Raw genomic sequence first — 72,089 nt, forward strand, 5'->3', positions numbered from 1 at the left:
GTACCATCCTTCATCTTCTTCCAAAGAACTCAGACGGTAGTACCTCGGCTCAAGAACAAGCAGATGTTGTCTCACAAAGAGTCTGAATCTCACATCCAGACCCAAATCACCGTTTCAGGTAACCATCATAACAAATATTTTTTATATATATTTAATAGATAACAAAAAATATTTAAAATAATTAAAATATATTTCATTAATAGTAACGTATATATCAAGAAAGAATTTTAAGTTTATTATACTGTATTTTATGTATTTTTTATTTTTTAGTATTAATAATAATATGTTTATCGTTAAAGTAGTAAGTTGTATTTATTTTTAATATGTCATCATTAATCATGAAATATATAAAAATATTAAATTAAATATTTTGTAATAAATTAAAATTTTAAAAATAAATTAAATTTGTTATGTTAATAATAAATTTAAATATTAAATTTTTATTTCTAATAATAATAATAATAATAATAATAATAATAATAATAATATTATTATTATTATTATTATTATTATTATTATTATTTTCGTGTGCAAAATTACAAAATGATGTTCAAAAATTGAAATTGGAGGGCGGAGAAAATTATTTCACCTGCTAAAATCGTCACTTTTTTGTTTAGAGAGCGGGAAACGAATTTGGACTGGTTAAGTCTATTCTCCAACTTATTTGAACAAATAAATGTTTGACATTCACTTTTTTTTTTTCTAACCACCTCTAACACACCCTAAAACTAACCTTTTATAGCCAAAACTCCTATCAATCTCAATCACCAGTCACGTTTTTAGTTTTATTTTATTTTTTTCTCTAATCTTAATTCAAATATATATCTCTTATTTAAGGTAGAGTACTTTATTTTCACCACGAGGGAAGAGTACTTTATTTCTTCCTCTACAATCCATTTAATAACATCATTTAGGGCCAGTTTGGCTAAACTTTTTAAATAAGTTATTTTAAAAAAGGAGTTTAAAATATAAGAACTTTTATTAATAACAAATTTTAAATAAATTATTTTGTGTTTGAAAAGTTATTATAGAAGTTCTTATTTTAAAGTTGTGCATTAAATAAGAGTGATAAAATAGCTTTTGAAAATAAGAGAAGTCATATTTTTTAACTTTTTCAAAAACTCTTAAATAACTTTTTGAAAAGTGAAAAGTTTATTTAAAAAATTGTACCAAACACTATTAATATAACTTTTTATAAATTAAAAGCTAAAAAAAAAGTAGCTTTTGGAGTTTTCCAAACAGACCCTAAAGGTGGAAGGATTAGGAATGAATTTGACCGATAAAAAGACAAAATGGAGACAGATAGTGAGCCAGTGACACGTCTTGTCAAAAGTCGGATAAGTCTGCGTAGGTAAAATTGTTAATGTTATTTAATTATTTTTGAAGAAAATAAAACGTCTCTTTTTTATATTTGTAACAATATGGATCTCAAATTTTTGGGCCTTATCATGTGGGCCTTATGCCAAGTGAAACAAAAGAGGTCCATCACAGAGAAGGTGATGGCTTATGAAAATTTGGTGTGCCTGGTATCTAATCTTACACAACACGCTTTCATACCTTCTCAGAGCTTGGAAAAAGGTAAATGGAAGTCCCAAAAATTGACGACAATGGAAATGAAAGCCAACGACTAATGAAGAAAGCAAAAGAAGCTGAAACTTTAAGGTAGGTTGATTCATCGTTTACACTAATTCGTATTTAGAATCTCACCTTGTTGAGTCTAATGATCGAAGTCATTTACTCGAGGTTTTAGGGACATACATACAATGGTCAAGGACGACGTTAGTGGAGTGGACGACCAGATAAACGAAGTACTGAATGATATCAAGAAGATGAGCAAGGAGGAAATGGTGATGTCTATACTGAGTACCCAAGCTAAACAGATTCAAGCATTAACTGAGTTGATGGTGCAACATAGTAAAGTTCTTGAAGTGTTGACTGCAAGCCATCTCGCTGGAGATAGGTCTGGAAAGAAAGACAAAAACCTGACTGAAGAGGTTCAAGATGCAAATTCATTCCAAGGAAAACCATCGACAAAAAAAGGATGTGGACCACAACAAAAGGACGTGACCAAGTATCCAACCACACGAGGAAGGGTTACGACCAAACCAGTCGTTGAGACCATCCTGAAGAAATTTGAAAAGGACGCATCCCGCTTTCGGCCAGAAGCACCCATATGTATGGACTCCATTCCCGAGGTATGTTGTAAATGTTAGATGATAAGATTTCTTTTTTAAACTTCTCTTTAAGTGTGGATTGCTCGATTATTTTATTTTTTCTCCCATGATTGTTGGTAGTGCTTGAATCTTTCATTCTGGCCCCCCGAGGGCATGCAATTTGTTGGTGTTGAGCTAGCAGTTGCTTGCTATATTTTCGAGAATGATTTGGATATGAGGTTTGTTCCGAAATTCGTAACTTGTGTATAAGTTTATAGTTGGACCTTAGAAAGTTGCATTGCAAACTAAAGAAAGTGCTATGGCCTACATATGGCAGTGAAATATTGGTGGATAATGACCACTGTTCTGGGAGTAGAGAGGTCTTGTGAACATTGCGTCCATGGTTGGAGCTTGTGGACGATGTATGTATTTTTGTCCACTGCTATTGTATTACCAAGTGATGAGTTTAGAAAACTCTAAATTAATATTTGTGATGACTAAATATTATTAAAATAATTAATTACAAAATTATTAATTTGATTTTCATCTAATATATGTTAATTAATAACTTTGTATTGCAGGTTTTAAATTTGGGCCGAACAGAACAAAATTTTAAAGCAAGCCCATTGGAATAGTTTTCATTCAGCCTTGATGCTAAACCATTGTGATAAAAAATGGCTGAAACAATGTTTTTGATTTATTGGGCCAGAATGAGTCTTAATGCTACAAGCCCATGATTGTTTCTCATGCTTGATCCGAAAAAAATTCATCAGGAAAGCAAATGTTATCATTTGCCTTATGCCCTTCATCGGATCTCATGGATAAAATATTTTTGGGCCAGTTGTGATTATCAATGTTATAAGCCCAAAATATAATTGCTTGAAGGCAAGCATGTTTGGTCCGAAACCATGAAGCAAAGAAAACAAAGCTTCATTTGCTTCCAACGGATCCAAGAACTTTACCATGCAATGGATTTCAAATTCACTCAATTATCATTAATAGCATGGGAACTATGAGAGAGAAAAGGAGTGACATGATTGATGTGCTCAAAGCTACACGCCACTCTAAGGGAAGTAAAAGCACTTTTTCACTTGAATTGATTAACTCATTTAATTACTTTCCTTCCAAGTTTATCCTCTCTCTCATCTCTTTCTTTCTTTCGGTCAATAACCAGGAAATCATGCAAGCAAAAATGAGCTACCAAAGTGAAGGAAGAACAAGCTACAAGACCATCTCAATGATGGCAAGAAAACATAACAAAATAAAAGTATGCTGTGGCTGAGATATTCACCAAAAATGGTAAGATTTGGTGAGGTAATCTCGGGCTCCTCATACCCAAAAAGAAGAAGAAGATCTCGGCCAGCAAGGAAGAGATTCTTGGAGTTATGGCTTGTCTTTGATTCTGCTCAACCACCACAGGAAGTAGCTAGAGTGGCGAAGTGATGGAAGAGGCAGAGATTGGAGCAGATGAAGCCATCATCATCATGAAGCATCAAGGGCCAGAAATCCATCTTGGAGAGCAAGCCAAGGATGGAGCGCCCGGATTGATGAAGAGTGATGACCAAGGAAGGACTAGAGGTAATTGCATGTTGGGTTTTGCATGGTTATCTCTTATCTCTCTATGTGGCCGAACCGGTTCTGTTTCTTGGAGAAGAAGAAGTTGGCTTGGTTTTTTACTTCAAAAGTGGAGGCTTCCCTCTTATATAAAAAGAGAGAACAGCCACTGTTTGGAGCAAGGAGAAAGTTTGAGAGTACAAGGCACAGTGTTCTCAGAGCTACCTGAGCTAACAGTTTTCTCTTCTCCTTCAATGTATTCTGTTTTGTAATTTTTCTGTTTAATTTTGTCATGTCTTGAGTCTCATGGAAAAAGGCAAACATTGAGGTTTGTATGAAAAAACCATAGAGCAGAAAAAGGCAGAGAGTGCAAAATTAAAAGAAAAAGCCATAGATGTCTTAGAGTTCCTTTGTTCATCTATGTTGTGTTTCATGATTTTGTGGGAATCCCCTTGTAAGTTGGGTTAGCACTTTACAGATTGTAATCAGGAAGATTATAGTGAAATTCCATCATGGTTGTGATGGAGACTGGATGTAGGCTGCACTGCACTTAGCAGCTGAACCAGGATATATCTGGGTGTAATTTTCTCTACTCTCTACTCTATTTCTGTTTCCACTGCACAGGAGCAAAAACCAAAAATATATCGTGTCAGTTGACGAGACAAAAAGAAAAGTCTCGTGGCTAAGGACGAGACAAAAGAAAAAGTCTCGTGGCTAGTGACGAAATAAAAAGACAAAAAAGTTCCCTAAGTTGGTTTCAAAGATCAGCAAGTATTATCAAGCAAAAAGGGGGCTAAAATTCAAACCCCCTTCTCTTAGCCACTGATAACCATCACCAAGGATTTTCGACCACGAACCATATGTATTGTTTTATGCCTTAGTAGAACCATCCTTGCATGAAATTAAATTGTCATTGTAGGTTCTGAACTTGGTGGTTGGAATGGTCTCATTTGGTAGAAATGACAGCATGTGGTGGCTACCAACAACTTTTGCGGTAAATTCACCCCTTACCTTGTATTTATTTATTCTTTTATTGTCATACTTTATAAATAAATATTTTTAATACTTTTATTTTTTTACGGTCTTTATATGGTTTTCAGTATGTGATGTTGAATTAGTTTGCACTTTATTTATCGTTTTTTTTTCTATAATATAAATTATCAAGGCGATTATAAATGCCAAAGCAAATACAAAAAGAATACTAAATAAAGAGTACCGTAAAAATTATGACAATAAAAAAGTACTAAATTCCTCTACATAAATTTGAGTTCTTTTCAATCCAAAAAATTACAGTAAAAAAGTGTTTAAATATGGTCATAAATAATAAAAATTCATTTTTTATTTTATTTTTTATACATAAGTGATTTTGGATGATGTAATCTAAATAACATTTATTTTATTATAATCTATTTTGATATAAAATTATCAAACAAATCATATTTACACCAACTCACTCTTTATCAAAACCAATAAATTTGTGAAATCAATTTAATCCAAACACCATTTTATAAATGGTAATCCAAACACATACTATGTACAGGATATTAATTAGTAACATTATTTATCTTGTAAGCAAATTGCTTTGGATCCAAATTTGCACTGCAAAGCCACCCTTGACTACATTGCAGCCAAGTACATGGGTATGGTAGAAAACCTTGTCAAGGTATGTGTATCCCAACTTCTAAGAATTTTGTCAAATTATTCTCTAATGGCATCTCTAATTTCATTTGGAATTGTCTTTCAGATTTATGTCCCAATTTACATTGAGCGTCATTGGTACCTTATGATAGTTGACATGTTGGAGGGTAAGCTTGTTTATTTGGATTCCTTGAAGGACAAAGACGAACGCCAACGCAGGGTGAAGCAAATGGTTACCGTTGTATGTGTGGACGTAACACTCTAGATTTTTTCCCTTTTTCTGTATTTTAATTAGATCGTAAATGGAGTCAGCCATATTTTATCCCACACAGGTTATAAGTTCACATAGCCAATTTAGACTCATGAAACCACAACTCATATTTACTATTTCTCTCAACAGGCCGAATTTTTGGACATCACGTTGAGTCAGCACAAGTTTTATGATGACAAGAGCAAGTCACAAAAATCAATCTTGACATTCAGGGTGTATGAACCATGCATTTCACAACAATCTGGGTACTCCTATTCAAAATTTGGCTAACTTGTTTGGTTTGTTTTTGTTAAATCATTATTGATTATCTTCTTCTTTCATAGATTGGATTGTGGTGTCTGGGTCTTACAATGGATGATAATGTCTGATCTATGGAATTTTTATAACGTAGTAGTCAACGACATAACTAGAATGACTAGCAATTGACCTTGTGATGGGAGAACACAATCCACTTAGGGATTCTGTTGCCAACAAAGCAATCAAATACTGGGATAGCAAAATGCTAATGTCCAACAAGAGACGTAGAAAGGCCATCCGAAGGAACTAAAAGGCCAAGCTGTTCTTCCAGCCCCACAACATAAGCATGTAAAGAAGGTAGTGGTGGACCTAAAATCTGGTTATACATGAGCTGTAAGGCTATTCACTTTACCAAGACATCTTGCTATTTTTTTGGTGTAGTTATTGGTTATGCAAATGGAAACTTTATACCATTTCGGGCACAATTTTTTTGGTGTAGTTATTGGTTAACCAAATGGAAACTTTATACCATTTCGGGCACAATGGTGAATGTCAAATCTCTATTTTATAAATCACTGTCTGTATTATTGGAAAATATTACATTATTTTATGCAATGAAATATTGGAGTAAATCGAATAAAGGCCAACCTTTTTTTTTTCTCATTTCTATGTATAACCATGAAATAAAGGCCAAGTGTCAATACCAACAAAAAAAGAGTAAATATGGCAGGAAACATTCATAATTCATAACTTGTGGAATCTAGTTGTCTAATAAGAAATTTGGCTCATACAAGGCAATAAGTTTCACTAGTCCAATGCCCTATTCTATTGTTGCTGGAAACACAACAACAAACAGCCCTCCACTTAGATTCATCAGAACGATGCTTTCGTTACCATCTTTTTCAACTACGATGTCCAAGCATGTCTACCAGCCTTGCACTCATTGCACTAATCTTGCTCATCATCTGTGGACGGAGTTAGGTGAGAAACTAAGTCGACCTACGTTAATACAATCAATTTATGACTACATTGTGCGTACCTGCATCAATTGATCTCCATTGTTCTCCTTAGCAGCTTGGTCGACAAACTCACTGTGCCCATCAGCATTCAGACCACGAGAATATTCCCAACCCCTCTCATTCTTATAGGCAGTCGATACTGAACATCGAACCTGCAAGCTTGATAATTTCAATTACAATATATGAATAAACCCTAAAACCCTTACATAAGCATGGTCCACCATGAACAATCACAATTCAAATATAATTCATCGCACCTAATAGATGTACTTCATACAAAACTAACCAAGTTTATAATCAACTACTATAATAAAATTAAGTTGAAGGCAAATAAGACTCACAAATTCTGTTGGGGATGACCCTTCCGATCCAAAACCAGCAACTCCCTCCTCTTGTAACTGCTCTTCACGATTCGATGCCATGTCCTCACCCCGACCCCGGCACTGTCTTTTGTTGTGACCGAATTTCCTATACTTGCCGCACCGTCGTTTCTTACCATTTTGCCTTTTCACCCGAGGAGCTCCCTTCGTTTTCACGACAACTGGGTCGTTGATATGAGACACGTTCGTTTGTTTCTTTGCACCGCTAAAATCTTTGCAGTTTGCTTCAAGATCCTCACATATTGCACGTATCCCATTCATCGCCTTTATGAAGAATGACGACTTTCTTGACCCGACAAACAACATCCATTGTGACGCAGTATGGAGTGCCCCATGTCGAAGTAAAATACTCCTCTCACTACCATCGTCTGTAACCTCAACATAGTGCTCCAACGACTTCGCATCTTGCCTCCATTTTTTCAACACCAACCGGTCAGGTATTTCTGTTAGGTGCTCGTATTTCATCACGAAGAACATGTGTCGACATGGATACCCTTTTTTGTTCCAAAAATAGCAGGGACACACAAGATTGCTTAAAACCCTATCATACAACACAATTAGGTGTCTTCCGGGCTCCCTATACTCCTCCAACGTGTACACCATCGTGGTAGATCGTCTCACTTTTGCCACGAAGTTCACGGCACCAACACCTTCTATCTCTTTCTTCACATCAGCAAACAACTCTCGCGTATAAACACTCGCAACAAACTTCTCAATGGGGTCTAGGCAAGTAGTCATCACTGGAACGCCATTTATTGATCTAAATTGTGCAAGTAGTTTGTTATTCCGATACTCTCACACAAGCAGTTCAAGGTTTTGTACCATCTCAAGGATGCTATGTCTTGACTTTAAAAATTTTTTAACATTCGAGTTGATCCCTTCACACCGAGAAGTTGTCCGAAACCCAGCACAGAACTTGTCGCGAAGGTATGCATTGGCCCACATGCTTCTCTTCTCATAAGTTTCCCTAAACCAAAAGGTGTCATGCAAACCATGCTCCTCCATAGCTGTTGCCCACTCTTCTTCAAAATCCTCGATCTCCATATCAGCATACAACCACTTTTTGAAAAGTTGACGCAACCCAGCATCTTTAACATTCACAGTGACTTTTTTTTCCATGTGCCACGCGCATAACCTATGGGTTGCCTTCGAAAAAACTGACTTTATGGCAGCTTTCATTGAGTCACAACCATCGGTGACAACAACCGAAGGCATCTTGTTACACATCACTTCTAGCAAATTTTCTAAAAGCCACTTGTACGACCCAATGCTCTCATCTAGCACTAGCCCGAATCCAAAAATTGTGGTATGTTTATGATTGTTAGAACCTGAAAATATCACCAATGGTCTTTTGTACTTATTCTTCTTATACGTTGAGTCAAATGCAAGAACGTCCCCAAAAAATTGATAATCAGTCCTGCTACCTCCGTCGGCCCAAAACATGTTTGCCAACATGTTATCCTTAGTTAAATTGTATCTTGACATGCTCATTAGGTCTGCAACTGCCTTTCCCTCTAGGTATACGATTGCGGCATTAGAATCCCCATCCACTATCTTGGCACGCTTACTCTGGTCAACATAGTTATATGCATCCTTCTTACTGAACCCCATGAAGGAATAACCACCCGCCTGGCCAGCCATATACCCTAATATTTTAGATGTCGGGACTCCATGAGCCTGCATCCCATGAATTTGTGCCTTTGCTGATTCAGTCATTTCCCTAAAATTTGGTATCATATGCACCATTCCTGCTGGTGTCAGATCATGATTATGCTCCAATATTACCTTCCTAACCCTCCAAACATTGATGTTGATATCAAGGTAAATTGATAACTTTGCATCACAATTTGTGCGGGTCTCAGGCTTGTGCTCCCGCCGCCTATCAACTCGGTTATAGTGTTTATGCTCCCTCAATCCTGCCCTATTACAGAAAAACCTCCTCTTAATCAACCTTCCGTCATCATCCTTACCACAATCACCCTTTCGAATGCCAAATCCGTGAAATTTACCAAACACCCTGTAAAACTCATAAGCTCCATCATCGCTGCGGAAAACCATCCTCATTATGTCTCCAGCAGTCAACCCCAAAATGTCTCCGTACTCTAACCCTTCAACATCGTCTATTTCATCCTCTAAAGACCACTCAAACTCATTATTCACATCAGTTGTGCAATCTGCTGATAGAGCCTCCATGTAAATAATGCACCCTATGAATTCAGCATAACAAGGTAAATAAGATAAAGTTACTAACACCACAGTTCATGAACAAATAAATCAAGCAACCAGCATATTGGCCATAATATAAGATAAATCCACTTAAAGAACCTATTAAAACCTCATTGTTGCTGCCATAATACTACACTCACAAAAATCAACTAACTTATATCCACTAACACAACCTAATCAGCTTATTCTTCAAAACAGAACACAAACTAAAAAATATTAAAAATATAACAGGAACTTTTAAATATTTAAATTCACTAATTTATATAATAATAAATTTCAAACTTCTAGAATTTAACATAATTTTCTATATTTTATCAATAAAATTTCACATTCAAATTCAAAAATCAAAATTTATAACCAAAGAAAACTAAAATACACACAAATGCTAAATCCACATTCAAATCTAGCAATATAATGCGGTTGTTGATCATACTTTCTATCCATCTTCAAAATAAAAGAAATTTCTAATTAATTATATCAATTTTTAAATCAAATCAATTACTACCATTAATTCCAAACACACTAATTCATTTTCAATTTACTTCTTTTTAAATCAAAACCAATCCAAAAATATTTGTTCCAAACACAGTTCGAACATTGGAATTAGTACTTTGAGTAAGAGGCTTCACTGAACCACCTCATAGTTTGGAATTGCAAAAACAACTCTTAAAAAAAATAAAATAAATAAGAAACCAATGGCAAAATTTCGAGAAGAGTTATAGTAAAGCAGCTAATCACTCTGAAGAAATAAATCAAAAGGTTGCCGTTAGTTTTTCATTTTCCATGTAAATTGAAAGAGATACATTACGAAATCATATGCTTGAAATGGATCATGCTACAGTGTATACAAATTCATTCAAAATCAACAACAAAACAACATAAACGTTCAAAAAAAATGAAGCCTTCCAAGAATGAAAATAAAAAAAAAATTGATTTAGTTTAGAATTTACTCATTTAACAACTACTAACTGACTAAACCCAGCCATTATAACAGCACTAAATCAGATTACCAATTTAATTTAGTTTAGAATGACTAAAATCACGGATAAAAAGTGGAGTTTCATTTTATTCATAAAGATGCAAACAATGAGGCTGATTTTCTTGCTATGATTGGAGTTTTTAGTAAAGCGGAAATGGTGAATTGAATTTAACCTCCAAGACCATTTGTGAATCTTCATTAGAGAAACCCCTTGTCTTTTTCTTTAGGTATTTGCTTTCTTGCTTCTTTAATTTTTCACAACACAAAAAAAAAAGGAAGACTAAAATCAACAACTAAGCAAGAAGCACTAAACTAAACCAATTAAAACTCACTAACCATTGAAGCGCGAAAGAAGAAATAAAAAATAAAAGTCACAAAACACTAAAACAAAGCAAGTAGCAAGCAGTGGCCACTGAGAGAGGAGTCAAGAAGTGCTTACCGTAGAGGTGAGTGATGGTGAGATGAGCAGAGGCTAGAGACTGGAGGGGCGACCAGGCGAGGTAAGCGGCGTGTTCAACAGTTACGTGAGCGGCCAACGACGGCAACCTCTGGTCGATGGAGGGAAGTGGGAGGAAAGTGGTTGCTATGGAAAGTAGGGGTATTCGAGTGAATTCTGAATTGCTGATTATGGGTGGGCATAATTTAGGGTTAGATTCAGAAATTTGAGTATTTTTATGGTTACTATTATTTTTTTTAACATTATTATTATTATTATTATTATTATTATTATTATTATTATTATTATTATTATTATTATCTTTGTTTTTTTTGGTTATGTAATTATTTTCTCTCCATGAGAGCGTGAAAATTTTGGAAATTATACTAATGTGATAACAAAAATTGAACTCTATATTTATAGAAGGATAAAAATAAACCTAAGCCCACAAAAAAGCCCAACAAACAGATCACTTTCATTAGAGTTAATTTACATTGAGTTAATAATGTCATGAAGGGAACAGCTTCAGAGACACTACTGACTCAAGTCAGATATTGTCTCCTGAAAAACGATTTCAAAGACACGCGTCACGAAACAATACTATCTCCGTTATTTTCATCACCTAAAGAAGCAAAAATCTTTCATCACCATAGCATTCACCTTTCTGGAAACAAAAAAAAGACAAATAAGGTATGCCAATGGGCCTGCAAGGGCAAGTTACGACCTTCGTAATATTTTTGATCTTTTGAATAACCCATTCGATTTGAGAAAAGCGAATGCATAAACAACTTGGGTTAGTCGAGTAGTCAATTCACTCGTAAAGTTAAGTAAGTGTTAAGAATTTGAATTCTGTCTTATGCACGTAGCAATTTATTAGCCAACGACAGACTCTTAAATAAAGATCGAATCCGCAACGAATTAATTCTTGACTGATCGAGATGGAGGATAACATGAACGACAAAAAAAAAATGTACAAAATTCAGCGTTATAGAACCTTATATAGAACTGAAGTTATGTACTATATATTATTATATCAATTATTGATGTGAATCCATATGAGAAACTCATAACAAGTTTTATCTCATGAAAAACTAAAGATTTCAACACTTTCCGATGCCTTGATGAGATCGCTAACTTAATATTCTACCCAAATAATAGATGGTATCGGAGACTAAATTTTAAAATGGTTTCTCATATTCACTATGTTCATTATTTTAGTCTCTCAATTTTAAAATTTACTATATTGATCTCTGAGATTTAGATTTGGGCATCATATTAGTTTTTGGACTTTTTCCAGCATTGAGTCTGCGAGCGAAGTGTTGAACTGGTTCTAACTTATCACGTTGGACATAAGGTTAAATGGTGTTATTTTATTTTGGTATTTAAACAAGGCAAAAACAAAAAGATGAAGAATTTATATAATGTGTAAACTATTTTCTCTCTTTTCATTCTCTAAAACAGTTTTATTTTTGTCTTGTTCAAACATCAAAACAAACTATGTCATTATATTTAGTTCTGTGTCTAGCATAGCAAGTCAGAATTAACTCAATATTTTATTGGTTGACTCAACGTCAGAAAGGGTCCAAGGACTAATATAGTGTTTGGAACTAGATTTCGAGAACAAATATAATGAATTTTGATTCTGAAAAACTAAAATAATAAAACTCATGAAATTTAGGACTCACTATGAGATTTAATCTACATATATAGCACGCTTTTGCAATTTGCTACCTCCAATACAAAAGTTAATGCGCGAAATATTTTAGTTTATTATTTACAAAGTTATAAAATTATTTCTCTTAATATTTTAAGTTGTCTACTCTACTTTATGCGAAAATTTCATTTTATTAAAAAAAAAATAGATTATACAACTCAAATTCTATATTTTCTATTATAAAAATTTCAGTATTAATCAAGTTATGAAATTATATTCTCTAAACTAAAAAATTAGTATATAAAATATGAAATCGATATATGGTGGTCATTATTATAATGGTTACACTATGATTGTATAACTTTGTCAATATTTAAAAAGTTTTAGTAAAATTAATATAAAGACACTTTTTATACATTTTTGTAGTATTATGGTTAGGGCACATGCAAGGGACTGATTCTTATTTGACACTGCCCGGTAAAATATAGTTATGAGAGTGACTAATGAATGATGGTGAATAAGTTGTTAAATATGAAAACATAATAATGACAAAGCAACTACCATTCACATACATGTTTGTGTTGGGAGATGGCCGGTGATTCATATTTTTCTCCTCAGTGTGTGATTGTAATAAAAAAGAACGAATTATATAGTCCATTTTAGGAATACCCAAGCCATCTATGCCTAATCGAGAGAAAACATATTGATTAAACTAATCTATATTAGGAATATTTGTTTTGATTTTTTACATTTATAAAGGTGCAAAACTGATGACAACATACAAGCTAGTTAAAAGACTCAAAAACTTTTGATATATTGATTAAACTAATCTATATTAGGAAAAAATTGTGTTTAGTTAAACTATTGTATTTAGTTAAAATTGTGTTCTAATACAATCTTTAGATAAAATGTAAAATGTTTGAATTCTACTCTATGTTATTATATATTATATAAATATTAATATGTTCAGTAAATTAATTGATATATTAATTAAATAAAAAAATAAAATTTGACAAATTGTGTGTACTTTATAATATAAAAATTAGGGTTTAACTAATATATACTCTAAAGACATATGTTCTAAAGGCACATGATAAACTTATTATTAGAGGAAAGTTTAAAATATTTTTATTTAATAAATACAAAATAAATACATTGAAAACTTAAATTTTTTTTATATTTTTAATAAGAATTTTTTAATTTATAATTTTAACATGTGTTATTAAGACACAACATAGATAAATCCTAAAAATCATAACAAAATAAATGTTTTGTTTTTGTAATAAAATTTATGACACAAAAAATTATATTATCACAAAAAAATATTCTATAGGTAAAATATTATTACAAAATATATTTTTTGTTACAAATTTTTTTTATACTAAAATATGCCGTAATAATTCTATAATAATTTTAATTTTGTTATAAAATTGTTTTGTAACAAAATTTGTAATTTTTGTAACCATTTTTTTTAGTTACAAATGTAACTTTTTCTTGTAGTGCGAGCATGTTTGATTTATGTTGTTGAGTAAAACGGAGTTTTATAATAGACATAATAGGCTACTTCCGATATATATGTGCTGTTTAACCTAAAAAATTCAAAAAGTAATCGATGAGTATTTTAAAATATATATCTAACCTGTATAAAGTTTTCGTGGACATATTTGAAATATATTGGCTAATCAATGTATGAGTTGGTTCGAAATGGTAGTTAATAATTGTAAATATATATTTATAAAAGTATTCTTCAAGGTTCGAAATTAAACACTACTACAACGAACATATCACTTCTTTGACAAATTTTTTAGGGATTTGCAGCTGTTTGAAACCGTCATAAAATAGATTATCAATATTTAATAACCCTCATCTTTTAATAAGATGTGGAAATAAATTTGCAGTTGTTTTTAGTAATTACTGGCATAAAATTCCTGATTTTTTTTGTGACAGTTTGTAATTAGCATTAGATCTTCGTTTAAACTGCCACAAAAATATTGTATTTTGCAGTACATGTATTTAAGTGTTACTATTTTTTGTTTTTTTTGTTTTTAACATTTTTGGTATTTTTTTCAATTCTTTTAGGATATATTTTTTAATTTTAAAATATTATTATTTTTTCCTCTAGTAATCTAAATGGTTTGCAAAACTCATGAAAATATAAATGTGAAATAAATAAATATATGTATCTATTTAAATGTCGATGACGTACATGTCTAATTAAGGTCAAGTGCTAGTTTATATATAGTATAGAACAATTTAGAGAGTCAATTTAATTCAACCAACTGTTTCAAAAATCAGCCAACAATTGAATATTAAAAAAAATATCCAATAATAAAATCAATAAATACACACAACTCAAGTATAAAAAGAATATTTGAAATGAATAAAGAAAATCAATTTAAAGTATATAATTTAAGATTTTAAATTTAAAATTTGGAATTTAAAATTTGGGAGGACGGATGGTGGTTGGCGGAGAGGGGGGGTGGTCGACAGCAATAGGACAGTAACGGATAATCAACAAAAATGGTGAGTGAAATTATAATGTTGGGAGGAAGAAATAAAAAAGTAATTAAAAAATAACGAGCGATTAGATTTATTTGTTTAGCTAATTTTTACGAGCAATGTTAGGGCCAGCAACTTTGGTATTTTGTAACCATCAATTGGTCATCAATAGTGTTTTTAATGGTGTGAGATTACATCCAATGGTGAGAAATCAGTCAAATCACTCACTTTTCTTTTGATGGTTAAGTACTGGTCAGAAAACATAAAAGTTGCTGGCCTCCTAAATTTTTCCAATTTTTATTGCCCCTAACCAGCTTGTTATATACGTGCGTCAAGTCCAACTTATAAGTAATCTCATGTTATTATTGTCATGAGATGTAAATACCAAATTTTATTTTGGAAAATTAAAACATATATGATCAAGTGTACAGTTGAATGTGGAGATTTGGCAAAAATAAACAAAAAATAAATAAATAAAACACACGGATCTGTAAAACATCCTACCTAATATATATTAGAAAAAAATTTTAAATATACCAGTACAACAGTATTTTAATAATTTTTAATTATTGATCTTAATTATAAAAAATATATATAATTAAAATTAATGATTAAAAATTACTGAATACCGGTGTACCGGTATACTTAAAAGTTTTTCTATATATTACAAAATTACACAACGCACACAAACGAGAAATCATTGGCACACATATACAAAGCAAGGATGAAAAGCCGAAGCAAGCAGCAGCAACCATCCTTATTATATTGTTCGTGTCCATGATTGATTATTGCATATTTGCACTTATTATATATATATATTACAAAACCTCTTAATAATATTAACCACATAGCCAAACATATTATTTTATAAGTTGTTGAGATTCTTCTTCATAAATAGCTGTTGGATGCAGCTATCTATCTATGCCTTGAGAAGATGAGAATCAAATTCTTTAGCATTCTTGTCAAATAACTCCATGAATCCATATGGAGCTTCAACATTCTCATTGATTTTCTCGTATTCAATAGTGAATTTAGCTGAGGCACCACCATCACTCTTCTCAAACACTTGAAGAAACAACTTAAAGACTTTATAGTTCTTACTTATATCTCCATCGAAAAGATTGTATGTAATTGACTTGTTCTCCTTGTCAATAGCTTCAATTTTCCCCTTAAACTTAATTGGCTTGCCATCTATTTTTTGTCACAATAATCAATTAAAATAAACAATAAATAAAAAATGTATATATTAATTTATATAAAAATATTCATTTGGACGTTGATTAAATTAGGTTAAATTATTCTATTAGTCATTATAATTCATCAAATTTATAATTGACTCTATACACTTTAAATTTGTATTCGTATCCCTTGTCGTTCAAAAAATTTTGTAAGATGAATGAAAATGTTTTTATAATGTTTACTATCAAAATAAAACTAATTATAAATTTAAAATAGGTACGTACAAAGATCTAATTAAAAATGTTTAAAATATAAAAATCTAATTATAAGTTTAAAAAATTTATAAGAACTAACACACTAATTTAACCATGAAATTATTACCTACGATAAGAGTCCAATTCTTAACCGAATGAGGGACATGCCAGTTATCACCTTCATGCAACTTGGCTTCATGGATTCTTTCACAAATGTTTTGAAACTTGTGGGATTGAGTTATAAAGATGTTGAAGTACTTTGCAGCTGGTGTTTGGACCGTAACTTCAATACTAAGTTTACCACTTAGCGCCATGTCTACTCGAGAAAGAAGCCAAAAGTATTTGTGAAGCAAGAAAAGTATGTAAATGAGAGATGGATAAACATATTCTGCCTTATAGAGCCTTATATAGAAATTAAAGAATATAGATTCTGATCTAGTCTAATTAATAACGAGGCATGAAGTGACGCAGTTAGGTTATAAATTGTTTTCTAAAATTTAGTATAGGTCATCTCTTTAATATTCATGTTTTATAAAATTTAAAATTTAGTACGACTCAAAATACTAAGATAGATGGATGATCAATATTCATACATAAAGTTCTAAAAATCAAATTAGACATAGAACTGATGGAGTTAGAAGTTCAAAAGTTCAAAAGTTTAATTGGAATTTAATTGAAATTAAATTAAATATAATAAAATAATATATTTTTGCATGTATATATCATTTTTAAAATATTTTTTTGTGATTTATTATTTTAAACCGATTAATAATCTTTAAAAATTACACCGATTCGATTAATTAATCAATTTTTTAATTTATATATTTTTCAATTTTTAACCAACTAGCTGCGAAGCAAAATTTTACTTTAAACTGGATCGATTTGACGACGATCAATTTCTAATTAACTGGGTCAAATTGGCCAATTTGTTCCAATTCCCATAACCATGGCCATATACATATATATGAACAAAATAAAAAAAAATTATATGAAAAAAAATTATTTTTATCAAATATAAAATGTTAACTTATATTTTTAAAAAAGTTCAAACACATTTCCAATGATTTTTTATTAAAAGCGTATTTATAATTTGTCTTCATGTATTATTAGGTAAAGTAGTTGATTTTTTGCCAACGAGCTATAACTCAAATGACATAGTCTTTCCATATTCATCTAAAAGGTTGCAAGTTTTTGTCTTCTTATCTTGATAAAAAAAATAATTTTTTTTAAAGACAAATTTATTTATTTCATTAACTTAAAGAATGAGTATAGTGTTCCATTGGAATAAAAAAGTGAGGGTTAATCCAATGCACATCACCGTGCTACATAGCATTCTCAAGAAAGGAGAAAGTAACAATCCCTAAAAAGGAAAATAAAGTTGAATGGGAATTACACGACCAGATATAGAAGAGGAAAAGTGCTTCGCCAATTAAGCTTCGTTATAATTCTCCAACATTGTTTTTCAAGTAAGGCTAAGTTTTAGGTTCTTAGGTCTTTGAACTCCAACTCCATCTAACTTAAGTCTTGATAGTTTCTCCCAGCTAACTATGATTTCTTTCTTTCGGTGCCTCTCTGACCCTATCAGAATTGCGTTAGGATACTGTGAATTTTTTGAATCAACGTGTCAGGTAGTTTAAAGCATGATAAAGTATATATTGGAATAGCTTCTACCACCGCTTTTATAAGAACATGCCAACCTCCTGTTGAGAGAAGTTTTCTCTTCCATCCTTCCACTCTTTTCTTAACTTTATCTTTAGTTACGCCAAAGGTTGCTTTCTTTGATCTCTCGATGAGAGAGGATAAGCCTAGGTATTTGTTTTGTACTCCTACATGTGTAATGTCTCATGTTTTAAAAAGTATTGTTGCTGAAAAACACTGCGGACTTGGTCAAATTCACTTTTTGCCCACTATACCGTTCATAAACACCTAAAAGAGCTAAAATATTATCACAACTTTGATTCAAGGTTTTACAAAAAAGAATGAAATCATCCGCAAAGAGGAGATGGTTGACTCTAGGACACCGTTGGTTTAGCTGAATACCTTGAATGCGGTCATTTTGCTCTGCCTTGTGTAGTAAGAAGGAGAGGTCTTCTACACAAAAAAGAAAAAGGTATGGGATAGAGGGTCTTATTGACGGACACCTCTAATTGGTTTAAAAAAACCATAGGGTTACCCTTTCACAACAACAGAATAAAAAATGGTTGTCACCACCTCCTATATCCACCCAATCCATTTAGCATCAAAATCGAGCTTTTCCATAATAAACCAGAGAAATTTTCATTCCACTCTATCGTACGCCTTGCTCGTATCTAATTTCAGTGTCATCTTTGTATTTCTATCCCTCTTTTTTATTCTTTAGATAATGCATGCACTCATGGGCAAAAAGGATATTATCATATATAAGCTTCCCCTTTAGAAATGCACTCTGATTATGACCCACAAGCGTATTCATTATACCTTGTAACCAATGAATCAAGACCTTGAAAATGATTTTGTAGCATACGGAGGAAAGGTTAATTAATAGGTCTTACCTGAGTCATGTCTCGTGCGTCTTGGATCTTTGGTATAAGATAAATTTGTGTGTGATTGAATCCTTTCAAAATTCGTCCACCTGAAAAAAAATTATAAACTGCCTGAAAAACGTCATTTCCAACAATATCCCAATAAAAGTGAAGAATTTTGCAGTAAAATCGTCCTTTCTTGGGACAACACTCTGGAAGTAAATGCTAAATGTGGCTCTTTTAACTTCAAATAAAACTGACCTTATCAAATTTTGATTCAGATTTGGAGTCACTTTTATTTCAAATTCATTAAATATTTCGTTAGGGTCCTCTATGTCACCTACTGCAAATATATTTTTAAAATATGTTTTAGTCACATTTGTTATATCTTCGTTACTCATAGCCTTTATTCTATCTGGACCTCTCAATCTTCAGATTTTATTATGTTTACATTGTAGCTTGGTGTAGCATCTAAAAAAATTAGATGTTTTTATCTCCTACTTGAAGCCATTTGGTTCTAGATTTGTTCTTCCAAAATCTCTCTTCATTATTAAAGGCCACTTCAAATTTTTTCTCAAGTTCATTGATGTGTTCCCCACCTTATACCCTTACTGTCTTTAGCCTATTAATCTCCTCTTGAATTTCTTTTATCATTCTAGGTAAAGTGGTTGATTATTATTTAATAATCCTGTCTGATGATAATATTTCCATTCTAGGCTTGTCAATGCAAATTTAATATTTAATAAATTTAATTATTCTGTCTAATTTTTATAATTTTATCAAATTTTTAATTAAATTTTTATACTTTTTTTTTTCTTTTTAATTGGATCCTTATACGATATCAAATTTTGTAATTAAGTTCATGTTTTAGAATTAACGAAATATTTTGTAAATAAAATAAATATACTTAATAATTGATTGAATATTTTATTTTATTTAATAGAATATTTAGTTAATTCTAATATTTTTGTGATAGTAGAGATTTAATTACAAAATTTAATATGATATAGAGATTCAATTAAAAAAATAAAAAATTAATTAAAAATTTAATAAAATTATAAAAAAATTAAACTTATTTAATATTAATAATTTACATTGTGACCTTTGTTATTATCCAGGTAGCGATGATTAAACAAATCAACAAATTGTTCAACAGAAAGCAATTGTAATAAATTATGAAATCCGTATCTTAATCATTAAATTGTTCAACAGACACCAATTGTAATAAATTATGAAATCCGTTAATACTATTATTCACTATAAGAAAATTGAATCTTATTGGGGATACGTAGACAATCATTTATAGAAATGTTTTTTTATCGTGTTTGGTGATTTTACTTTCTTTAATTTTATGGACTCACACACATGCACACATATATATTAAAAAACAAAAATACTATTTATACACTAAAATAACTATTAAAATTAGTCACCAATATATTTATGTATAAATATATATATAATTTAATTTATTTTCAATATGTATTTATATTCTAACATATATTTTATTTTAGTGGTTAATTTTAATGTACACATAGCCTAATTCATTAAAAAAATTTCACTCTATAAACTTTAATAACAATCGGCTAATATTTTTTTCAATTTTTTTTATCTACTGCGATATAAAATAGAGATGGTGCACAAAATTTTGTTTATAAAATAAATTTCATCATTCATATATTTGCAATTATTAAGACTTGAAATCAAGATTTTTTTTAGAGTGGTGGGACGTGCTTAATATCTGTACTAATCCCGTATTTGTCATTTTTATACTTATTTAATAAATAAAAATATAAATTAATAGACACTTTAATACTTATTAATATACTAGTCAATATAATGTATTTAAATTTTTTTAATATCACCCTTACTTTAATTTATGATGATTAAATAAGCAATAATTACGAATAATTTACAATTTTTTTTAATCATCAATGTGAAAATTTTCTTACTAATTTTATTTGTTATTTTGTTATTTTTTAAAAGCCAAGGAGAGGAGAGTGGCAAGACAATTGTATATTTTATTTTTAATAGCAAAATTACAAAAGTGTAATTTTCATGCACATATTGTATAATTCAAGACTGACCATGTTTGAATTATTCATTCTGTATAGATAGGAAAGAATGTAAACTGAGGATTGAGGCGAACTTTTTCCCTTTAAGAATGTGATCTTCTAATTCTCATATCAAATTGTGAATATAACAAGTTGTTATTATGTCACAAAATTCTTCTCTTTATATTTGTTAGGATTAGGATTTACGATTTAAGATTTAACGATGAATCAAGAACTATCGAGATACCATGCATGTAGGCACAGAAAATTGAAGAAGATTTTAATTTTATTTATTTTATTGAATGTTATTTCACACTAGAATATATATTGAGTACTTCTGATATGTTATTCACTTAAAACATAATTAACGATATTCATAACCATTTAGAGATTGCAGTTTAACAAATTGCAAATCTAATTTACATTGTTTCCTAATAACGTATTTGCAGTTATATAATAAATTTTGAGATGTTTACATACACAGATCATAATCGTAAATAGAATTATGTTTTAGAAGATGTGATGTGTCCTGATGAGAAATGAGTTGTCTACAATAATTAAGATATACATCACCACCGGTATCGTCATTAGCAATGGAGGAATGATTTGAAGCTTTTCTAGGAATACATATAATGCAAGTTCTATTCTTTTATTTTGATTCTTTTATTTTGTCTACATATAATGTTACTTTTCCACTCTAGTACTATAGTAGTTAGCCATCAAGTCTGATGGTTAAGATATATGAATCAAGCAGTGCAATCTTTGTATTCATGCAATTAATGAGTGGCCGACTACGAAGGACTACTACCAAGTCAATGCAAAAATAAGTTGAATTTGAATTTTTTAAATTTTAAATTTTTATTTTAGAAAATAAAATATAATATCTCATTCTTGAATATTTTTTTTTTCATATTATAGAAGGAGAAGCTTCCAAGGTTAAAACTGGTTCAACCAAGCCACCTTCTTCTTTTTCAATACAAAGGCCGGTTTAGACAGAGAGAAGAGAGAGAGAAAACTGAAAGCAAATCAACATGCATGTACCTCTTTCTCATCCCTTCTCATCAAGCTTCATCAATTTGAGCCTTCCATCTTGAATTTGTCCCCAAGAAAGAATTCTGACCCTTGATGAACTCTTGATCCTTGACAGCTCCATCTGTTCCATTTTTGCTTCTTCCTCCACGTAGCTACAGTAGCTACCTTCTGTCTTGGATGAACAAAAGTGAAAACGAGCTTCACCACAGAGATCTTCTTCTCTGACCGAGCCGATTGCTTCTATTTTTGGTATGAAGATCTTGAAGCTTCTTCACACCTTGCCTTTAGTGGCAACAATCTTGCCACAGCCATGCTTTAGATCTTCTTTTCTCAAGGCCATCATCATCCTAGCCTCTTTCCTTCTTCATAGCTTCACTGCTTTTCTGATAACTTCTTCTTTCTTCCTTCTAGTATGACATGACCGAATGCAAAGAGAGAGAGGAGAGAGAAGAGAGAAAAAGCTTTGGATGCAATGAATGAAATTAAAACAAATTAAATCCCACTTCCATTTTCTTATGCATAGTAACGTGTGGAACATTAAGTGCCATCAAATCAATTTGAATTTTCTCTTTCCTGTATGTTACCAATGCATTCATTTGATTTAATTAGACTTTGAATTCTATAACCCATAGAAAAAGGTAACTGTGAAAAGCATGCTCCACTACTTTCTTTCTTCTTTCAATTTCGGACCAAGGCTTGTTGGTCTCATAACAAAAATTAATTTGGACTATTCACATGATACTTGGCCCAAGTAACATTTACAAAAATAATCCAGCCCCAATTCTTAGAATTCTTTTTTGTACAAAGGCTGAGTATACCTTTATCACATTGGGCTTGTGTAACTTTTGGCCCAATAACAAAATCTGCACATTAACAAAATTATTAATCAACCAATTGGAATCATAAATCAAATTAATAACTTTGTAATTAATATTTTTAATAATGTTTGATCATCGTATTTCAAGTTTTCCAAACTCAACACTAATTCACCTATTTCGATTTACATGGAGCGTGACTCTATATAATTCAAATCTATTTCATTCGAATTACATTTTACCAACCCATACCCCACCAAATCCAGAAAAAGCAACGCTGCCTAGCATAATGAAAGACGACTCGAATCGAATCTACCGCTTAGATGTAGTCGCACATATCGCTGGTAGTGTGCACGCTGAGGTTAGTACAATGAAACTTAAAATTTCGTTTTATTTTATGTAAGAAAAACGCCATGTGTTAGTTTTGGTTAAATCAGTTAGATCTTGTTTATTAACATGATTAGAAGGTGTAAACTTGTAGTAGTAGTTAGAGGTTTGATTTAGTGGACATAATGTATTAATAGTCATTTACTGATATTAAACTGTTTAGAAGGTGAATATTATAATTGATAGAATTTGTAAATCTCGATGAGGGGTAATAGAATTAGCTAGAAGGATGGTAGAGTGTTAGAGTATACGAATAAAAAATAGATGTTGGATAAGGAATTTTGAGGATTTAATAGAAGTATGGTTAAAGTAAAAAGACAATTAAAAAAATCCGTTTTAGATCATTTTTTTTCTAAAATTTTGGGATTGTAAGAGTATTTTTTTATGTTACGCATCCCCACTGCTGCATCTCAAGTATGAGGAGGCAGCGCGGTATGCCGTTAGACGATAGGATCATGCCGTACATCCAGATGGTTGGGCTGGCCCATCTTGCGAGACTCAATGATCACTTGTTCAAGTTGGATGAGCCGTTAGTCAGTGCATTTGTGGAGAGATGGCGTCCGGAGACTCATACCTTTCATCTGCCATTCGGTGAGTGCACGGTTACGTTACAGGATGTGGCCTACTAGCTAGAGCTCTCGATCGACGGTCACTATGTCAGTGGATGTTTGACGGACTTCGAGACGTACATTGAAGGAGGATGGTCAGCGTGGGCGTGGTTTCAGGAGTTGTTGGATGCAACAGACCTTCAGTCACCTTCCAGAGGGGGCAGACGAGGAGATAGTCCGGAGGTACGCCAGAGCGTACATTATGATGCTACTATCGACTCAGCTCATCGACGACAAGTCTAGTACTCGTATGCATATCAGGTGGATTCCATACGTGGCGAGGTTAGAGGACATGGACGCAGTTATAGCTGGGGATCTGCTGCTCTGTCTTGGTTATACAGGTGACTATGCCGTGTAGCCAACAAGAACGTGGTTGAGTTGACAGGACCTCTACAGCTCCTCCAGTCATAGATCTTCTGGAGGTTTCCAGGTTTTAGGCCCAACGGATTTGATTCCTTCCACTGGCCATTGGCCTTGAGGTACAAAATTGATTATTAATTATTTTCTGTGTCGGCACGTTATATTTATATTTTTGTTAGTTGTTAACAACGTTTATTGGGTGGCAGGTGGTCAGGTTATCAGCCGACGTCGAGTGAGAAGGTAATACCTTGTGTTGCACACTACAGAATGCAAATAGATTTACTTCGTCCTCATCATGTGAGTACTAAATAGTTTATTATTTTTTTGTTGACGTGTATTGTGAGTTTACTGTACATTAAGCGTTATGTTGGATGTTGTTGCCTTTTCAGTTCGTTTGGATGTCGTACAGCTCTCCGGACGTCTTGCAGGTAGTACATCCGGAGATACTAGAGCCACAGCACACTGCATGTTAGAGGTCTGCGACGGTCTTGATATACTTAGCTTAATTCAATTTACTAGTATAAATTTCAAATCGAATTACTCTAATTCGATTTATTAAATAAAGCCTTTGAGTGATTCACGTACCATTTCTTGTTTTAGGTGATATTAGTAATTGATGGTTTTCAGTGGCTAAGAGAAGGGGGGTTGAATCTTAGCCCATTTTTTACTTAATAACACTTGCTGGTCTTTGGAACAACTTCTAGAGACTTTTTGATTTTTGTCTTGAGCCCAGCCACGAGACTTTTTCTTTTTATCTCGTGACCCGACACAAGATATTTTTCAGTTTTATCTCGTGGGCAGCAGAAACAGAAATGGAGTAGAAGAGAGAGAGAGAAATACACCAAGATATATCCTGGTTCAGCTGCTAAGTGCAATGCAGCCTACATCCAGTCTCCATCACAACAATGATGGAATTTCACTATAATCATTCTTGATTACAAACACCAATTCTCCCTAGGAACTACCTTTCCTATCCGGGACAAGTCCAGAATCTAAACCCCAATCCTGAACTTGACTTGGTCACTGCCAAACTTTCCAACTGCTAAGTGCTAACCCAACTTGCAAGGGGATTCCCACAGAATCATGAAACACAACACAGATGTACAAAGGACCTCTAAGGACATCTATGACTTTTCTTTTAATTTTGCACTCTATGCCTTTTTCCGTTCTATGGCCTTTTCTTACAAACCTCACTGTTTGCCTTTTTCCATGAGACTTAAGACAGACAAAATTAAACAGAAAATTACAAAATGAAGAACATTGAAGGAGAAGAACTTCTGTTAGCTTAGGGAGCTATAGGAACTCTGTGCTCACTCTTTTCCTTACTTCAAGCCCTGGCTGTTCTCCCTTACTTATAGGGGGAAGTCTCCACGGTTGAAACCAAATAAACCAAGCCAAACTTCTTCTTCTTCATGCAAACCGGTTCGGTCAGAGAGAGAAGAGAGATAACCAAATGCTAAAACCAACATGCAATTACCTTTGGTCCTTCCTTGGTCACCAATCTTCATCAATTCGAGCCTTCCATCTTGTCTTGCACTCCAAGATGGATTCCTAGCCCTTGATGAGTTATTGATGATGACAGCTTCATCTGCTCCAACTTCTGCCTCCTCCATCACGTAGCCACTGTAGCTACCTCCTATGGTGGTTGAGCAAAATCAGAGACAAGCCATCCCTCCAAGGATCTTCCTCCTCTGACCGAAATCTTCTTCATCCATTTTTGGTATGGAGAAGCTGAGATCTCTTCAACAAATCTTACCAATTGTGGTTGAAGATCTTAGCCACAATATACTTTTTGTTTTCTTTTTCTTGCCATAATTGTGATGGTCTTGTTGCTTTCTTCTTCTTCTTTTCGGTAGCTAGCTTTAGCCTTCATGCTTTCTCTGTTGAAATGACCAAAAGAGAAGAAAGAGTAGAGAGAGAAGAGAGAAAAAAGCAAAGCTATGAGTGTTATCACAAATAAATTAATTAGGATCAACTCTCCATGCTTGTGTAGTAGCGTGTAAGCTACACTTAATGTCATCAAATCACTTTGACATTTTCTCTTTCATGTTTCCAAGGCAATTAACTCAAACAAAGAGAATTTTGAAATCCACCACATGATGGAAATGGGATCCGTTGGAAGCATTCCTTGCTTTCTCTCTTTCTTGTTTTCGGACCAAGCAAGTTAGTTTCTAGCAAAATTATTTGGGCTCATAGTAATGATTAAATTCTGGCCCAACTAAACAATTCAGCCAACATTCATATTATAATTTTGCATAAAACTGAAATTTTGAATTCACACTGGCCTTCGGATCTTTTCTTTCTTATTCGGCCCAATCAACATGATCATATCTCAGCCAATAATTATATTAATAATGTACAAGGCTGAAATGTAAGAACCATATTTGGGCTTGCAACATTCGGCCCAATACAAATCTGCACCAACAAAATTATTAATTAAGCAAGTATGAATTAAGATCAAGTTAATAATTTTGTAATTAATTGCTTTAATAATGTTTGTTCATCATCAAATTAAATATAGAGTTTTCCAAACTCATCAATCTCCCCCTTGATGACAAACATTATTAAAAATTGAAATGGAAAGAAATCAAAAGTTAGAGTACTCCCTTTGTGAATACTTGGATTCCTTCCTTTTCAATTGTTACATAGCTCCCCCTTAATGTATGCTATTTCACCAAGAGAAGCTTTATACCTATAAAAATTTTTATCAAGCCTAAGGCAACAATGTTATTTAACATATAAGAATTTTGTAATGTTGAATGGCTTGATTTATGAGCAGAATTGAAGTGATAAACAAAAATCATTTGTTATCATAAAATTAACTTTCTACTCAAACATACACAAAGCAATTGAGTACATATCAACCAAAAATATTTTTGATGTTTCAAGAAGTTGCTATTCAACCTATTCAAAAATATTTTCCAATCAACATATCAGAGCAAATTAATCAGAGCAAGAAAAATATTTTAAACAATCATGATCATCTCAAACCATAGCAACTATCAGAATTTATTTTCATATCACAACTTAAAGGAACTGCCAAAAATAAAATATATCTAATCCAAAATACCGCAAACATAGTCACCAAGGTAAATCAAATGCATCCACAAGTTAAATCAAATGCCTATTTCTAATCCAAAACACAGCAGGCATTTCTACAAAGATAAAACAGATGCATCACAAGCATCAGGTAGATCACCACAACAAGTAATTGAAACAAGGGTGATCATAAATCTACAAAGAATTTCATCCCCTCTTTTCTTAATTTCAATTTTTCAGCCATTTTCCCCCTTTTGTCATCAAAGGGGCACCTGCAAAAAATGACATTAGAAGCAAAATATCCAAAGTATAACCAAAATACCAAGAGTTTAACACAGTGTCATAGGTCTAAAGTATCCAAGCAGACTACAACAGTATCAAATTGAGCCAAAAGAAGCCAATATCAATATAAGAAAAATAGTGATCAATCATCAGATAAATTGTACTCAGAGCTATCTGCGTCATCATTACTGGCAGCACCCATCTCCTCCTCAAAACTCTGCAGCATTAGACCCACCCTGTCTTTGCACTTCATCCAAGCTCTTTCATTTTCAAAAGCTTGCTTTCGGGCAGCCTTATATGATTGCACCATTAGCTCGGACATGTTGGAGAATTCAGTAAGAATTTCCTTGATCGATTCTGTTGTCTTAGAAGACTCAGGTGGCCGACTCTCAAACTCACTGTCCGAGGGTACTGACTTTTTTCCTTTTGTTCCCTTCATAGCTCCTCCTCCTTTAATCATTGAGACCTTATTCTCTACAGCTTCATTTGTTAAATCAACTTTAAAATATTCAAAAATACTGGTGAGAAACATGCCATAAGGTAAATTTGCCTTTTTGGTACTTTTAACAGATTTCCACATGTGCCTTATCATAAGGTATCCAAAAGAGATAGGAGAGGAAGTAACAAGAGCAAAGAGTACAAGAGAGTCAGAAACAGTTACTCTGTTATGTGAACCACTTTGAGGAGTTAGAATATGAGTGATAATTCAGTGCAATAGAGAGTTTGTTGGTCCGAGAGCTTTGTGAGTAGGAATGGTGCCGTCCAAGCCAGACAAGTTCTCACAAATTTGTTGAAGAGCTTGCTTGTATGTGACCCCAACTCGAGAGTCCCATTTTTCAGTCATGTACGCTCTTGGTCCCTCATCTGTGTAGCCTAGGGCAGCGCTGATGGTCTCAGAGTTCAAAGTCATGTATACCCTCTTTACGTAAGAATGAATGGTACCATCGATCAGTCTCATATTAGCATAAAATTCTCGTACCAATCCAGGGTAAACATGTTTCTGAATATGGAGCAGAGAAGTCCATTTCAGATTCTCAAACAGAAGAGAAATGTTGATTCTTTTTGCTGTGAGTGAGTCCAGATTCACTAGGTAGGTGGCACAAAGGTGGCGTTTCTCCAATACTTCCTTGTGGAACTCATAGGAGGCACACGAATTGAATATGGTTGGGTCATAGTGTGAGTGAGGTTTGTTGAACTTATTTTTGAATTCCAATGATTCCAGATTGGCTGGCTCTCTTGTGTTGTGTAACACAAATATGTTGGTCTTCTGTGAACTGCGTCCAGGGGTGGTCTTCTTCGGAGGTGATGGCGGCGGTGATGGAGGCTGTGATGTGTGGGATTCTTCTTCTTCTTCGACCATAGGTCTCTTCTTTTTCCTTGAGGAAGTCTTTGTTGCTATCACCTTTCTCCTCATGGTGTCCGTTTTCTTGGATGATGGTGAGGGAGAGGATGAAGAAGTGGAATGGATATGTATATGGGTGTGGGTTTGATGAGTGGTAGGTTTTTGGGAGAGAATGATTCGTTCACTTTTCCTTGGAGCAGTTTTCTTTTTTATGATAATAAAAATGGAGAAGTGGAGAGGGGGAAGATGAAGAGAGAACCGAATTGAGTGGAGAGATGAGGGAGGTTAGGGACGTATTAAATGTTGAGTGGAGAGAGAATTGGAGGGAGTTAATACCCATTAATGAGCGGTTATTAACCAAGGGAAGTTTCCTTTTATTTGAAATTAAAACTGAAAGTGATTCCTAGAATCAAGGGATGTGAAGAGGGAAAAGATTTGATTTGACAATAATCTTCCAACAAGATTTGATAAGACAACAAAAAAGAATTGTGATTAACACAAAGAGGAACTCAAAAATGGTCAGTGTGGTTCAAGGAAATTTGGTGGGGACCAAGAGAATTAATGTCTGCGCAGTCTCCCCCTGTATCATGTCTCGTTCCTTACGTCTCAAAAATGTCTCCTGCCTTCCTATGAGACAAAAACAAGCAGAATAAAAAATTTCACAAATTATCAACAGAACTTAATTCTATTATTCCCAAACTTTTTCTTAAGGAGCAGAATCTGTCTTCACACAAGGGTTTAGTAAAAATATCCGCAAGTTGATCTTCAGATTTTACAAATTTAATATCAATAGTTCCCTTTTGCACATGTTCTCTAATAAAATGATATTTAATTTCAATGTGCTTTGTTCTTGAGTGCAGAACAGGATTTTTAGAAGTGTTTATAGAACTCATATTATCACAAAATAAGGGTATACTATTGATCTTTAATTTGTAATCTTCCAACTGCGTTTTTAACCAAATTAGTTGTGAACAACATGCAGATGCAAAAATATATTTAGCTTCAGCTGTGGATAGAGGCACTGTGGCTTATTTTTTGCTTGACCACATGTTGAGTGAGCTTCCAAGGAAGTAACACATGCCGGATGTGCTCCTTCTATCCACCTTATCTCCCGCATAATCTGCATCACAAAACCTTACTGCACAAAAATTATCAAATTTTGGATACCACAAGCCATAATCACTAGTTCCCTTAATGTATCTAATGATGCGCTTAACGGCTGAAAGATGGGACTCTTTTGGGTGAGATTGAACTCTTGAACATACACCCACACTTTGAACAATATCCGATCTAGAGGAGGTAAGATACATGAGTGAACATGTCATTCCTCTATACCTTGTTTCATCCACATCTTTGCCATCATCATCCTTTTCAGGTTTAGTGTTTGGATGCATTGGTGTTCCCATTGGTTTGGAATTTTCTAGGCCAAATTTCTTGATTAATTCTTTGGCATACTTTCCTTGGTGAATAAATGTACCACTAGGAGTTTGTTTAATTTGGAGTCCAAGAAAGAATGTTAGTTCCCCCATTAAGCTCATTTCAAACTCGCTAGTCATGAGTTTTCCAAACTCTTCACACTAGGACACATTAGCCAATCCAAACACAATGTCATCCACATAAACTTGAACTAGGAGAATGTCATCATTAGATGCTTTAATAAATAAAGTAGTGTCGGTGGTACCCCTTTGAAATTGATTTTTCAACAAGAAGGCACTAAACCTTTCATACCAAGCTCTTGGAGCTTGTCTAAGACCATAAAGAGCCTTTGAAAGTTTGAAAACATGGTTTGGAAATTCTTTATCTTCAAAACCGGGGGGTTGAGACATAAACACTTCTCTATCAATAAAGCCATTAAGGAAAGCACATTTTATATCCATTTGAAACATTTTAAAACCCTTATGGGCAGCATAGGCAAGAAGCAACCTAATTGCTTCCATTCTAGCTACCGGAGCAAAAGACTCATCAAAATCTATACCCTCTTCTTGATCGTAACCTTGGGCCACTAATCTAGCCTTGTTACGAACAACTTTTCCATCCTCACCTAATTTATTTTTGAAAACCCACTTAGTACCCGTAACCTTCTTACCATCTGAATGAGGTACTAGTGTCCAAACCTCATTCTTGTCAAATTGAGCAAGCTCTTCTTGCATGGCTTTGACCCATGATGGATCTTCAAGAGCTTGCTTTACATTGTTGGGTTCCATTTGTGACAAGAGGGCAAGGTTGCTAGGTTCGGATTGCCTTTTAATTGAGGATCTTGTTGTTACACCTTGAGAGGGATCACCAATGATAAAGTCATGAGGATAACCCCTCATGGACTTCCATTCTATTGGCTTTCGGAGTGTTGTTGGGCTTTGATGAGCTTCTGTGGGTTGTTCTGTTCCACATTCTCTTGCCGGCTCAGGAGACAAAACAGAAATGTCTCCTCCATCCTGACGAGACAAAACTGGACGGACAGATTCTTCATTTTGAATAGACTTGGGATTTTCTTTACTGGTTTCCTTATTGACAGCATCTTCACAATCTGAATCATTTTTTATCACAGTACTGGGAATTGAATTAGAATCACAAAAAGAAATATGTATGGATTCCTCTATAGTTCTATGTTCTTTGAGGTAAATTCTATAGGACTTGCTAGTGGTGGAGTATCCAACAAACATTCCTTCTTAGGATTTTGAATCAAATTTACCAAGGTTTTCTTTATTGTTAAGTACAAAGCATTTGCATCCAAAAACATGGAAATACTTAAGATTTGGAGGGGTTCCTTTCCATAACTCATAAGGAGTTTTCTTCAACCCTTTTCTAATAATGGTCCTATTCAAAATATAACAAGCTATATTTACAGCTTCTGCCCATAGAAATTTTGGAATCTCATTTTCACATAGCATAGCCCTAGTCATCTCTTGAAGGCTTCTATTCCTTCTTTTAACTACCCCTATTTTGTTGGGGAGTTCTAGGGCATGAAAAATTATGAGCAATTCCAAAGTCATCACAGAATTTTTCAAAGTCTTGGTTTTCAAATTCTTGGTTTTCAAATTCTTTTTCATGATCACTTCTCAAATGGGCAACCTTTAAATCCTTTTCATTTTGAATTCTTTTGCAAAGGGTTGAAAAAGCATGAAAAGCATCATTTTTATAAGCAAGAAAATATACCCAACCGAATCTAGAGTAATCATCCACCACCACTAGACCATAGTGTTTACCTCCTAAACTTTGAGTTCTTGTTGGACCAAAAAGATCAATGTGTAACATCTCTAATGGCCTCTTGGTTGAAATTATATCTTTTGGCTTAAAAGAGGATTTTACTTGTTTGCCTAATTGGCAAGCATCACAATTAAGATCCTTATCAAATTTGATATTTGGAATTCATCTAACCAGATTTTTCTTAACTAGCTTAGAAATTTGGTACATGCTAGCATGACCCAATTTTCTATGCCATAGCCATTTCTCAGATTCAAGAGAAGTAAAACATGTTACTTTTGTTTCTTTCAAGTCCTCAAGAGTCAATCCATACACATTATTGCACCTTTTAGCCTCAAACAAAATATTCCCAGATTTTTCACATACAACTAAGCACATAAACTTTCTGAAAATAACTTCATATCCTAGATCACACAATTGGCTTACACTAAGTAAATTATGTTTCAAACCATTTACAAGAAGAACATCATTTATACAAGATGAAAAGCTTTTACCAACTTTTTGAATGGCCACTATCTTTCCTTTACCATCATCACCGAAAGTGACAAATCCTCCATCATACTCATCAAGCTTTATGAAGAAGGTTGTCTTTTCAGTCATATGCCTAGAGCATCCGCTGTCCATGTACCACATGTTGTCCTTCCTCTTGGATGCTAGGCAAACCTACAAAATAAGCTCAAGTGACCTTAGGTATCCAAATTTTCTTGGATCCTTTTACGTTAAACCATCTCCTCTGTCCCAAACCATTATAGTCAAAAATAACTTTACAAACTTTGTCACCAATCATTCTTTCACCAAAGAAGTATTGAATGGGAAAGTGTCAATTTCGGTTACATAGTCTACAAAACCTTGGAGTTGCTGTTTTGTTAAAGCTTGTTGGGTTTTGAAACCTTGTATCATTAGAAGATGAGGTAATATTTTCAAAATAAGGTTTCTCAACAGATTTAAAGAAGCCCAAGCCAGCTTTATCATAAAGAGGTTTTTGACTAGCTAAGATTTGATTTAGATTTTTAGAACTTTGAGTGAACTTGGCTAAGTCTTCTTTAAGCCTTTTGACCTCTTTAAGAAACTCTTCATTTTCTTTAAAACAGTTTACATATGCAACAATAGAATGATCACTTTCACAGCTCTTAAGTTGGGCTTTTAATTGCTTGTTTTCTTCAACAAGATCAACAACAGTTTCGGTCTCCCTTAATTTTTCTTTGAGAAAACCATTTTCTGCTTTAAGAATGGTGATTTGTTGTTCAAGATATTGATTGTCCAGCAAGAAGCATCTAATTTTTTCAGAAAGGTGGTCTATCATAAGATGAAGAGCTTCAGTGTCAGGGTTATGAATGACTACTTGTTCAACGTGGTCGGCCATAAGACATGGTTGAGACTTGGTTTCAAATTCTTCATCATCTTCTGAGTCATTTTCCAAGTCCTCCCAAGAAGCCATCAGACCTTTCTTCTTTCCCCTTTTTGGCTTCTCTTCTTTCTTCAACTTAGGGCAATCTGATTTGAAATGCTCAGTTTCCTTGCAGTTGTAACATATCACCTTGTTGAGATTTTTTCTTTGTTTCCTCGAGCTGCTTTCCTTGCTCCTCTCCTTGAATTTCACCATTTTCCTGAATTTTTTGGCAAACAACACAAATTTATTTTCAGAGGAGTTATCACTGGATTCATCATCCAGGGGGTTAGTAACAGATGTAAAAGCAATTCCTTTCTTTTTTGAATCTTTTTTCAAATAAGTATTTTCGAAAGCAAGTAAGTTTTCTCTCAAGTCATCATATGTCATAGAATCAAGACCACTACTCTCAGATATTATCAATGCTTTTGTTTCCCACTCTTTTGTAAGACATCTTAGAACTCTCCTCACAAGCACAGAATCAGGATATGTTATTCCCATAGCATCCAAGCCAACAATGATAATGTTGAATCTTTCGAACATTTCATCTATTGATTCTCCTTCCTTCATTGAGAACATTTCATATTCTCTATTCAGCATGTCTATCCTGGTCTTCTTTACTATGGTGGTTCCTTCATGAGTGATTTAAAGTTTGTCCCAGATTTTCTTTGCCGTTGTGTATCATGATACCTGTCGGTACTCCTCGAAAATGATAGCACAGTTGAGCAAGTTGATAGCCTTGGCGTTGAGCTCCACCTTCTTTCTGTCTTCTTTGGTCCAGCTTGCTTCGGGTTTAAGAGAAACTACTCCTTCAGCACTTGTGGTGATTGGAAATTGAGGACCCTCCAAGATGATCTTCCAGAGCCTGTAGTCTACTTCTTGCACAAAGATCTTCATTCTCTCCTTCCAATAGGTATAGTTTTTCTCATTGAAAAGAGGAGGTCTGTTGCTTGACTGTCCTTCTGTCAGATTGTAGGACACTAGAGTTGAGCCACTATTTTCTGCCATCTGGATCTTTTCTCCAAGCTGCAAAGCTTGATCTCTTTGAGACCAAGCTCTGATACCAATTGATGGTTTTCAGTGGCTAAGAGAAGGGGGGTTGAATCTTAGTCCCCTTTTCACTTAATAACACTTGCTGGTCTTTGGAACAACTTCTGGAGACTTTTTGATTTTTGTCTTGTACCCAGCCACAAGACTTTTTCTTTTTATCTCATGACCCGACACGAGATATTTTTCAGTTTTATCTCCTGGGCAACAGAAATAGAAATGAAGTAGAAGAGAGAGAGAAATACACCAAGATATATCCTGGTTCAGCTGCTAAGTGCAATGCAGCCTACATCCAGTCTCCATCACAACAATGATGGAATTTTATTATAATCATTCTTGATTACAAACACCAATTCTCCATAAGAACTACCCTTCCTATCCGGGACAAGTCCAGAATCTAAACCTCAATCCTGAACTTGACTTGGTCACTGCCAAACTTTCCAACTGCTAAGTGCTAACCCAACTTGCAAGGGGATTCTCACAGAATCATGAAACACAACACAGATGTACAAAGGACCTCTAAGGACATCTATGGCTTTTCTTTTAATTTTGCACTCTCTGCCTTTTTCCGCTCTATGGCTTTTTCTTACAAACCTCACCGTTTGCCTTTTTCCATGAGACTCAAGACAGAAAAAATTAAACAGAAAATTACAAAATGAAGAACATTGAAGGAGAAGAACTTCTGTTAGCTTAGAGAGCTATAGGAACTCTGTGCTCACTCTTTTCCTTGTTTCAAGCCCTGGCTGTTCTCCCTTACTTATAGGGGGAAGCCTCCACGGTTGAAACCAAATAAACCAAGCCAAACTTCTTCTTCTTCTTCATGCAAACCGGTTCGGCCAGAGAGAGAAGAGAGATAACCAAATGCTAAAACCAACATGCAATTACCTCTGGTCCTTCCTTGGTCACCAATCTTCATCAATCCGAGCATTCCATCTTGTCTTGCACTCCAAGATGGATTCCTAGCCCTTGATGAGTTATTGATGATGACAGCTTCATCTGCTGCCTCCTCCATCACGTAGCCACTGTAGCTACCTCCTGTGGTGGTTGAGCAAAATCAAAGACAAGTCATCCCTCCAAGGATCTTCCTCCTCTGACCGAAATCTTCTTCATCCATTTTTGGTATGGAAAAGCTGAGATCTCTTCAACAAATCTTACCAATTGTGGTTGAAGATCTTAGCCACAACATACTTTTTGTTTTCTTTTTCTTGCCATCATTGTGATAGTCTTGTTGCTTGCTTCTTCTTCTTTTCGGTAGCTAGCTTTAGCTTCCATGCTTTCTCTGTTGAAATGACCGAAAGAGAAGAAAGAATAGAGAGAGAACAAAGAAAAAAGCAAAGCTATGAGTATTATCACAAATAAATTAATTAGGATCAACTCTCCATACTTGTGTAGTAGCGTGTAAGCTACACTTAATGCCATCAAATCACTTTGACATTTTCTCTTTCATGTTTTCAAGGCAATTAACTCAAACAAAGAGAATTTTGAAATCCACCACATGATGGAAATGGAATCCGTTGGAAGCATTCCTTACTTTCTCTCTTTCTTGTTTTCGGACCCAAGCAAGCTAGTTTCTAGCAAAATTATTTGGACTCATAGTAATGATTAAATTCTGGCACAACTAAACAATTCAACCAACATTCATATTATAATTTTGCATAAAACTGAAATTTTGAATTCACACTGGCCTTCGAATCTTTTCTTTCTTATTCGGCCCAATCAACATGATCATATCTTAGCCAATAATTATATTAATAATGTACAAGGCTGAAATGTAAGAACTATATTTGGGCTTGCAACATTCGGTCCAATACAAATCTGCATCAACAAAATTATTAATTAAACAAGTATGAATTAAGATTAAATTAATAATTTTGTAATTAATTACTTTAATAATGTTTGTTCATCATCAAATTAAATATAGAGTTTTTCAAACTCATCAGTAGTATTTGTCTCTCTTTAGTTTATTCAAGTATTTTGCCCTAAAAATTATGAGTGGTCAATTTATATTGCAAATAGGCTCATATCGGACTTGGGCCAAGTTTAAAATTATAACATATTAGCAGGTTTGGGTATGAGTTAGGAATTCCAAATTAACAAAATAATATTTTTTTCTTTCCTATCTAGAGGTCTGGAGTGGAGCCTCACCTAATGTAATGATAAAGAAAAAAACAAAATAATATTTATTATATTTAAGACTTGGATGAGACAATAAATTTATATGTCTCTTGAAAAACTTTATTAGGTTTAAATTTCAGCTAAAACTGGGATGAAGTTTAATAATTTCATTGTATGAGTGAGTGCAGGGGATGTGTGAGTTGTGTTATGATTAAAAAGAAAAAAAAAAGAATTAACAAAATAATATCATTAATCCCCTTCCAAAAAATTTTTAAAAAAATTGAAAAAATAGTATGTTTGGATCAACAAATAATGTTAAATTTTTTGTTGTACATTTAACTGTAAAATTTCTTACAAATATTAATTACAAAATAAAAATTTTCAATATATACTTACAAATTTTTATTAATTTTATTTTTTTCCGACAAAATTTTGATGTCAATAGTACTACTGGTATGTTTTGATTCAAAATTTACTTGCAAATTTTGTTGAAAAGTTAATTTACTTGTTAATTTTTGTGAAAAAGTTATTATTAAAAATATAATCATTCATGTATTTTATCAGTCGTTTATTTATTTATTTTTTCTTTTGAGAATTGCTATCATAACAACAAGAATATCTAATAATGTATTTGATAGACAAACTCAAAAATATTCCATCCCCTTAGATATTACACACAAGTACACAACACACTCAAACGAGACCAAGTAGCATCAAACATTCTTATTATTCATGTCCAAGATTGATTATTATTGCAATCTTTATATATTAGAAAAACTGTTAATAATAATAATCATCATCATCATCATCATCATCATCATCATCATCATCATCATCATCATCATCATCATCATCATCATCATCATCATCATCATCATCATCATCATCATCATCACAAGCTATATATAGCCAAACCCGTTATTCTATAAGTTGATGAGATCTTGAGAAGATGAGAATCAATTTCTTTAGCATTCTTGTCAAATAATTCCAAGAATCCATATGGAGCTTCAACATTCTCATTGATTTTCTCGTATTCAATAGTGAATTTAGCTGAGGCACCACCATCATTCTTTTCAAACACTTGAAGAAAGACCTTAAAGACTATATATTTCTTACTTATATCTCCATCGAAAAAGATGTATGCCATTGACTTGTTCTCCTTGTCAATAGCTTCAACTTTCTCCTTCAACTTAGTTGGCTTGCCATCTATTTTTTCGCAATCAATTAAAATAAATAATTAAGTACTCAAAAGGAAAATAATTATTAACAATAAATAAATATTTATTTGGAAGTTGATTAAATTGTTAGATGATGTAAAAATCAAGAGAGAAAAGATATTAACAAGAGTCAAGGTGTGAGACTTATCTTTTTGTGTTAGCATATAACAGGAATTATTTGCAATAAACTAGTGGATCACTTGGAGTGGAGACTATTGGAGAAAAGATATATATTTGTTTTATATTAATAATGCTTGTTTGGATCGATGACACTTATATATTTTCCCGCATTTTTGTTTTCTTTTTTTTTTTTTTTTTTTCAATAGAAGTATATTCAAGTTAAAGTTCTTTGCAGTATTTGATCTGTTTAAATTAAAGGAAATTCTTTTCTACTGTTTTTTGTTCTTCAAAGAGTTTTAGTTTCTTAGCATGGTATATATCAAGAACAAGGTTCTAAGAATTCATGTCAGACTCCCTAAAACATTCTCATTCTATAAGTAACAATAATACTGATGCAAACACTCCCAATGTTCAAGTACCAATCAGTTTTTTCAATCAAAGACCTTTCAACTTTATTAGTGATAAACTTGAGGAGAATAATCATCGAACGTGACAACAACAAGCATTAGCAGCTACTCAAGGACAAGATCTTTTATTATTATTATTATTATTAGGCACACGTATACAAGTGCAAAATTCCATCCAAACTAAGGATGAAACGATGAAGCAGCAACCATCCTTATTATTGTTCATGTCCAAGACTGATTATTTTTATTTGAAAAAATACTCAACAAATAACAACCACAAGCCAAACCCATTATTTTTTGTTGGATGGAGCTATGCCTTGAGAAGATGAACATCAACCTCTTTAATTGTCTTGTCAAAGAATTCCAAGAAGCCATATATATGGTGTTTCAACATTCTCATTGATTTTCTCGTATTCAATAGTAAATTTAGTAGAAGAGGCCATACCATCATTCTTTTTAATCACTTGCAAGAAGACGTTAAAAACTTTATACTGTGAACTTATATCTCCATCAAAGAAGTTGTATGTGATTCACTTGTTCTCCTCGCCAATAGCTTTAATACTCTCCTGTAAAGTAAGGATTATTATATTAAGTGTACATTAAAATCAGCCACTAAAGTCAACTATTAGTATAAAATATATGTTGAAATATAAATACATATTAAAAATAAATTAAACCACACCTATATTTATACATAAATATATTGGTAACTGATTTTAGTGATTAATTTTGATGTACGAATAATATTTTTGTCAAAGTAATTGTCTTACCATCTATTTTTGTCACACAATCAATTAACCTGAGTAAATCATAAAAAAGAGGTAATGCTCAAAATGGTGCCTGAAATTTTTAATTCGCTTTAAATTAGTCTTTTACTTTTTAAAATGATCAAATAAGTCCCTCACTCTTAAAATTGTAAATCTCTATTAGTCCAAAAATTATTAAACGTTTTAACATCGTTGATGTATACACACAATAAATTCAACTTAAATTGATGTCCCAAATTTGATTAAAATATCCAAATTGATCCATTTACACTTATAAAAATCTAACCCTCAAATGTTCATCTTTATCATATAATCTTCTTTGTTTCCACTCCTCTTTGTTACTGTTGTTTATAGTATCCTCTTGTAAAGCTATGAAAAGTCGTTCTTTTGGTTGAGACATGATGGATGACAGTGATAAAAGTCAAAGAAGCTCAAACAAAAATAACTCAAGGAGGAGAAATTACAATAACAGAAAAATGTTGGTCACACTACAAGTGAGTGCGAAGTTGCAAAAAAGATATAAAGGCAGAAGAAATAGCAGCAGCTACAGGACAAGTTGATGATAAAGCTGGTGAAAAAGCCCCACAAACTAATCAAGTTGATGAACAAGTTGGTGATGAAGTTGGTGATGCCCAACAAGGTAAACATGTTGCTACTCAAGCTGGAGATGTTGCTTAAGTCCAAAGTGCTGTTGCTCAAGGTATTGTTACTCAAAATGCTGTTAAGGTAATTTATGTTACTAAAATTATTTAAAAACTACAGGTTGAACAATTTTATTGAGTATTATGATCAGTTATTACTATTAATGTTATAAATTTTAACGTTATGGTTGATTCTAGTTGTTATAATTGACTGTTACCCAAGTAAAAGATAACTAGGTGAAACAAATTTTCAATTGTCAGGTCATCTATTGATGCTGTCAGTTCTCTAAATAAAGCTAAATATTAGTGCGGCTAATGTGATTTTAAAGGAGACAATGGAAGGAGCTAAGCAAATACACAAACATCTGAAAAAAAGAAAACTTTGTTAAAGTTTATCCTAACATCTAAATTTAAAGCACAAAAAAAAAAAGCCTATGATGTCAGGTCATAAAAACTTTAATTAGTTGTTACTTTATGCTAGTAGGAATAATTTGGTGTTTGGTGCTATTGCTTTAGTTGTTATTTTTTATTTGCTTTGTGATGGATTAAGTTTGGACTTGTATTTTGTTAATATTCGTTCATGGTGATATTGGCACAAGCTATAAATTTTTGACATAGTTTATATTTTACATTTTGTAATATGTTGTTGCATAATTGATACTATTCTATATTTTTGTTGAGACAATACCATTGTCATGGTTATTATAATTATAATAATATATTACAGGATATTTTATTTAAAGATGTATATTTGTTAGCTTTATTTTATCATTGGATTATCTTTCATCCAGCTGGTTAATGAGATACAAAGTTGAGAAAAACTTAACTTCATTTATAATCATAAATCATTACATAATGATCATGAAAACACTCACACTTTAGCAATTTCTTAACTAAAAATCAAAACCAAATACCAAACCACACCCAATAATTATTACAATACCAGCATCTTTAATGTGCTAATACTACTCTCTAAAAATTTCATTCTCCAATTAAGCTCATTAAAAATTTCTTGTGCAATCTGAACCACACCTTATTCTTCATATCCATCAGCCTAACGAAAGAAATTTCAATGAACTCCAAACTATAATAATGCAAAAAGCAACATTAAATTAACAATCACCAAATCATTTCTTTAAACTTGTATCAACTTAACAATTCCATCAAATAGAAAATTTTACTTCATAGTTAGGACACCTATAGAAAAATCTTCCTGAATTCTCTGGCATTGCTGAGTACTTAATCACCGAGTGCAATCCATAATTGCATAATACAAACGTTCTTACCATGTTTCAAATTCCACTGCTATTGATTGTAATTTCTTCCCTTTGAGTTATTTTTGCTTGAGTTTTCTTGACTTCTATCACCATCATCGTCATGCCTCACCTAAAAGAACGACTTTTCAAAGTTTCACAAGAGGATTCTATGAATAACAGTAGCAAGAAAGAGTGGAGACACTACAAAAAACATCACTTTTAGCGGCAATTTATTTTGCTTTTAGCGGCAATAAAAATAGCCGCCAATACATTTACCGGCAATTAGACATTAGCCGTCTTATACTTCGTCGCTAAAAGGTTTTAGTGGCAATTATAATATTTGCCGGTAAAGACCTTTTTAATGGCCGCAAAAAGTATATAATTTTTAGTGGCAATTTTTTTGGCAATTTATATAGCCACCAAAAGTAATTCTAAAATTGCAATATTATTCACTTTTAGTGGCCATTAGTATTGCCGCCAAAACTCATTTTACCGGCAATTTATATGGCCACTAAAAATAATTCTAAAATTGTAATATTATTTACTTTTAGTTGCCATTACTATTGCCGCTAAAATCTTAAGATTTTTTTAATTATATTCTTTTAGAAATAACAACCTATTATTTTTCTAAAATTTCAAATTATTTTTACCAACAATTATTATTATTATACATAATATAAATATACTAAAATGAATTATTACAAAATGAAATATTTTATTAAATTCAATTAAATATTTATACACAAAATTCTCTTGAAAAGTAACAAAACATAATACAAATTTAAACAACACAAATACTACAATTCTATGTTACATCAATGATTAGCACATAGTTAATGATCAAAAGTAAACAAATAGAGCCTAGCACAAATGCAATACAATAATGCAGCAGAGAGAATGAAGCAAAGTTCCCAATTTTTAATTAACAATCAGGTTTGTCATCATCTCCTTCATCTTCCAACATCTCTCTAGCCGCTTCCAATTTTCTACGCTTTCTCGGCAAATTTTTCTGCATCAGTTTAAAATCCATCATGCAATTACTAAATAATGCATGGAAACAAGTTTGAATATATATCCTAATAGGTAGATTAATAAAAACCACGTTCTTATTATGTGAGACAATAATACATATCAAATTTGAGGAATATCACAACAATAAAACAAGAAATTTTACCTTCGGTGCTTTTGCAGCAACCTTCTTTTCTGTCTCTGTTACAAACCAGGTTCTTTTAGAGCGGGAAAAGATCTCTTCCTTATGAGTAATCATGTTTTCAGCCTGCCCATTTCATAAGAGCATGATTATATTTAAATGGAAAATCTTAGGAATGAGAAAATGCAGAGAGTGAATGGAAGGTTCAAAGCCACATAATATAATACTACTATTAGGAAGTACTATTTCTTAAACAATAATGTGAAGTGAACACACAGAATTGTAATCCAAGGCATCCCAGAACTCCAAGCAAATAAAACAATAAAAAAGTCAACTTCTTGCTTCCTAAATTATTCCAAAGCCTACCAAGCATGAGCAAAAATATCCTAGCATAACACAAATATAAATATTAAGCAAACCTTACTGCCAATTTATTAATTTAAGAAACATACTTCAAGGAACTGGGCTTGAGTAAGATTTCCATGAAGCTCAGCAGCTTTCAGACCAGCTAATCCAAATATAATCTTCAACCTATGTGCAGCTTGCTTTGTTCCACTGTACGTATTGTCAAGCTTAAGCTTAAGCAAGAAATTATCACTATGTGCCTACAGTTTTTGACGACTTCTTTTTGTCTGGTTGAACCATACAGCATAATCTTCTGAACTTTTGTGATCTCCGAACCAGTTGTCCTCAATAAATATTGTCAAGCTGATCAAGCAATCATTTTTTGAGACATTAATTAATCAAACAATATGTCAAAAATTGATCAAATTTAAGAATTTGTTAATTTGATTTGATCAAGAGATATATAGAAGGTTCCTAACAACAAAATCTCATGTTTTCAGATTAACAAGTATATATCAGCAAATCAATTTATGACTAAATTAGTGACTGTGGTCAGTCAGCCAAACACCTTCATTTTATTTTTCAACAAGCAGCGAGTCAAGGTCCATGAAAACAATTAAACAATAAAACATATCATTAAAAGGATAACAGCGACAATGGTTGAGTCACTAACCTGAAACAGTGTCTCAATGAGTTTAATTAGATTGGCCAGCTGCCGTAGGACGTGAATTGTAACCACTTTGTGTTTAAACAATGAACTGCTAAGAAGTGTGGAAGCCACCTCCTACCATGCTTACAAAGTAGAGCCACAAAGAAAAGTGCCTTTCCTTTTAGAATTTCACTACCCTGCTCAACAAGAGACAAAAGACTTGGAATCAAATTTTTGTCCTCTGCAAGAGGTATGAGGTATCTTCCAATATTTGTCAACATGTGACTTCCAAGCATTGCCATGTTAAGGAGATTCAGGCTAACTTGCTGCTCTCTTGGACTACCCTTGACAAGGGATGAAGCAAGGTCCTTGAATGACAATTTCTCTGCAACCAACTGAATGCTAGGATGGTTAAACCGAACTAAGCGCACTAAGCATGATCCTGCAGTAAGCCTCATGCTCTCTTGTTTCCTTGCTGCCCTATAGATATAGCAGAGATTGCTAATGACATTTATATATAATGTCCTCTCAATCGGGTGATCACCATCTAGAAGAATTTTCGGCTCTACAATTGGAACAAGGCCATTATCCTGCAAAGAAACACAAATGATGTCCATAAATGTAATATAATTGGTAAATCAATTCTAACTTCACATATGCATGGAGACCAAAAGTATAAACTAAAAAAATGCACCTATTATTATGAGAATGAGCTAATTTCAACAGAAAGAGAGTCAATAGTGAAACAATACCTGAGAGATAGCAGCATATCGTGCAAGTCCCCATGCTGCTTCCTTAACAGCTAATGCAGAAGGACCACATGGAATGCTAACAACTGTCTGCCTGTACAATACAAAAGCAAACAATCAGTTACATTCAATTTCGATAGATCTTATCCCCAAGAAAATTTCTTAGAGAATAAAAGAAGAATGACTTACCACTTGGCAAATCGAGCACCTTGCTTGTAGTATTCAGCAGATCTTGAAGCCAATCCATCCAGCCCTTGGCACCAAGATTCATTGTTTGATCCTGGTAGTGGGACCAAGTCCTAAAAGGAGACAGAAAAAAGGATTAATTACTAATTAGTAATAGTAAGACAGAATTGAAAAAAAGTCTTAATTGAACCAATTTTGCTTACATAATAATAGTAGGAGGATAAGACATTGGAAGAAAGACCCAGAACACTCTTATCAGTTGCACACATAGTAGTCCATACTCTACACTTTATTTGATATGAAAAATATATATATTATTATACAGATTACAATATTAAACATATAATTCCCCTTTAAAAAGAAAAATCATAACCAAAACCAAAAGAATAGTAACACCATTTGGATTCAACTCTGCAGAGTCTGCAAGGGAATAGTATAGAAAACAATCAGTTACATATCTTTGATTATTTCTACCTCTATATACTACATAATATCGTTCTTCACAAAAATAAATAACTATATATATTCCACAGATAATACAAAGACGGACATGGTACTACGTAAGATATGTAAATGATAACACTAAGTTGTCACAATCACATTTAGCAATTGCTTTCATCCCATTCCCCAAAAGCTATAGTCATTTTCGGTGCCTCAAAACAGTTCCATAGCCCCTCACTTCACTATTTTCATTTTTTACTCTATTTTTCAGAATTCAATGGATACCAATAATGGCCTGCATAAATGTATGTGGAGCACTAAGAGTGAGAGTGAGAACGATTAATCAAGCTACCTTTTACTTTTTGAAGGAAGGGATATTGCTGTGGAGAGAGGTCTTTCTCAATCTTAGGGACAAGACATGGTTGAGGTCTTGTGGGGGTATAGTCATTTAAACTAATTAGTTATATATTTAACCCATTAAATCAATATATTTTATTTGAACATGAAATAGCGTATTTGAATATCATTCTGAATAATTCAAAAGTATATTTAATGTATATGCTTCAGAAACTTGGCTTTAATCTATCTAAATTTTAATTATGAATTAAATTGATTAAAATTATAATTATTTTATATATTAAATACGTGCTACATGAGAGAAGACAATTTATCATTCAAATTCTACAAAATATAAAACAAATATCCTTTTTTGTCGTAGAGATATTATTTTTAGCACAATTTATGTATTTAAATAAAATAGAGCTTAAAATTATCCATTTACAACATTTGCAAATCGTTATAATCTATGTAAATCACTAAAATAAAAACATAGTATATAGATATTAAGTCATCCATTATGCATAAACCACAATAGATGCTACTAACCCGAAGAGCTCTCTTTTTGAATCTATTCATCACGGAGAACTGCTTAAGCCTTGTCCTCACAATATCTCCTAACGGAACATTTGAAGCTTTCTTTGCATTCTGTAGCCAGGAATGTTCTGCAACCATAATGACAGCAAATATCTTGAATCACTTTCTATACACATTAAACTGAATCTCAATAAATTAACCTTTTTTAACACAAATACACAATGAAATAGAAATATCTCCCAAAGACAGAAGTTGTGCAAATCAATTTTAAGAGGGGGGTTATACAATTATCACATAAATCCCTAAAACATTTTGGGGGACAAAATGGATGGGCCAATATCTGGAACCAAATGCAAGACAACTGAGTGACTCACCAAGAACTTGCTCCGCTGTCAACCGCTTCTTAGGATCAGGCTCCAGCATCTGCCTCACGAGGCTCTTAGCACTATCTGATATCTGCGGCCATGGCTCCTCTTGAAGTCAATCACTCCCCTCAAAATTGCTAATGCAACCCCTTGTTCGGTCTCTGCAAAAAGAACCCCATAAAAACAAAATTAAACTCAAAAACAAAACATGCCATGAAAATCTTTCCAAATAGACAAATACACACCTCACACAGAGTTGCTTTCGGACTTAGAAGTTAGAAGAAGACACACACTCATTTTAGCATGTTGCCAGATTCAACTTGTATTTAGAATGATGGAAAACAAGAATCGAAATCTAGATCTTCTAATCATAGAATTCAGATACTCAGTGATAAACCATTTCTCGATTAGTAGAGAGACATAGATAGACAAAACGAGAGGGAGCAGGAAGAGTAAATAAATCACCAGTTGTCCTGACCAACCTCCTTCTCAAAGTTATCTTCGGTGAGCACAACAACATCGTCTGCAGAGACAAATACGAAGACGAAAGCAAACACCGCCACTCCCAACACTAAACCCTAATCATCCTAATTCATCCTATCAAATAAATATTTCAGAATAACAGTGACAATTGAATTTTAGCAATGTATAATAAACCAAAAAGAATTGGAAAAATACACCAGGTTGCGATAGAACACAAATTGGGAGCACAGGAATCAGAATTGAGAGGGAGATTAAGGAACTCGTACCTGATGACTAGAGCGCGATTCAGATTTCAATCAAAATCAGCACTAGCTTGTCCGAGAAATGATTCAGATTGCGATTAAAATTGAGATGAAAACTTGGAAGAGATTCGAGCGATGAAAAAGATGGAATGAAGAAGAAGAAGAAGAAGGAGGAGGAATGATGGAGATGTGAGAAGAAGAAGAAGAAGAAGAAGAAGTTCTCAGAGTGCGGTTCGAAGAAGAAGAGAAGAAGAAGAACGGTGTCCGTTTCTCAGAGGGAATGAAGTACTGAGAGTAGTGTGAGGTAGAGTGGTGGGGCAAGTGGAGATAATTTTGGTTTAACAGTTTAAGTTTTTTATTATTTTTAAAATTTTAGCTTCTTTTTAGTGGCTATAGTTTAAATTGCCGTTAAAATTTATAGTATTAATGGTAAATATACAATTGCCACTAAAAATTAGTTTTAAAAAGAGAAATTATGGCAATAATATTATGGCCGCTAAAAGTTTGTCGCTAAAAATCTTTTTTCTTATAGTGAGACGAATAAGATTATATGATAAAGATGAACATTTGGGGTTAGAATTTTATAAATTAAATATGAATAAATCAATTTGGATGTTTTAACCAAATTTGGGACACCAATTTGAGTTAAACGCATTGTGTATCTATATCAGCATGCAGTTAAGTGCCAACTTGGCACTTAAGTGTACACATCAACAATGTTAAAATATCTGGTAATTTTTGGATTAACGAAAATTTACGATTTTGAGAATGAATGACTTATTTGGTCATTTTAAAAAATAAAAGACTAATCTAAAACGAGCTAAAAATTTCAGAGACTATTTTAGACATTATCTCATAAAAAAATATATGAAAGATTTAAGTACTAATAAAAAATAACTCTAAAATATATGTACACAATAAAATACTTTACAAAAATTTAAAAAATTGATAAAAATAACCCATCATTAAATAATTCTGTCTGCTAGTAAGGCTATTATTTTGCTTCTCTCTTTTGACAAGGATTAGAAATAATATGCTTTATTTGTATTTTTATTTTTAGTTTTTTTTAGTTTTTTTTTTTTTTTTTTTTTTTTTTACAAAATTCTAAAAAAAAAACACAAACTAAATGCATCTAATATTCTATTCATAAAAATAAAGAACTAGTATACTAATTTATATATATAGAAAAATTAGTTAACGCATTTTGTTTATAAATAAATATTTATTTAGAAGTTTAATTAAATTACGTAGGAGAAGAGTCTAATGTTTAACCTTCATCTGTGGTATGCCAGTCATCACCTTCATCTGTGGTATGCCATTCTGAGGCGATGCCACATTCTACACCAGCATTAGAGTTCTCAGTGTCTTTTTTCATTGTCAAGCGTCCAACCCTATTATTTGGATTCCCGTTTCCAACATTTCAAACGAAATAAGCAGCAGCCTTCTCGCAAAAGTTCTTCCCATCGAATATTAGAACATCGAATGTTGATTCACCATTGAACTTAAAGACCAGGAAATCATTTTCTATCAAAGAGTGATCTTTCACAAACTGTTTTCAACCGTGTGTGAAGTACAAGGTATCATCTCTTAGTTGTCAACCCTATATTCCACAGGGCACCACCAGGAAGTTGAAGGCTCACATTTTCTGGCAGCTTCTTCAAATTACTATAAAATGCTTTGGGAAGTGTCTATAGAAAAGTTTAGGGGCCAACAATTTTATTGAATTTTAGCCAGCATGTAACCAACAGAGAAAGGTGAGTCATTAGATGAAATTTCACACCAATCTCATACCATTAAATCATCATTGATGATTATTTGATGGCTACCAATCACAAAAGTTGCTGGTACCCAGCATTACTCAGTGTCTATAGTCAAAATTTAAATTCCAGCTATGAGAAAAAGTAGAAAAGGAAAAAATATGTTGCTTATTAACATTGGTACAACACCAACAATGGTGCTTGAATATATGCCAAATTTGCAAAAATCCCCTTAACATGAATGAATGGGAAAAGCAACAAAAACTTGATTCAGTCTAACAGGTATTAGAGGGCCAAATCTTGTCACTCCATTCAATGCATGAGAGCGAGATCTTGGTGTAGGCAACATAACTCCAAACACAATGTAACTCGAACCCTACTAGGTAAGCCCGGAACATAGATCACGATGCCATGATGTCATGTCATGAAATATTATATTTACCACTACATATCTCAAGTATAGCTAGTGATTAAATAACAACCACCAAAATAAGTATGCATGAACAACCCACATTATTTTTTACTTCTCCACTTTATTATTTTCTTTTGCTTTGGTTCCTCCTTCAATTAAAAAGATCAAAAACACAGAACTCTTTTAAAGCAAAACAAGGTGTTTTAGCAACTTGGAATTTCAGAGAAGTAAGGGTATGTTTGTTTTAGTTTATTTAGCCAAAAAACTAAAATAAATAAATAAATACTGAAAATAATCAAGCTTCTTTCTTATATTTGGTTAAATTAAAAAAAATATATTTTCAAACTTTTTCAATTATATATAGCAATTTTTTAGTTGTAGAATCACTTTTTGCAGAACCTAAAACAACATTGAATTAAACAAAAGTTTTTTGTGCAAAACCCAATCACAAACCCTACATTGCAAATAACATAGTTGAAACAAATTGAAGGGAAAAAATTAATCAATGGAGCAAAAAGGATATGCAGACGCCGTGTATGAACTAAAATCTCCAAATTCAATTTTTTTCACACCCCAAAATTAAAAATCACTCATTTCCTTACACACACTTAAAAGGGTATGTAATTTTTGTTGATTTACAAGAGTGAGGAATAAGTTACTTACAAGGTGCTGATTATAAGTGCTGGGCATAAACTTTGTGAAATGGAGGAACTGAAAATGGTTCTAATAAATGTCTTCAACCCAGAATCTGTTGTGATGGAAAATCTCTGATCCTTCCATGATTTAGATTCTTCAGCTCAAAAAAGAGAAAAGTTTGAGTTTTGATTGAAGAAATGAAGAGGAGTTAATGGGAATTGTTCACAGTTGACAGAGCTGAGAAGTAGAGCTTAGAAACGGCGTCGTTTTGGTATAGGAGGACTAATCTGTCCTGTTTTAAAAAGTTACATGCTACATGTGCTCCTGTAACAGCTAGGTCAGTGTCATGGGAGCCACGTCAAATTTTTCCATCGAGTCCAACGGAATCACTTTAACGGAGGGGTAAATTTGTCTACGTTTTGGAGGGGTCAGGGACATGAATGTATTTTTCATTCTTTGAGAATGAAAATGTCTGCGGAAAAAAAGGTTAGGGACCTATTTATCCTTTTCTCTAAATTTATTATCTCATGAAAAACTAAAAATTTTAACACTATAAAGGAAAAAAATAATAATAACACAAGAATTCAAACAGTAAAAAAGATACATTAAAATTGGAAGGAATAAGTGAAAATTGAATACAAAGAGAATTAATAAATTTTTTATCTAATTTTTTTATGCAACAAAAAAAGGACTCCTCAATCTAACTTGTCCACACCATAGTTTAGGAATTGAATCGAAGGGATTCCTCAACGGGATTTCTCAACCTTCTACCCAATTCAACGATGTAACAAGAGAGGAACTCACTCAACCTTATTTGTCTAGATTATATATAGTTTCATCACGAAACCAAAAAGTGCTTTAGCACTCCTCCAATCTCTCTATATGATAACTACAATAGTTTATGAGGTATTTATAACCTCTTATTAGATTAAAACAAAGATAACTCTAAATCCACAAACATAAAACCCAATTTAGTAACATAATAAAAAAAATTAAAATATATCAAATTAAATTGAACATTCTAAAAATATAAACTAATAACTTCTAAATAATACTTCAACTCTTCATATCGCAAACATTTGAATCACATATCAAACTCTTTTCAGTGGCTTGATAAGACTTGCTAACTTAATATTCTACCAAAATAATATATAGCAGACTAAATCTTAAAGTGGTTTCTTAGACTCACTGCGTTCACCATTTTAGTCTTTCAAATTCAAAATTTACTATATTGATTTCCGAGATCCAGTAGTTCTGGGCACCATATTGGTCTTTGAACCCTTTCTAGCACCAAGTCAGTGAACGAAATGCTGAGCTAACTCTGACTTGTCATGCTGGACATAGGGCTACATTGTATCGTTTTGTTCTGGTGCTTAAACAAGCAAAAACAAAAAGATAAAGAAGAGTTTATATGATATATATATATATATATATATATATATGCAAACCGTTTTATCTCCCCTCGTTATCCAAAACAACCTCATTTTTGTCTTGTTCAAGCACCAAAATAAACAACGTCATTTAGCCTGTGTCTAGCATGGCAAGTCAGAGCTAGCTCAACATTTCATTCGTTGACTCAATGTTAGAAAGGGTCTAAGGACCAATTAATATGATGCTTGGAGCTGTTAATATGATGCTCAGGAATAAATGTAGTGAATTTTGAATCTAAATGACTAAAATGGTGAAAGTTATGAAAATTCAAGGACTACTATGAGATTTAATCTAGATATTACGCTTTGCAATTTTCTAGCTCCAATACAAAAGCTAACATGCAAAACATTTCAAGTTATTATTTACAGAGTTATGAAATTATTTCGTGTTCTACTCTATTTTATGTTATTTTTAAAAAAAAATAGATTATACAAATCAAACTCTATTTTCTGTTATAAAAATTTCGGTATTAATTATGTTAGGAAATTATATATTTTTGTAGTATTATAATGGTTATAATATGATTATATAATTTTGTCAATGATCCGTCACCTTATAACTCGGTCTTTATTGTGCATTATGAGTTACAACTCGGCGTTAATTATCATTCATTCTTTGCTTGTAACTGACACCTTCATCACCGACTTAATGACAATTATTTCAATCTTAATGACCAAACGGTAATAACATGAATATCATTCATCAATTCTATGTCTATAAAAGGAATATTCTATATCTAATCTCAGGGGCAACATGATAAGTTCTATAAGTTCTATATCATGTCTTACATTCTATATTCATAGAATTATTACACGCAACACATGATAACTTCTATTTCATATCTTAAATTCTATATTCATAGAATTATTCTTATACCTCTTAAACACTTACTGACTTGAGCGTCGGAGTGTCTTTTGCAAGTACCCACCCCTTGTTCTCTCCTTGCCGACGTATAACTCATCCCGACGAGAAGCTTGAAGACATACATCGACGGACGAGCTATACACCGGTCAACCTCTGCAAGAACAATTGGCGCCGTCTGTGGGGAGCGAGTAAAATAATTCCTACTCCCCTCAGTTCATAAAACTTGAATTACATTCAAAATTTTGAACCAATCTCAACAATCTTGTTTAAGATTTTATTTAATACCTCTTATCAAATTTTAATCTATCGTAACTTTTTATAAAGTATGTACTTTATACATTTGAATTGCTTTACTTTTACGTATCATAATCTTTCACATATCATAATCGATCAATGAACCAATCCGAGAATAAACTCGGCTTTCAATCAATCCGAGAACAAACTCAATTTTCAATCAATCCGAGCACAAACTCGCTTATCAATTTTGCTTACTTTTTCAAAGTTCCCTATTTACACAAGTAAAATTATATATTTTATTCAACATACTTTTGCATTTATATTTTGTGTAACTAATATTTACTGATTTATTAGTTATATTCAAACCTCAATATATGTTCTATACAATAATGACACATAACAACCATGTCAATTGCATTTTTATTTCATTATGTATTATATTCTTATTGCTTAATGATTTCATTTATACAATTAAATGACAATAATGATGAGTTTAAATCTTAAAATTGGATTCTATCAAAAATTAATTATATATCAATTATATATAACTGTTACACTATTTACTTTATGCTATTAAATTTTATGTTACTATTTGTTTAATGTAGAAAATTAAACAGGTAATTTACTATTATTGCACGAAGAATATCCCTTGTCATACTATAATTGCTAGAAACATTATGCTAAATGTATAATTCAATAACTGTTATATTATTGTTTTGTTATCAAATTAAAGCATGTCCTACAAAACAAAATTCAAATATTCACATTTGACATGTATGACATTCATATATGTCATCTTCTTCTCTACAATTATCAACTTTCAAGGTATATTTTTTACTTTGAACTATTTTACTTTTATAATATATATTATTCAATATATGTTGCAACTTTATACCTATTTATTTTCTCAATTTATCTTATTCATGTCAGACCTTTACTATAAATTGTAAATATTCAATAACTAATTGCTTTGAGTGAGAATTTTATCAATAAGTTGTTGTGGGTCGGAAAAATTCCCAAGACAATTAATCATTATATCCTCGGATCATACAATCGATTCCGTCAATAGATACCTATCTTTGAACTTTTCAGTTCACATACAATCAAATGCTAAAATTGTTCTTAAGCGGAAAAGTATCCCCCGCACAACTATCTTGATTGAATGACTCTTACCACTCAATTATTTTTTGAATAAGTGCCGACATAATAACCCGACTAAACTTGGGGGCTCACTATATCATTATTCACTTATCTTTTAACCGAGTTATAATTCATTTCATTTTCTAAGCTTAGCCTTAATCATATGATCGGCAGACAAAGCTTGGGGGCTGTGATCTGTCACCTTATAACTCGGTCTTTATTGTGCATTATGAATTACAACTCGGCGTTAATTATCATTCATTCTTTGCTTGTAACCGACACCTTCATCACCGACTTAATGACCATCATTTCAATCTTAATGACCAAACGGTAATAACATGAATATCATTCATCAATTCTATGTCTATAAAAGGAATATTTTATATCTAATCTCAGGGGCAACATGATAAGTTCTATAAGTTCTATATCATGTCTTACATTCTATATTCATAGAATTATTACACGCAACACATGATAACTTCTATTTCATATCTTACATTCTATATTCATAGAATTATTCTTATACCTCTTAAACACTTACTGACTTGAGCGTCGGAGTGTCTTTTGCAGGTACCCACCCCTTGTTCTCTCCTTGCCGACGTATAACTCATCCCGACGAGAAGCTTGAAGACATACATCGACGGACGAGCTATACACCGGTCAACCTTTGCAATAGTCAATATTTAAACAATTTTAGTAAAATTAAAGGCACACTTTTTATACATTTTTGAGTATTTTTTACTTTTATTATTTAAATTAAAAACTATTTTAAATATTTAACTATTATTATTTTAATTTTAACTATACTTAAAAAGTGTTATCGAAGTTGTATAACCATCATAATAAATAATAATAGTCACTAGAGCATGCACCGAATGTACAATTACCCTTACCTACGTTAAGTTATAAAGAACAAGGTAAGCAACACTTGGAAAACGTGAATGAAATGAAATGAATTGGACAGGGAGTCTTGTGATCTGAGGGGTCGATATGGTTAGGGCATATGCAAGGGACTGATTCTTATTTGACACTGTCCGGTAAAATATGGTTATGAGAGTGACTAATGAATGATGGTGAATAAGTTGTTAAATATGAAAACATAATAATGACAAAGCAACTACCATTCACATACACGTTTGTGTATCTATTTAAATGACGATAAAATTAAAGTACATGTCTAATTAAGGTCAAGTGCTAGTTTATATACGAAAAAAAAATATAAAGAGTAGTCAATATTAATTCAATCAACTATTTCGAAAAATTAGTCAACAATTGAATATTAAAAAGAAATATCCAAAATTAAAATCAATAAATACATACAACTCAAGTATAAAAAGAACATTTGAAAATAAATAAAGTAAAATCAATTTAAAGTTGTTAGAGATATAACCATTAATGTTACCTTCATCCATCAGCTTAAATTTTTGGGATGAGTGGTTTCATAATATGGTATTAGAAAATCACGAATTCGATCTTTGGTGAACCCCAAAAAGTAAAAAAAAAAAAATAGCAAATCAAGCAAACCCAAAAGAGAGGCTCTTGCTTGAAGAAAAATGTTAGAAATATAACTATTAACGTTGACTTTATCCATCAACACAAACTTTTAGGATGAGTGGTTTCATAATAAAGGTATATAATTTAAGATTTCGAATTTGAGATTTAGTATTTAGAATATAATTTAGAATTTAGAACGATGGATGGCAGTTGATGGAGGCGGGAGTGGTGGTCAACAACAACAGGGTGGCAATCGACGGCGATGGTGGGTGATGAAAGAAGTAAAAAGAAATTAGCTGGTTTTTGTTGGCTCCCTAACCAGCTTGTTATATACGTCAAGACCAACTTATAAGCAATCTTATGTTATTATTGTCACGAGATGTAAATACCAAATTTTATTTTGGAAAATTAAAACATATATGATCAAATGTACAGTTGAATGTTGAGACGATTTGGCAAAAATAAACGAAAAAAAATTAACACACGGATATGAAAAACATCCCACTTATTATATATTACACAACCACACAGCACACTCAAACGAGAAATCATTGGCACACATATACAAAGCAAGAAGGATGAAAAGCCGAAGCAAGCAGCAGCAACCATCCTTATTATATTGTTCGTGTCCAAGATTGATTATTGCAATTATTATATATATATATATATATATATATATATATATATATATATATATATATATTAGAAAACCTCTTAATAATATTAACCACAAGCTATATATATATAGCTAGCCAAACACATTATTTTATATGTTGTTGAGATTCTTCTTCATAATAGCTGTTGGATGCAGCTATCTATCTATGCCTTGAGAAGATGAGAATCAATATCTTTAGCACTCTTCTCAAAGAACTCCAAGAATCCATATGGAGCTTCAACATTCTCATTGATTTTCTCGTATTCAATAGTGAATTTAACTGAGGCACCACCATCACTCTTTTCAAACACTTGAACAAAGACCTTAAAGACTTTATAGTTCTTACTTATGTCTCCATCGAAAAAGTTGTATGTCGTTGACTTGTTCTCTTTGTCAATAGCTTCAATTTTCTCCTTCAACTTAATTGGCTTGCCATCTATTTTTTTTGTCACAATAATCATTAATCAATTAAAATAAACAATAATCTTTTTTTTATCGTGCTTGATGGTTTGATTTTCTTTAATTTTGTGGATGAACACACGCACGTACACACACATGTATTAAAAAAATAACAATTAGCTAATTTTTTTTCAATTTATTTTATATCTACTTCTATTATATAAAATAGAGATTTAAAAAATTTTGGTGCACAAATTTTTGTTTATGAAATAAACTTCATCATTTATATATTTGCAGTTATATTATTAAAACTTGAAATCAATATAATGTATTTTTTTTAGAGTGGAAAGTGTTTACTATCTGTACTGTACTAATTTCGTATTTATCATTTTTATACTTATTTAATACATAAAAATATAAATTAATAGACAGTTTAATACTTACTAACATACTAGTCAATATAATGTTTTTAATTTTTTTTAAATATCACCCTTACTTTAATTGTGATGCTTAAATAAGCAATAATTACGAATGGTTTACAAAATTTTCCTTACTATTTTTATTTGTTATTTTATTATTTTTTAAATGGTAAGGAGCGAGGAGAGGGAAGAACATTGTATATTTTATTTACAAAAGTGTAATTTTTCTTTAAGATTGTGATCTTCTAAATTTTCACCACAAATTGTGAACATGACAAGTTATTATTATGTCACAAAATTCTTCTCCTTTAATTTGTTTTATTGAATGTTGCAAGTCACATACACTAGAATATATATTGAGTACTTCTAATATGTTATTCACTTACAACATAATTAACCATATTTATAATTAACCACATCTAGAGATTACAGTTTAACAAATTGCAACTCTAATTTGTATGCATTGTTTCCTAAATAACTGATTCGATCAAATTGTATAATAAATTTTTTTTGAAACTAATAAAATAATCAAACATATCATGTCTTTTTTTGAATTTTATGTCTTTTTTAATTCATGCATTTATTTGAATTTTATTTCCTTACTATTTTTATTTGTTTTTCAGACTAATGCCTTGCCATCAAAGCAAGAGCAAGATAATTCTGATTTTGCAGCTGCTGCTTCCCTTCAACATTCTAGATCATCAAGAGTTCAATTAAATTCACATCCTCCAAAGTTATACTGTAATTTCACATGTCATGGGATTCACATCCTCCAATTCCCCGCTGTATGCATCAACAATTATGTATCTTTAGCTAATTTGTTACGGCCTCTAAAAAATCACGTTCAAGCAGAAAGTCCTCATAATTCGCTACAGCCTCCAACAAATTATGTGGATTATCTATACCCTATTAATTCGTGCTAGACTGCCACAAATTACGTTCAAGCAGAAAGTTATTATAATTCATTGTAGTCTCCAATGAATTATGTTGATTATCTATACGACCATACCCTGTTAATTCGTGTTAAGTTGCCATGATTTATGTGTGTAGACTTGGTAGATTTTCGTTTTCAATCCCGAGACATGTAAGTTTGGCACGGGAAGTAAAAACACTAATACATAAGTAAAAATCGGAGAAAACGCATTATCACAAACAAAGTGATTTAAGTACTATAAGTGTATTGTTACGGACCCAGCTCCTGGGTCCCGAACGAAGACAGCCTCGGAATCGATTACCCGGAAACAGGCCCCTCCTTAGCGGCACATACCGGCCTAATAATCTTCAACCAACATTCAAATTCGAACCTCTCTTATCTTAGTCAGATAAGATAAGACGAGATAAATACTACTAGTTATATAAAGGAAAGTCAGAAGTCCCCTCAAGTACGTCACTCATTCTCTACACCTTAGACCTCTTAGATCCATTTTGATTTGGACGTTGGAGTGTCTTTGCAGGTACTATCCCCGTCGCTTCAAGAAGACGATCCGACAATCACTTCGACTCGCAAGTCTCCGATCCATCTCACAACCCGTACCAGAAACTTCTAGTACATGTACTATTCAAGACAGTAGAAAAATTAACGATAATGTAAGTCGTAAGATTTAAGTGGACATTGGTCAAAGTGATAAAGTGTGTCGAGATTTATATGCAACAAAAAATGTCATTAGTTTAACTATGTCATACGAAATAGAATATTGGGCAACACAAAATGACTATAAACATAAACTTAGCGTGAAATCCGGCGGGAACGACGGCGCACTATAGAGGCAGCGATGCGGCGAGATGTGCAATAGAAATGGTGGCGCACTGCAGCGACAGCGAAGCGGTGGTCTGCACGAGGGAGAAGGCCGACGCTATGAGAGGAAAGGTTGATAATACTGTGTTTAGAGAGCGGTTAATTTATCAAATTATTATTATTCAAAAATGTAATTAATGTCAATTAATCAGATTCTGACTTTAAAAAATAATTTAAAATTAATAAATATTAAATAGAGTTGTTTAAAGTTGGATCGTTTAAACGTTGGTTCTCTAGACTTCCTCGAAATAACGATACTAATTGGGATAAACGATATGGACAATATAAAAAATAATGATACAAGAAAAGAAATTTAGTTTATCAAATATAAAATGTTAACTTGTACTTTTAAAATATTCAAACACATTTCTGATAATTTTCACTAAAAACGTGTGTGTAATTTGTCCAATGTATAATTGATCAATGATTATATATAGTATTTGTATTAGGTAAAGTAGTTGATTCTCATTTAATCTTGTCGGATGAAATATTTTCATATCTGTGTTGTCAATGCAAATTTAATATTTAATATTAGTACGTAATTTACTACATTGTGATCATTGTTATTGTCCAGGCAGTGATGATTAAACAAATCAATCAATTGTCCAACAAAAAACAATTGTTAATAAATTATGAAATCCGTACTTTGAGTGATCATTGATTAAACCATTTATTTATATTAATAATAATCACTATAAGAAAATTGAATCTCTGTAATTATTTGTAGAATTTTTTTATCATGCGTGATGATTATTATGCCATGTTTGGTTTACTTTAATTTTGGGGATTTTGTTATGTCTAGCTAGAGTGCCTCCATTTGTTTTTTAACACTATTTGTGCTGCCGAAGAAAGAACATTTTTATAGAACCTTTCTTTCGAAAAAATTAGAGAGAAATTTTCGCGTTATAAAACTTCAATAACGTGTTATGTTTTTTTTTTTTTTTTTTTTTTAATGATAACGTGTTATTTGTTTATTGCACAAGTTCTCTCTTAATCAAAGAAAAAATAAAATAAAAACTAACTCATTTTTCAATTAACAATCCGTTAATTTTTTTTAAAAGGAAATTCTTTATTTAATTTATTTATTTTATTTTTGAGCTCAAATAAAAATTCTTTATTTAATTTATTTATTTTGGAGTTTAAATTTGCGACAAATAATTTTTGGTCTGCTAAGTTAAAAGATACTATGTATGGAAAATCCAAAAAAAAAAAAAAGCTAAAATAACATATTATTTAATTCTCTAATAATATTCTTAATTTTTCATATAATTCTGTAATTTTAATTTATTATTGTCCTACTACTCTCCATAAACACTAGTACAAAGATTATAATTTAAATAGAGTGACAATTAGGTTTTTAATTATTTCAATCTCGAACAAATTAGCTTATAAATAAAAAAATATCAATTAATAAGTTTTTTATTAGTGGAGTATTTGGTAAAAAAATCTCGAACAAAGATTATAAGTTTTTTTGGTAAAATTTAATAGCAATGTTTTTATATACCATTAACCACATACAGTGAAGTATTTGTTTACAGAAAATGGTCAAAGGAATAATAATTGCTTTATTAGGATTTGTCATTTGTGATAAATAGTAAATAATTAATAAAAGTATATGAAAGCTTAAAAGATAACAAATATTTTACTATCTAAATTGACATTGCATGTTTCCGCCGTACTCATATGACAATAATAAAACCAATTTTGCTAAGTAATTAAGAATGATTCTACTAACTTCTACCAACTCTTATTGAACTAGATTTTAAAGCCCACCAAACAAAAAAAAACACACCTCAATTACTAAAATTCACCATAATTTAGAATTACATTTTATCACTTTCTCCTACCTTCTTTTTACCACAGCCGTGCTCAGCGCCACCATTGCTGCTCCACACGAAGGTCACCGTCGACGCTGCTCGGCCTCCACACACGCTGCACCGGATAGGGGTGTCCATGGATCGGATCGTATCCGCAGATCTACTGTAAATATCCGCATCCGATCCGAAAATTGCGGATACGATCCGATCCGCACCCTTTGCGGATCGGATCGCGGATATCTGCTCTACATCCGCGTATCCGATCCTCGGATCCGCAGATCCGCACTATAATAATTAAAAAATAAATAAATATATGTATGTTTGGTATTATATTTACTTGTTTGTATGTTTTAGTTAGTAATTATTATTCATATATTGTATTATTTTATTTTTGTTATTTAGACAGAGTTTGATTAAAATAATTTTAGGAATAAATAAGTTTAAAAGTATGAAAAAAATATTTTTATCGAATTCTTTTACATAGAAATATGATTAAAAAGAGAATTTTTAATTATGCGGATATATCCGATATCCGATATCCGATCCGATCCACAAATGTGCGGATCAGATCGGATCAGATCCGGCACTAAAAAGTGCGGATATCATATCCGATCCGATCTGATGGAAATTGTGCGGATCGGATCGAATTTTCGGCCATATCCGATCCGATCCGATCCGCGGACACCCCTAGCACCGGATTTCTAATGGAAGTGTTTTTTTAATTGGACTATGTCTAATAAAAGTGTCTTTGTGGATGTGTCTCCTACTTATGTCTCCTTATGCATGTGTCGTCTAGTGGAAGTGTCTTTGATCGGATTGAAAAGGTGGAAACGAAATAAAGGGAGCGCACTACGGTGGACGGTCGATGCAGATCGCGAGGAGGACCGTACCGCGGTGATCCTGCGAAAGAGAAAACTGCACATGCAAAGCGCGCATTGTGGTGACGGAAATCGGTTGCAGAGGACACCGGCACTACCCAGAGAATCACTCGGGTGGAGGCCGCAGCGGTCCCAGACACGGGGTTGGCCTGGGAATTGAATGCGAGCGGCGAGAATGCCACAGACGAGAAAGGGTTTATTAATAAATCTTCCCCTTCAGCATTAGGAAAGAAAGAAAGTTTTTTGTTTGCCCTCTCAAGAGTTTCAATCGGTCCAAGGAAGCAGTGTGTATCTGCACCGATTGTGAAGGGGATTAGGATTCTGGTGTCATTGACTTGCAAATGGGGATCGTCAATGATTTCATCATTGACTTGATTAAGAATGCGAAGGGCCGGCGGAGATGGCATTGCTATTACATGACCTTTACCCTTATCTTGAGTAGTGGCATGAGAAGAGGAACCAGCCATTGTTAAACATAGGAAGAAAGGGTTGGAAGTTTAAGGATTTTTGTGGAAAGGTTCTTTGATGTAAGAAGAATTCAAGGGATAATGAGTTTCGAAAGATTTTGAACAAAGGTGGGAATGATGAATTTAAAGTACTACTGTGAACAGTTACTATGAAAGGGATACGAATAGAGGTAACTTAGTGAAGAAGACGAAGTGGTAGAAAGAGAATGCGCAAGTTTCGAGAAACGTGTCGAGTGGGTCAGTATTAATGAGGAGCTTAAATGGTAATTATTATTGATTTGAGAACTGACATTATCAGTTTTGGATTAAGTATTTTATCTTCTAAATGATGTATGTTATCGAAGGCAAACACATTAATCTAAGGGAGCAATTTGTTGATCGGAAGAAAAAAAAAATATATATATATATATAATTCGATGAAAGCAAGTCGATTCGGAATGAGTCAGAGACAATTTCTCGAGAAGATGAGCGCGTAAGCGGGGATCGAGAATAATGAGCGCTAGTTAGATTTCGAATGACTTGTTATTCGATTAGACCTTCTCGAGAGGAGAAATCGAATTGAGCATTCGAATGGTTGGTCGAATAGTCACGGTAGTGGAACAGTTAAAGGCTTTTATCACATGAAGAAATCATGGGAAACGTCTCCATTCAAATGGCGGGAGCAGTTACCAAGGAAAAAGTATTTGAAAAGTTCAAATTTGTAATTAATTGTAATTAATTATAATTAATTGCTAGTTACTAAAGGTAGAATATAAATACTAGGAAGCCTTAGAAAATCAGGGTTGGAACTTTAACTCAGAAAACACTCAAGCACACTCATATCCCCAGAGAATTTCTAAGTCTGCAATCGAGTTACTTTTCTGTAGGGTTCCTTCCATGTCTTTGCTTTTTCAATTTATCTTATTGTAAACTTTATTTTTCAAGCAAGTTTATCTTTCAAGTATTCTTTACTTTCAATGTCTAATTTACATTTCTGCACTTTTAATTTTCATGTCAAAGTCCTTTGACCCAGTTGAAGGCATTTTACTGTTTTCTTTTAACTTCAACACAGTCTTTTCCGATTTCAGTACATTTTCTTTTTGAAAACCTTATTCATTTGTTTCTTTTATTGCTTTACAAGTTTTAATTTATCTTTTATCCTATTACGTACTCGTCGAATCATCGAAGACACTTTGATGCACTTTTAGAAAACTGATACCTGCAAAGAGGAGTAGGTTTCGCTCCCAAACCATTAGATATCGAACCATCATCGATTTGTTAAAAATCGACAAAACACTCCCTAACCAGCTTGTTGTATACGTCATCAGATCATGTCCAGCTTATAAGCAACCTTATGTTATTATTGTCATGATATGGTAATACCAAATTTTATTTTAGGAAATTAAAACAGATATGATCAATGTATAGTTGAATGTTGAGATTTAATTTGACAAAAATAAACAATAAATAAATAAATAAAACAGACGGATATCAAATAATTTATATGATAGAGAAACATCCCACTTATTATATATTACACAAGCACATAACACACTCAAACGAGAAATCATTGGCACGCATATACAACTTATTGTATATTACATTCAAACCAAGGATGAAAACCAAAACAACACTACAACAAAAAAAGGTTTGTGGCCATACTTTTTTTTTTTATATGCTTTAAAAGCGTGATAAAAAAAATCAATAACCACACTTTTATAAAGATGATAATTGATTAAAGATTTAGTCATGTTTTTTATTATGCTTCAAAAGTGCGGCAAAAAAAAATTAATGGCCACATTTTTACAAGAGTGACAATTGATTAAAGATTTGACTATGTTTTTTGTTACACTTTAAAAGCGTAGCCATAAAAAAAAACACGCTTTTAAAAGGTGACAATATAATTTTGTTACAGTGACGTTTTAAAAGCTTTTATAATATTGTCCGTGTCCAAGATTGATTATTGCAACATATATATATATATTCGAAAACCTCTTAATAATATTAACCACAAACACATTATTTTATAAGTTATATCTATGCTTTGAGAAGATAAGAATCAACTTCTTTAGCACCCTTGTCAAAGAACTCCATGAATCCATATGGAGCTTCAACATTCTCATTGATTTTCTCGTATTCAATAGTGAATTTAGCTGTAGCACCACCATCACTCTTCTCAAACACTTGAAAAAAGAACTTAAAGACTTTATAGTTCTTACTTATGTCTCCATCGAAAAGGTTGTATGTAATTGACTTGTTCTCCTTGTCAATAGCTTCAATTTTCTCCTTCAACTTAATTGGCTTGCCATCTATTTTTTGTCACAATAATCAATTAAAATAAACGATTACTCAAAAAAATGTATATAAAAAAGTATTTATTTGGACGTTGATTAAATTAGATTAAATTATTCTATTAGTAGTTATAATTCATTAAATTTGTAATTGATTGTACGTACACTTTAAAAGTTTTTAATTGAAATTCTACATTAGTTTTAAATTTGTAATTATATCCTTGTCGCTTAAAAAATATTGAACGTCTGAATATGCTGAAGCATATATTAATATTATTAGTAATGTAAGATGAATAAAATTATTTTTATAATATTTACTATTAAATATAATTTATTATAAATTTAAAATAGTATAGAGATCCAATTAAATATATTTAAAATATAAAAATTTAATTACAAATTCAAAAAAATTTTAAGAACTAACGCACTAATTTAACCATTAAATTATTACCTACGATAAGAGTCCAATTCTTAACCGAATGAGGGACATGCCAGTTATCACCTTCATGCATGTTGCCTTCAAGGATTCTTTCACAAATGTTTTGAAGCTTGTGGAATTGAGTTATAAAGAGGTTGAAGTACTTTGCAGCTGGTGTTTGGACCGTAACTTCAATACTAAGTTTACCACTTAGCGCCATGTCTACTCGAGAAAGAAGCCAAAAGTATTTGTGAAGCAAGAAAAGTATGTAAATGAGAGATGGATAAACATATTCTGCCTTAATAGAGCCTTATATAGAAAGAATATAGATTCTGATCTAATCTAACGAGGCATGAAGTGACTCGGTTAGGTTATAAATTGATTTTTAAAATCAATTTGGGTTGGTTTAATGGTTAACTCGTTAATTCACTTTAGTAAGCAAGGATGGATCCAGAAATTTTAATATGGAGGGACCAAATTTTAGATTATTTTTTCCATTTCATAAAAATAATTAACATATAATTATTAGAGTTAGTTTTTTAAAAGATTTATCAAAATATATATATCTAATTATAATTTTTTTTACAATTTTATTTTTAATATGATAATTACATAAAAGAAATATAACAATATCAATAATACATTATAAAATTATACAATACCAATAATTTATAGCGTATTTAGCTAAAAATGATCACATATTTTATTCATTAAAATTAATTCTTTCAAAAATTTAAAAAATTTGAAAATAAATTATAAATTATTAATTATTTGAAAGACACAGTACCCTTATAGAATATACTTATAGAATATAGGATATAAGATATATTTAAAAAAAATTTTTTAACAACATAAATTTAAAAGAAAGATGAGTATTTTTTACAAGAAAATAATATCTAAAGTAAATAATGTGATTACTAAAATATAACTACGTAAGTCATTATTAATATAATAATATAAATATTAAATATATTAATATAAAAAATAAATAATTTTTTAAAAATAAATATAAAGATTATTGTATAAAAACTAATTTGAAAGGTACAAAGATTTGAGGGTATAATATTAAATTAGTTAAGTAAAAAATATTAGTGAATTAAACAATTAAGATATAAATCCATCATATAGTGATAAATAATACATATAAAACTATTAAATTACATAATATTTTTTATTTTTTGAACACATATCTCATATATAAGTATAGTTTCTTAAAATTTTGGGGGGTCGAGGCCACTACTCGCCCCCTCTAGGTCCGTCACTGTAAATAAGTGTTAGAAGTTCGAGTTCTGCCTTATACATGCAGCAATCCATTGACCAACAAAAAAGTTTTAAATGAAACTTAAATTTGCAATGAATTAGTTATTGGCCTGCCGAGTTGAGAAATACCGTAAAAAATAAAAACAATATTTTTATAATTTAAATAAATAAAAAAATTAAATAATCAATAGTAATTAATTTTTATTTCATTGTAAAATTATTTCTTTAATATTCATGTTTTATAAAATTTAAAATTTAGTATGACTGAGAATATTAAGATGGATGATCAATAACCATACACAAAGTTCCGAAAATCAAATTAGACATAAAACTAATGGTGTTAGAAATTTAAAGATTTAAGTAGAGTTTAATCGGATTGAATTAAATATAATGAAATAATATATTTTGGCATGTATATATCATTTCTAAAAAAAATTATTTTTTTTTTTGTGATTTATTATTTTAAATCGATTCATCTCTAAAATCACACCGGTTCAAATAATTAATTAATTTTTTTAGCTTATATATTTTTCAATTTTTAACCAACTAATTGCGAAGCAATTTTTACTTTAAATTGGATCGATTGGACGACCAATTTATAATTAACTGGGTCAAATTGGCCAATTTGTTCCAATTCCGAGAAGCATGGCCATACTACACACACACACATATATATATATATATGAACAAAACAAAAAATAATTATACGAGAAAATTTTTATTTTATCAAATATAAAATGTTAATTTATATTTTAAAAAAAGTTCAAACACATCTCCAATGATTTTTTATTAAAAGTGTGTTTATAATTTGTCTTGATGTATTATTAGGTAAAGTAGTTGATTATCATTTAATCTTGTCGGATGATAATATTTTCATGCCAATGTTGTCAATGCAAATTTAATATTTGATAGGTTTAATTATTCTGTCGATTCTTATAGTTTTATCGAATTTTTAATTAAATTTTTATATATTTTTTTCAATTAAATTTTTATACGATATCAGATTTTGTAATTAAGTCTCTGTCTTAAAATTAACAGAATATTCTGTAAACAAAACAAATACGCCTAATATTTGATTAAATATTTTATTTTATTTAATAAAATATTTAGTTGATTCTAATATTTTTGTAATAACAGAAATTTAATTACAAAATTTAATATAGTATAAGGAACTAATTAAAAAATATAAAAATTTATTTAACAATTTAATAAAATGATAGAAAATAATTAAACCTATTTAATATTAGTAATTTATATTGTGACCTTTGTTATTATCCAGGTAGCGATGAGTAAACAAATCAATAAATTGTTCAAAACAAAAACCAATTGTAATAAATTATGAAATGCGTATTTGGACTGTGATAATTGATTAAACCATTTATTTATATTAATAATACTATTAATCACTATAAGAAAATTGAATCTTATTGTGGATGCCGAATAGACAATCATTTATAGAAATTTTTTTTTTATCGTGTTTGATTTTCTTTAATTTTATGGACTCACACACGCACACACATATATATTAAAAAATTTCACTCCATAAACTTTAATAACAATCAGCTAATATTTTTTTTTTCATTTTTTTTGTTAGAAAAAAAGTATGACTCACTCGTCGAGGTAGTAAAAGTAGAGAACTCTAAAAAAATATATATATTCATAATTATTAATAAATAACTTTAAAACTTTTATTGGTTCTTTTAAATTTAACGTACTATGTACAATATCACTAATTTTTTAAATAAATGCCTATTTTTTTTTTAAGTTTCTATCATGTTTTTATTTTCTTGTTAGATATTTTCAGAAAAACAATATTAAGTCTAAATAGATACTTCTTTATAAATTATAGATTTTATAAATAACAACGTAATTACATATTTATTAGTTGCATATTTTTTAGAAAAATCTTATTCCGTAAGTTTATATATATATATATATATATATATAAAATTCTAATTATTAAATTAAAAGGAGTAAAATAACTACATCAAATGACATTCCAAACTAATAATTATCTACTAACAACTTAAGACAAGTGAAATAAAAGAAAATTCTAAAAGTCTATAAGTTATCTATTGCATACTAACTATACAAGCTATATTCTACTTCTTCATTACTACCCTAACCATAGTTATATACACACATTTATCTATATAGAATTTTTAAAATACAATAAAAAATTAAACTAACCGCAAAGCGGCTGCCCCAACATAATGCGAAGTGTCGTTACTAGCTGCGCACGCCATCATCGTAAGTATCGATTATATGCTCAAAAAGAGATAAAAGGGAAGAAAAAGTAGTTGAAAAGTTGCTCGGTCAAATTTTGTAAACGAGTTATATATATAGCCGATTCTAAGTCATATCTCGTTTACACTGTGAGCGAGATGAAGTTACACGTATTTCATTCACAGTATAAACGAGATATACACGTGTGATGTTTACGTGTCTTATCTCGTTTATATTATAAACGAGATACGTATAACTTTATCTCGTTTACAGTGTAAACATAATATGACTTGGAGACGAATTTCAGTAATAACTTTTAAAATTATTTAATTCGATAATTAATACATTTATTTTATTTATCAAAATAAAAAATCACTTCATCATTCATATATTTGCAATTATGAAGACTTGAAATCAAGATTTTTTTTAGAGTGGGACGTGTTTACTATCTGTACTAATCCCGTATTTGTCATTTTTATACTTATTTAATAAATAAAAATATAAATTAATAGACACTTTAATACTTATTAATATACTAGTCAATATAATGTCTTTAAATTTTTTTAATATCATCCTTACTTTAATCATCAATGTTTAATTTTTCTTACTAATTTCATTTGTTATTTTGTTATTTTTTTAAAATTAAGGAGAGGAGAGAGACAAGAAAATTGCATATTTTATTTTTAATAGCAAAATTACAAAAGTGTAATTTTCATGCACATATTATATTGTGTATTCAAGTAGACTGACCATGTTTGAATTATTCATTCTGTATAGATAAGAAAGAATGTAAATTGAGGATTGAGGCGAACTTTTCCTTTAAGAATCACTACAAGAGAAATGAGATTTAGTGGCGGTTTTATAGGAATTAACGGCAGTTTTAAATCGTTGCAAAATTAATTATCAACGCTTCGAGAACCGTTGCAATATGGGACATGGAGATTTGATTTTGCGGCAGTTTCACTGAACCGCGGGCACAACCACAGCGAAATCCTTTGAATAGCGTCAGTTGATTTAGCGACGGTTTAGAACTGCCGCTATTTGGCCAACCTTGAACTCAATGGTATTTTTCGGCCATTTTGAACCACTGCTATTTTGTTGATCGTTGTATTTTTAAAAAGAGTAATTCTCCACATACAAGTGATTTTTCATACAAGTCATACAAGTCATTTATAAACACGTCGTTTCACGTTTTTTTGTGTCTCTTTTTCTTCTTTTTTTTCCGTGCTTCCTCTTCCTCTTCCTCTTCTTCTTCTTCTTCTTCTTCTTCTTCTTCTTCTTCTTCTTCTTCTTCTTCTTTCTCTGTGTCTCTTTTTCTTCTCTTCCTCCCTCTTTTTTTATTGAAATTTCTTCTCCTCTTTTCGTTTTCTCTTTCTCCTTCATCAAAATCACCAGAAAAAACGAAGAAACATTATTCAAGGTACGTTTCTTGCCTTCTCTTTCTCCTTCTTCTTCTTCTTGCTACACGTTCTTCTTCTTCATTTACGTCCTTTTCTCTTTGTTTTCTTTCTTCGTTATTCTCGGTTTCCATTGTTTTTTGACATCAAGCTCTGAAATCGTTTTTGAAGAAGAAGAAGCAGCAGCAGAAGATGAGGAGGAAAAAGAGAAAGAGTTCTGAATTATGCATAAGGTGTACTTCAACGAATTTTGAGTGTATTTCTTAAATTCTTTGGGTGTATTTTTGTAATCCTTTGGGTGTATTTCTATAATTCTTTGGGTGTATTGATTTCAAGAAGAAATATACTGTCTCTCCCTATATTGGGTGTATTTCTTAAATTCTTTGGGTGTATTTCTGTAATCCTTTGGGTGTATTTCTGTAATCGTTTGGTTTATTTCTGTAAATGTTTGGGTGTATTTCTGTAACTGTTTGGGTGTATTTCTGTAATCCTTTGGATGTATTTCTATAATCGTTTGGGTGTATTTTTGTAATCGTTCGGGTGTATTTCTGAAGTTCCATCATCTTCAAAACAATTTCAAAGCTTAATTTCAGACACAACTAGAAAATAGATTAATACAGACAGATTTACAGACAGATTTAGTCTTTATTACAGACGGATTTTTGGTTACCGACGGATTTTATCCCTCTGTAAAAGCCTCGTCGGAAATTATTTACCGACGGATTTTTTTCCGTCGAAAAATTATCGACAGATTTTTACCAGTTACCGACGGATTTTCCCTATGTAAATTCTCCATCCATTTCCCTAAGGCGACGGATTTTCCGACGGATTTTCCATCGGTAATTACAGACGGATTTTCTGACGAATTTTCCATCTGTAATTATAGACGGATTTTCCAAAGTTTGAATACAGACAGAAAATCCGTCTGTAAATTCATCAGTAAAATAATTTTTTTTTAGATTTTTCATTGCAAAATACACCTTTTTTTCATACAAAATAAATATAAATTTAATAAATAAATTTTTTTATCTAATTTGTATTCGAATATTTATAATATTTCAAAAAATAAACAAATTTATTGTATTATCAAACTAAAAGAAAAAAATACTATAAACAAAGAAGCCAATATAATTCAAAAAATAAGTAAAGTGTATTGATACATCAACTATAATAATAAATAACTATACATCAACAAAATGTGTTGATACATCAACTATAATTCAAAACATAAACTCAGTGTATTGTTCTCATAACATCATATAAATTTTGAATGCCAGCATCAGCTAAGAAGCCACCAAGGAGGCCAAGAAGGTTGAGAGTTCCCATAAAATTGGTAAATATTGTAGCAGATTTAGGTGATGGAAGATTCAAAGTTTCAACCAAGAATGTGACCAAGTTCATAGATATTCCCATAAAACATTCTTTCAGCTAGTTCAGTTCCTGCGTAGTGAAAAAAAGTATGCAAATTTAGAATTCAATCAAAAATCTTGGATATTGATAAAAGCTGAAAAGCTAAAAACCTGCAGGTTCATTCAAAAAATGACCCCAAAAAAATGCCATTGTGCCTTATCATCATGTATCGTGTATCGTGTATGTAATAAGATCTTTTATACATAGATTTTTCTTGACCACCTCATGTATAGAATATTTTCAACAAGTATGAATTATGAAACATTATTAACAAGGATGATATTGGATGAATAAGACATTAGATAACTAAAGCATAGAAGGAGTAGGATTTACCATCTCAAGCACGTCATATCAAGGGTTACTTTCACCTTCTTGCCACTACGAAAGTCAATAAAAAATAGCAGCAAATCCAGCTGCTCATCTACAATATAAGGAAACATTAGATCAGAGAGGAACTCTAGCTTTTGTCCTTATCAATATCAGACAAAATTAGCGATCATATTCGAAAAGTCATTAAAAATAGTGCAACTTAAGTTATCTATTGTGGCGAAAAAGTAATAGTACCCTATTTTATCCCTCAAATTATACATTTAACATCACAATAATTTTTCAAAGATCACTGTCACCAGACTCAGATTCAATATCATTAGACAACAGGTCCTTTTTGAGCCACTAATTCCGACCTCCATAAAGATGGTGGTGTTTCATATCTTTCTAGGACTTACTAAAATTAGGTTTTACTATGAAAATTAAAAGCCTTGTGTTGCAGGGAAGTTTCATTCTGCTCTGCAGACTAATATGATCATGTCTTCTCCCTGATCCCCATTTCTCTCCTCTCCATTTCAATAATTTTTCTCCCAGTCTATTTTGTTTGCTTTCGCTTTTTCTTAAATAACTATTCAAATATTGTATGCTGCTCCAAAACGATATTGAAGTTTCTTCAATTTTGACCAAGCAAAAATATTTACAGCTAAAAACCGGAAGAAACAAAAGACACCAAGAATCAACATAAGCATGTTAGAAAGGGGAAGGCAGGAACAGTTTTCAGACGAACATTGGAACAATTCCCAAAGATAATTTAGGATCCAACTCTATAGTTCAAAGGAGTAGAAACTTGCTCACCTGATTGAGAATAGAATTTTGCTTCAACCATATTTGTAGTCTCTATCTGAGCTAACTGAATCTCCTCAACCAAATCTAGCAAATTATTCAACAAAGAACTTGTTACCTATATAGAACAACATAGTGAACAACAACATTATGGAAAACACCCCAGTACTTAGTGGTCAATTATTTAATGGTTAATTGGAAACACCCCAGTACTTAGTAATCAACTGAATAATGTGCATAGCTTCAAATAGCAGAAGAATGTGGAAAGCTTTGAATAACTGTTGCTGAGGAAAAAACAATATTAATAACTATAATGATAATGCTAACTAAAGCAAAAGCAAAAATACCATCACAGCAACACAAAAGCTGTGCTTATCACTATGTTCTTATCACTTTTCAGTTTTATGATATTCCAAGTGTTAAAGCAAAACCAAAAGCAGCCAAAGTGAGGTTCAATCAATTGAAAATGAAAAATACCACAACCATAAACAATTAATTAGAACAAAAAAGAAGTCATAAAAACTAGTATAGCTACTACAAGAACATGCTTGAACGAGTTAAATACCATCCATGACCTGAGCCACTGATTCAAAATCCATGAAAGTTCTAGTTGCTCTGTTCGGAGAGGTCTGCATTAGAATAATCATGTGGCGATTAGCAAACTCTGTGTCCAGTAATAAAAAGGAACAAAGAGGCTTTTACATCACGCAGATTCGAAGATTTGTAGCCAAAGGCAGCATCATTAGCGAACTGTGTCCCCTGCAGGAACAAGCCTACAGACAAGAAGTGAAGTAAGCAAGGTTTCTAATGTCCATTCCTAATTCCTTTCAACCTAGTGAAAGAACAGAATTGCATGCATGTACATGTACGACGGGACTTGGCGGTTATGGTTAGGTGTTATGATTTATCACTTAGAAACCATTAACTAACCAATATTAATTATTTTCTTATACTAAAATTATTGATCTCTTGCAATTTTTCATGACTTATCCCCTAATTGGGACCCTCTCAGAAAATGAAGGTCATGAAACATTTGATCTTAGCTTGTTATAGCACC

The 72,089-nt window shown here is 31.9% G+C and overlaps 6 protein-coding genes across 25 annotated transcripts in view; all 6 read right to left on the bottom strand.

Moving 5' to 3' along the window:
- Positions 1-6,565: 6,565 nt before the first annotated feature.
- Positions 6,566-11,088, bottom strand: LOC112766495 (protein FAR1-RELATED SEQUENCE 5). Its single transcript, XM_025812392.3, has 4 exons — positions 10,897-11,088; positions 7,214-9,459; positions 6,893-7,024; positions 6,566-6,818 (listed from the first exon to the last, which is right to left on the bottom strand). Exon 2 carries the CDS (start codon positions 9,443-9,445, stop codon positions 8,048-8,050), a length of 1,398 nt encoding a protein of 465 aa, XP_025668177.2. The 5' UTR covers positions 9,446-9,459; positions 10,897-11,088; the 3' UTR covers positions 6,566-6,818; positions 6,893-7,024; positions 7,214-8,047.
- Positions 11,089-15,914: 4,826 nt separating this feature from the next.
- On the bottom strand, positions 15,915-16,875 carry LOC112765532 (MLP-like protein 43). Its single transcript, XM_025811431.3, has 2 exons — positions 16,607-16,875; positions 15,915-16,237 (listed from the first exon to the last, which is right to left on the bottom strand). The coding sequence occupies exons 1-2, from the start codon at positions 16,791-16,793 to the stop codon at positions 15,966-15,968; spliced, it is 459 nt and encodes a 152-aa protein (XP_025667216.1). The 5' UTR covers positions 16,794-16,875; the 3' UTR covers positions 15,915-15,965.
- A 24,868-nt stretch (positions 16,876-41,743) lies between these two features.
- Positions 41,744-46,875, bottom strand: LOC112765524 (uncharacterized). Of its 20 annotated transcripts, none has more exons than XM_072223518.1 (12): positions 46,565-46,851; positions 46,298-46,402; positions 45,825-45,976; positions 45,463-45,578; positions 44,533-44,556; positions 44,340-44,423; positions 44,140-44,249; positions 43,954-44,044; positions 43,226-43,791; positions 42,660-42,915; positions 42,232-42,333; positions 41,744-42,066 (listed from the first exon to the last, which is right to left on the bottom strand). In XM_072223518.1, the coding sequence occupies exons 5-9, from the start codon at positions 44,533-44,535 to the stop codon at positions 43,252-43,254; spliced, it is 828 nt and encodes a 275-aa protein (XP_072079619.1). In that variant the 5' UTR covers positions 44,536-44,556; positions 45,463-45,578; positions 45,825-45,976; positions 46,298-46,402; positions 46,565-46,851; the 3' UTR covers positions 41,744-42,066; positions 42,232-42,333; positions 42,660-42,915; positions 43,226-43,251. The 20 variants fall into 20 exon arrangements, with proteins under 20 accessions (XP_072079619.1, XP_072079618.1, XP_072079617.1 ...); XM_072223517.1 differs by having other exon boundaries at positions 46,061-46,402; XM_072223516.1 differs by having other exon boundaries at positions 46,298-46,412.
- Positions 46,876-55,330: 8,455 nt separating this feature from the next.
- On the bottom strand, positions 55,331-59,734 carry LOC112762732 (MLP-like protein 31). The gene is made up of 2 exons (XM_025808585.1): positions 59,638-59,734; positions 55,331-55,602 (listed from the first exon to the last, which is right to left on the bottom strand). The coding sequence occupies exons 1-2, from the start codon at positions 59,732-59,734 to the stop codon at positions 55,331-55,333; spliced, it is 369 nt and encodes a 122-aa protein (XP_025664370.1).
- Positions 59,735-62,377: 2,643 nt separating this feature from the next.
- LOC112766226 (MLP-like protein 43) lies at positions 62,378-63,964 on the bottom strand. Its single transcript, XM_025812121.3, has 2 exons — positions 63,663-63,964; positions 62,378-63,229 (listed from the first exon to the last, which is right to left on the bottom strand). The coding sequence occupies exons 1-2, from the start codon at positions 63,847-63,849 to the stop codon at positions 62,958-62,960; spliced, it is 459 nt and encodes a 152-aa protein (XP_025667906.1). The 5' UTR covers positions 63,850-63,964; the 3' UTR covers positions 62,378-62,957.
- A 7,163-nt stretch (positions 63,965-71,127) lies between these two features.
- The window catches only part of LOC112764367 (uncharacterized), a 2,016-nt gene continuing 1,054 nt past the window's right edge, over positions 71,128-72,089 (bottom strand). Inside the window, exons 2-4 of the mRNA XM_025809925.2 lie at positions 71,735-71,805; positions 71,598-71,661; positions 71,128-71,150 (exon numbers count right to left, since the gene is read on the bottom strand). Coding sequence (XP_025665710.1) covers positions 71,128-71,150; positions 71,598-71,661; positions 71,735-71,805 — 158 coding nt within the window. The remainder of the gene's footprint in view (positions 71,151-71,597; positions 71,662-71,734; positions 71,806-72,089) is intronic.

This window comes from Arachis hypogaea, chromosome 17 (assembly GCF_003086295.3).
Source record: "Arachis hypogaea cultivar Tifrunner chromosome 17, arahy.Tifrunner.gnm2.J5K5, whole genome shotgun sequence".
NCBI classification, from domain to species: domain Eukaryota; kingdom Viridiplantae; phylum Streptophyta; class Magnoliopsida; order Fabales; family Fabaceae; genus Arachis; species Arachis hypogaea.

Coding starts and splice junctions, on each gene's coding strand:
- LOC112766495 (XM_025812392.3), bottom strand. CDS start 9,445: ATGGAGGCTCTATCAGCAGATTGCACAACTGATGTGAATAATGAGTTT.
- LOC112766226 (XM_025812121.3), bottom strand. CDS start 63,849: ATGGCGCTAAGTGGTAAACTTAGTATTGAAGTTACGGTCCAAACACCA. Junction 63,230..63,662: donor GAATTGGACTCTTATCGTAG/GTAATAATTTAA, acceptor GACAAAAAATAG/ATGGCAAGCCAATTAAGTTG.
- LOC112765532 (XM_025811431.3), bottom strand. CDS start 16,793: ATGGCGCTAAGTGGTAAACTTAGTATTGAAGTTACGGTCCAAACACCA. Junction 16,238..16,606: donor GAATTGGACTCTTATCGTAG/GTAATAATTTCA, acceptor GACAAAAAATAG/ATGGCAAGCCAATTAAGTTT.
- LOC112762732 (XM_025808585.1), bottom strand. CDS start 59,734: ATGGACACCCCTATCCGGTGCAGCGTGTGTGGAGGCCGAGCAGCGTCG. Junction 55,603..59,637: donor TGGCGCTGAGCACGGCTGTG/GTAAAAAGAAGG, acceptor CAAAAAAAATAG/ATGGCAAGCCAATTAAGTTG.
- LOC112765524 (XM_025811414.2), bottom strand. CDS start 45,873: ATGCTGGAGCCTGATCCTAAGAAGCGGTTGACAGCGGAGCAAGTTCTT. Junction 44,424..45,462: donor TCAAAAAGAGAGCTCTTCGG/GTTAGTAGCATC, acceptor TATCAAATAAAG/TGTAGAGTATGGACTACTAT. Junction 44,250..44,339: donor TATCCTCCTACTATTATTAT/GTAAGCAAAATT, acceptor GTCTCCTTTTAG/GACTTGGTCCCACTACCAGG.